This window comes from Apium graveolens, chromosome 5, assembly GCF_009905375.1.
Source record: "Apium graveolens cultivar Ventura chromosome 5, ASM990537v1, whole genome shotgun sequence".
NCBI lineage: Eukaryota > Viridiplantae > Streptophyta > Magnoliopsida > Apiales > Apiaceae > Apium > Apium graveolens.
This window is the reverse complement of record NC_133651.1, coordinates 172,763,599-172,835,687: the sequence shown is the minus strand read 5'-3', so window position 1 is coordinate 172,835,687 and position 72,089 is coordinate 172,763,599. Positions and strand designations below refer to the sequence as shown.

The 72,089-nt window shown below is 34.5% G+C and overlaps 1 protein-coding gene and 1 long non-coding RNA gene across 2 annotated transcripts; both read right to left on the bottom strand.

Annotated features, from left to right (window-relative positions):
* Positions 1-44,304: 44,304 nt before the first annotated feature.
* Positions 44,305-44,737, bottom strand: LOC141659643 (uncharacterized). The gene is made up of 3 exons (XR_012549841.1): positions 44,652-44,737; positions 44,483-44,549; positions 44,305-44,403 (listed from the first exon to the last, which is right to left on the bottom strand). It is a non-coding gene; the product is annotated as an uncharacterized LOC141659643 (long non-coding RNA).
* A 5,728-nt stretch (positions 44,738-50,465) lies between these two features.
* LOC141660473 (uncharacterized) lies at positions 50,466-51,392 on the bottom strand. Its single transcript, XM_074467461.1, has one exon. The coding sequence runs from the start codon at positions 51,390-51,392 to the stop codon at positions 50,466-50,468; it is 927 nt and encodes a 308-aa protein (XP_074323562.1).
* Between the last annotated feature and the right edge of the window lie 20,697 nt (positions 51,393-72,089).

The following is a 72,089-nucleotide window of genomic DNA, read 5'->3' as shown; positions in this document are numbered from 1 at the left end:
TAGATCTCACACCTTTCCCCATAAAGGTAATGTCTCTAGATCTTAAGTGCAAGTACTATAGCTGCTAATTCCAAGTCATGTGTAGGATACTTCAATTCATGTGGTTTTAACTGTCTTGACGCATACGCAATAACCTTGTTGTGTTACATTAGCACGCAACCCAGGCCCTTATGTGAAGCATCACTGAAAATCACAAAGTCTCCTTGATCATCAAGTAATACTAGTACCGGAGCTGTAACCAACCTCTGTTTCAATTCTTGAAAACTATCTTCATATTCTGCATTCCATTCAAATTTCTGATTCTTCCTAGTCAACTTAGTCAATGGCGTGGCGATTTTAAAAAATCTTTAACAAACCTTCTTTAATATCCCGCCAATCCTAGAAAACTTCGCACTTCCTTAGGTGTCTTTGGTCTCTCCGACTCATAATTGCCTCAATCTTTGCCGGATCCACTTTGACTCCTTCACTTCCAATAACATGTCCCAAAAATTGAACTTCCTTTAACCAGAACTCACACTTAGAAAACTTGGCATACAAATTCTCTTGTCGAAGTATCTCCAATGCTAACCATAGATGCTGCATATATTCTTCTTCTGACTTTGAATATATAAGAATATCATCAATGAATACCACTACAAACTTGTCCAAATACTTTTTAAATACCCGGTTCATCAGATCCATAAATGCTGCAAGAGCATTAGTCAACCTAAAAGGCATTAGTAAGAATTCATAATGTCCGTATCTTGTCCTGAATGCTATCTTCAAGATGTCATCTTCTTTGATCTTCAATTGATGGTATCCTGATCTTAAATCAATCTTGGAAAAGCACTTAGCTCCTTTCAGCTGATCAAATAAATTATCTATCCTTGGTAGCGGGTAACGATTCTTAATCGTCATCTTATTCAACTCCCAATAGTCTATACATAACCTCATGCTTCCATCCTTCTTCTTTACGAATAGAACAGGTGCTCCCCATGGTGACGTACTTGGCCGTATCACTCCTTTGTCCAACAATTCCTGTAGCTGGCTCGCCAAAACTTTCATTTCTGCTGGTGCTATTCTATAAGGTTCCTTTGAAACTGGTTTCATGCCTGGAGCAAGGTTGATCTCAAACTCAATCTATCGATTGGGCGGTAAACCTAGTAGTTCATCTGGAAACAAATCTGAAAATTTGTTGGCTACGGGGATATCTTCCATGCGGAGGCTCTCTCTTTCTGAATCCACTACATAGGCTAGGAACGATTCACAACCTCTCCTAAGCAATTTCTTAGCCTGGACGATTGTAAGAAATAACCGCTATTGCCTCTGACCCTTAAATACCACTTTCTCTCCAATCTCTGTCTTTAAATATACTTTCTTAGATTTACAATCTATCTGGGCGTTATTCTTCTCTAACCAATCCATGCCTAAGATTATGTCAAACTCCCCTAACTGGAAAAGTATCAAGTCTGCTGAAAATTTATGCCCCGAAATATCAATCTCACACTTAGGACAGAATTGACTCATAGGAATCTTCTCTTGGTTCGCAATTACCACATCGATTACCTCGTTCAGGGTCATTTTACCATATTTAAGTTTATCAATGAAAGTTTCTTATATAAAAGATCTAGTATCTCCAGAATCAATCAATACCTTAGCTTCAACATTATTCATTAAAAGTTTACCTGCTATCACCTCAGAATTCTGAACAGGGTCCTTCATCTTTAAATCAAATGTCCTTGCTGTCGCTTGCGGAGTTGCGGTAGATGGTGGAGGTAATGCCAATACCTCAGCTGGCATGCTTGCACTAGTACTTGCCACGTTCATCAAAGCCTTGACTAGTCCGGTTGACTTGCATTCTCTAGCTATATGTCCAGTCTTTCCACACTTATAGCATGTAACTCCCGGCTTCGGTATCTTACACTCGTTAGCCAAGTGTCCCTTCTGATTGCATCTATAGCATGTCATGTTCAACTTATTACACACTCCTGGATGTTTTTTCCACAATGCTTGCACTCTGGTCTCTGAAATCTATTTTCTCCAACTTGTCCTTGGCTTGACTGGTTGTCCCCCTTAGAATCTTATCTCTAGTTCAAATTTCCCTTCTTCTGAAAATTTCCGCCTTTGTGGAATCCAATCCTTTTCACATTCCTGTCTTGTGAGCTTCCGGATTCAGACTTCTCTTCATAAAATGGAACCTTTCTCTTCTTGTTATCCTTTTCTTTCCTTGACTGTATCCCATTACTCTCAATCAGAGCAGCCTTCTGTACTACTCCAGCATAAGTATTAAGCTCAAAAATAGCCACTCTATGTCTGATCCAAGGCTCTAATCCTTGTTGGAATCTCTTTGCTTTCTCTTCCTCAGTGTTGTTACACTTCGTCACAAACGTTGAAAGCTCCGTAAACTTCTTCTCGTACTCCAATACAGACATATTTCCTTGTTTTAATTTAAGAAATTTAAGCTCCATCTGATTCTGCATGTACTTAGGATAATACTTTTCCAAAAATAACTTTTAAACCTTTCCCAAGAAACCGACTGATTTATCTTCATAGCTTTCACTGAATCCCACCAATAGATGACTTCCCCTTTCAGAAAATAAGTAGCATATGGCGTCTTCTGATCTTCTCCTAACTGAACTAATTCAAAAGCTCTTTCCATTTCCCTAATCCATGTATTAGCTATTACCGGATCGGTGGTATCATGAAATGCAGGTGGATTCACATTCTGAAAAGCTTTGAAAGTAACAATTTGTCGAGGTGGTACTAGTGGATCAGGTGGTTGGCGTGGTTCATGGTTATCTTGGTTTTCGAATTGTTGTTGAAGAGTTAGTTGTTGTTGAGCTATAGCGTTTGTTTATTGTTGTAAGGTTTCTAGAAGTCTAAGAATATTAGGATCTGTGGTAGAAATTATTGTCGGGTTCTTCTTTTTAGGTGGCATGATCCTGAAATAGGAGTTATATCAAAACATGTATGAACAATACAGAAAATTTCAAGGTTAAGGTGTCACAAGTCATTATATTCATTCAATCGGGTTTAAAATTGAACAATAAGGGTGATGCATATTAAAGCATAAGAACAATTGAAAGCAAATAGAGCGATGGTGCATAATTATCAAAATTAGGGTCAAGGTACGTCAAGATTGGAATAGAGTCTGAATCTAGGGATAACATGCTTAATTAAAGGAAATAACAGGGAATTCTACAATGATATGAAAAGTAGATAATGGAAAGAACTAAGGCTCCGCTCCATCAGATTGGGGTCCGGTAGTCTTCTCTTCACGAAGCGTCTTCACAATGCACTGGAGCTCGTCCGCAATCATCTGGATAGTATACTGGCTGGTACGGTCTCGGTGCGATGGCATCTCATCAAGCTTAGTGTTAACGTACTGAACCAAGGTCTCAAGTCTCGCAGTTATCTGCTCCTTAGGCTTTCCTTCATAGTTTCAGCTATCCGAATACACGTTCTTCAATCGCTCTAACATTCGATCGTACATGCCCTGAAGCCTGTCCAACTCACGCCTCAACTCAACATACATGGAGAAAGCAAATGTGTCAGACAGTTCAGATATGACGAGGAATGTGCCCTTTGCTTCCAAATAATGCATATATATATATAAGAACTAGTAGCGAACGACTCGAATATCGTATACCTACACTCTCATATAATATTCTATAAACCTATATACATATATAACCTATCTGGGCTGTCCAGGGACTCTAAACAATAGCTCTGATACCAAAACCTGTCATGCCCCAAACATTTACAAAAGAAAATATACGAGTAATTATATTAGTTAACAAAAGGAAGTAAATACATCTGAATCCAAGATCTTACAGTTTATGATTTGGAATAGCCCAACACTATTAACTAATATAACCTGATTTTAATATCGAGTCCTCAAACAAAACGATCACTAACTACTTGAGCTCGAACATACGAATTGGTACCACAAGTCTTACGCGCTGTCTGCTTGAATCTAACCATATCTGCTAGCTAAAATATCAGGGTAAGCAAGTAGTGAGCCAAATGCTCAAAAAGCACTATAATATACATATACAAGAATAAAACATTAACAATGGAATTGAAAGATTCAACAATATAGTATCAAGAGATAAACTTTTAGGGTGATGACATCTTTTATTGTAATAAAACCATTCAAAACCATTTCCTTATCAAAAACCATTTTATGACGCTACGGATTACAACCGCTGATCAGCCGCGAAGTAATCTCGAACCTCGCTGGGTTCTAGAACATTAATAGGATCCCTAGGCAACTTTTAAGACTACAAATTAAGAGCGGAAAAGACTTGCTTCTCAGTCCAGATCCACTATCTAAAGAAAATATTATCCCCCTTTGGGACTGGAAATCCAAATTTTAACTTTTTATTTTAAAAACTGATGCCAAGTGACAGTTAATTTCTTAAACAGTGAGGATCTTTATCAGGGGTTCTGGATCAATTTTGAAGCACAGGGAATATGTCCACTAAATTTCAAGGCCATGATCAACTAGACTATACTTTATTAAAGGAATTACAAGGTTTCTATTCACAAGGAATTTAACAATGAGATTTAGCAGGTTATCGGATATATGAAGGAACTAAGTCAAACTAGGTTCAAGGTAATGGTTCCAGATAAGACATAGGTATTGAAATATAAAGTAGGTGAGCATCAGTTCAAAGTATAACAAGGTATCATGTTTTAGGGGTAAGAATAGGGTTATCAAGAAATCATGAATGACTTTTAAGGGATAGCTGACTTTTAGGTATCAAGATAAGGTTACTGAGTATAACTTGCATAAGGTTCCACATCACAATTACTTGGTATATTAGCATGATATGACTTTTAAATTTATTGCATAGAAATCTCCAAGCAAAGTTAAACTACTTGCAATAGATACTTGAGGGTTCATGGCATTTGCATATAATACGAAAGATAGATTTGAAACCACTTGGATCATATATATCAAGGTGGGTTAGAATACTCGCATCGTATATAAAAGCTGGGCTAACACTATCTTGCAGTATAAATAAAAAAGGGAGGTTGAAACACTTGCCTTGAGAAAGGCTTGACTTGACTAGCAGGTGGGAGCAACTGGAGCTTCACTCGACTTTAATGGCAAGTTTACCCTCGTCTCGAGAGCCTACACAAAATAATAATATCCTCATTATAATATATACTCACTAACTCTACTTAATTATAAACCGAAATTACGCACATTGGCACTTAGGCCTATATACACATAAACGCTTCTAATTACCTTATAAGCATAATAGTTCACATAGATACTCATGTTCATATAGCACATTTAAGTACATAATAATATATCCATACACACTATATTGCATCACTAGGCTTGGATGATCTCACTCCACTTACTCAAGTTACTTGGTTATGCTAAACTAGCCAAAACTCTTAATATCGTCCTCATAACTCGAAGTGCCTTTTCTAAACCATCATGTTCTTATGACCCTGACTTAGGCCTTACACTTTACTGATCTCTTACTATCTTACAACTATGGTGGTCAACCTAGACCTCACTCATAAGTGCCCTGAAACTAAAGGTTAAGTGATTTTGCTCATTATAGTGATTTCAGGGTGACACCAATGGGTTTATGAGTATAATTGACACCCTTACACTTCAAGTTTACCTCTCAAACTTCTACACTATAATCTTCTGACCATAAGGCAACTCTAAAACATGGTTTGGCTCAAGGGCCTAGCTTGGGCCTACCTGGGACTAAGCTTAAAGTCCAATGTTCCCTTGTTTTCTGGACAGAAAAGTGTCATGTTTTGTACTAAATTATGACACATGATTCTAACTCAATTCCTATGAACTATGGATGGAAAAACTCCTCTGACACTCCCTCTAACTAGGGATAACCAAGGCCTAGTAAGGGCCTAATCATGACATGGTCAAAACTCCTCATTTTTAAGTTGCAACAAAACTATCCCCTGCTGGACAGATTCTAAATTTTGGTGTGTGCACCTCACTAAATGGTTGGGTTTCTCTAATTTGTGACTTCTAGACTCAATTATACCCCAATTCTTAACTCCCCGTGGCTTGGGCCTAACAATGCCTAAGAAATGCCCATTCAAAATCAACATAAAACTCACATGCAAATCTTGAAAAAATTCCAGGATTCTATCCTAGCCTTTCCACCTTAACTCCCACTTTAAAACCACGAATTAAATCTCAGCCAAGGCAAATTTATTACTATAAGACTCTAAAATAAGGCCTCAACCAATAATGGAGATCATCCATGCCTTATAGTACCAACATGTAAAATAAAACTTAACATGCAACTCAAGATGATCACTAAATCATGTTCGACTAAACAAAAGGGTTATTAGCTCATAAATTTGATTTAAATACTTAACTAATTCAAAATATCATGCACACTACCTTTTAACAACTAAGATCAAGCATAATATCAAGGAAACAATTCATTTTAAGCACATGTAAGGTCGAATTTAACACAAACTAAGCATGCATGTACATTTTTGAAAAGAAGAGCATATATAACATGATTATACTTGAAAATAATGGCCTATCTCTAACAGGAAAAGTAGAATATTACTTTAAAACTAAAGATCAATAGCATGCAAAGGTTTGAAAAGAGTTTTATTCATGGAAACACTTAGTTTATGCACATAAAAAGTATATTACATAGAGAACTCTTTAATCCACATGAATTAAGAGTTTATCTTTGGAGATCACATAAAATCAAGACATGAAAGCATTAAACTTCATCTCCTAAGCATGGAACTTCTTGTAAAGTGTATATTATATGAATGGGTAATGGAATTACACTAGAATGGCAAGGATTTGATGAAGAAAAATTGAAGGGAATGGGGGAAGGGGCTTCGGCCGAATGAAGAAAAAGAGAGGGGGGGAGAGAAAATTTGAGAGTGAAAATGATGAGCTTGAGTGGAGTGTGGTTTTGGTTTAACTCCTCTCTTTGTGATTCATCATGCACTAATTCAATAGTGGAATTTGGAATGTACTAAAGTGCCCTTCTCCAATAACCAAGCAAAAGTGCATGCAAGGGTAGTTTAGTCTCTTGGTGGATAGAAGAAGGTTAGTGGGGTATGAATTGTCTCTTATGCCCTTTTAAATTTAATTGGAGGGTATTTGCATGCATGGGCAACTAAGTAATTTGAAATTTAAAAATCAACTAATTTATATAAAATAATTTTTATAAATATAAATGCACCTCCATAAATCACTAAATAAAAAATCTTAATATAGCTTATGATTTTAGAAATTTAATGATATAAAATTTGAAAGCTTATTGTTAAAAGATTTTTAAAATCGATTTTTTCATATAAAATGAGTACTTTTGATTATGATTTAAAAATACTAAATGATAAGATTTTTTTTCAAAAAAAATTTATATTAACTAATGTATTAAACACTTAGTTTATAGGCACTCAGTCATATAGATCATCCACATTTATAATTCCACACAATTTAAATTTTAATTATAAACACACAATTATATATAGATAGGGTTTAGAAATACCGGTCGTAACTACGACCAATGATAATGTTCTTTTCTACAATACTACAGTGCATATTCTTCTTGATTCCTAAATACGTATAAACTTCTTTCATTAATAAATTTTATGTGTGATAAGAAAAAGAAGAATATTACATTCCTTTCAAATTTATTTTTCTCCTTCAAGTTTTGCTTTCTGATTGGGACAAGCAGTGTTATGGTGAGACGCTTTGTCGGAATGACGAAGAGTCGGGTGGGACTCCACCTGATTATATAATGTACGCTATATGGTATGAAAGACTGGCCATCTTAAGTACCAATGTGGTTGTCCCATTCATATTTAAATTATTACTCCATCTTTCTTTTCAACTATAATTTTATTGAATTACAAATCCTTCTAGTTGTTTTGTTGCACTGTTGTTCTTTACAAAAGTTTTCCAAACAAAAATAAACCTATCATGAATCAAGCGGACAAAGTTCCAGCCATTGAATTTACATGTTTCAAGTGTGGAAAACCATGGCATATGGTAAGGATTTTAAATCATCAGCCCCAGTCAGTGATGCGTTAAAAATTATGGGATCTACTCTACTCCGGTAGTGAATAAGTCTCCAAGAGCATGAATTTATGATGTGTCGGTGAAAGATGCTATTCATAATACATATGTGATGGCAAGAATGATTACTGTGAATTCCTCATGTGCTTATGTATTAGTAGATTTGGGGGCAACTCAATCATTTATTCTCAAGGTTTTGTTGATGGATTGAATTACCCTGTGAAATTTTTGAATAAGATCATGACTATAAATCTAGCAAATCAAGAACGTGACATGTTAACCAAGTGTGTACCAATTGTGTGACTGAGATTTATGGCAATAAGTTTGTGTTGACTTAATACCATTTAAGAGAGGAAAATTTGATGTTATAAAATGAATGGTTTGACAACTTAAGCTTGATTTTCAGATAGACTATCGTAATAAGAAGGTAAGTCTGAAGATGCCGGAAGAGAAGGTGATGATGATTAGAAATCGAAGGCGAGTAAAGAAGTTTTTAAAGATATTCAAGATAAAAGGTAATTGTGGCAAAGATGGGGAATATTATATTGCTTATGTGATAAATAGAAGCCATAATTTACTAAAAATTTGAAGATATTCTAGTAATTAATGAATTTCTAGACGTTTTCCCAGACAAGTTACCAGGACTTCCTCCAGATAGAAAAATTAAGTTCGCGATCGACTTAGCACCTGAAATGGAACCAATGTCCAAGGCCCCGTATAGAATGACGCCAGTTGAAATGAAGGAGTTAGCAAAGCAATTTCAAGAGTTGTTAGAAGAAGGAGCGATTAGACCTAGTGTACCCCATGAGGTGCACCGGTGTTAATTATTAAGAAGAAAGATGGAGGCATGAGATTGTGTATCGACTATCGGAAGCTCAACAAGCTTACTATCAAGAACAAGTATCTATTACCTTGAATTAATGATTTGTTTGATCAGTTGAAAGAAGCAAAATATTTTCTAGGATTGATTTAAGATTTGGGTATCATCAATTAAAGATTGAATCTGAGGACGTACCGAAGACATCTTTCAGAACTAATTACACTCATTATGAAATTCTAGTAATGCCTTTTGGATTGACCAATACACCAGCCACATTTAAACCTGATGGACAGAATCTTTAAGGTGTATCTAGATAAGTTGATTTGTGCTTATAAATGATATTTTGATTTATTCGAAGTCAACGGAGGACCATGTAAAATATTTAAAGATTGTTTTGGGAATTCTGAGAAGGAAGAAGTTGTATGCTAAGTTTTCAAAGTGTGAGTTTTGGTTGCATGAAGTTTAATTCTTACGATAAATAGTTAGTGATGAAGGTATCCAAGTGGATCTAGCAAGGATTAACACTACTATGAATGAGGAAAGACCAAAAGCACCAACAAAAGTGAGAAGTTTATATGGAATTGAGAAGTGTGAAGAAAGTTTTTAGGAATTGAAGAAGAGATTGATCACGGCACCTGTTTTATCACTTCCAGATGATCAAGGAGAGTTTGTAATATATAGTGATACTTCTCATAAGGGATTAGGTTTTGTGTTGATGCAGGATAATAAAGTTATTGCATATGCATCTAAATAACCGATACCTCATGAACATAAGTATCCTACTTATGACTTGGAACTAGCAATAATGGCATTCACGTTGAAGATTTGGAAACCTTATTTGCATGGAGAAAGGTGTGAGATTTATACGAACCATAAGAGTTTGAAGTATGTATCAAAAAGGAGAAAGTGAATGTGTTGATTGCACCAGAAGAGTTATTTATTAAATTTTAGAAGTTAGAATTGGAAGTCAGAATTTATAATCCAAAAGAAGCAAGGATGTATAATGTGACCTTTCAGCCAAATTTTTTAAAAAAAGATAAAGAGATGTCAAGAGGAGATAATGGGTCAGGATTTTAACAATTTAGTAGGAGGAAAGTTATGCACTCAGAAGAATGATCATAGGTATTCTCATATTTTCTTCCAGATTTTGGATGCCACAAGTGGCAGAATTAAAGAATGAGATCATATAGGAAACTCACAATTCTAAGTATTCAATCTATCCAGGAAGTGTCAAAATATAAAGAAATTTAAAGAAGAATATTGGTGGCCAGATATGAAAAGGAAATTTTAGAATGGATTAGTAGGTATTATGAATATCAAAGAATTAAAGCGAGGTATCAGAGACCTAGTGATTATTGTAACCGTTAGAAATGCATAATGAAAATGGGAGCATATTGCTATGGATTTTATAATTTTATTATCAAGAACGAAAGCGAACCACGACGTCATTTGGGTTATAGTGGACAGACTAATTAAGTCAGCTCATTTTCTACCTATGAATGAAAAAATTTCATTGGACAAGTTGGTTCACATGTAATTGAAGGAGATAGTAGTTCGTCATGAAGTTCCCGCGTCTATTGTATTTGACCAAGATTCAAGATTTAATTCAAGGTTTTAGAAAAGTTTTCAAGAACGTTTGAGGAGCTATGTTGAATATGAGTACAACTTATCATCCACAGACTGACAACCAAAGTGAAAGAACGATCCAGGAAATTAAAGATAAGTTATGTGTTTGTGCCATTGGCTTTAGAAGAAATCGAGATGAAGTTGGGAAATGTGAGATACTTGGACTAGAGTTGGTACAAAAGATGAAATAAGTTGTCGAGATTATTTAGAAAAGGTTAAGTGCAGCACAGGATCGTCAAAGGAAATATGCAAATCAAGCTAGAAAGAATATGGAGTTTGGAGAAGGAGATTTAGTATTGTTAAAAGTGTCACCGTGAAAGGGATCATCCGAGATTGAAAAGAAAAGAAAGGTGAGTCCTAGATACGTTGGACCTTTTGAAATTTAAAACATTTCGGTAAGGTAGCATATGAATGACGTTACCCCCGCATATGGAACATATTCATAATGTTTTTCATGTTTAAAAAGAAAGAAAGTATAATCTAGAATTCTAGGCATATGATAGAATATGAGCCGATAGAACTTTAGGCAGAGTTGTTCTATGTTGAGAATCCAACAGAGATCATAGAAAAGAGAGAGAAAATGTTAAGGAATGAAGTTGCAAAGTTAGCAAGAGTATTATGGAGAAACCCAAGGGTTGAAAAGTCAACCTGGGAGTTAGAAAGTGATATGTGTGAAATAGTACCCTTAGTCATTGCTTAAGTGATTCTGGGGACATAATCCTTTTTAGGGGGAAGGATGTAATATCCGAGATATGACGTGTAAATATTTTTTATCAGTAAATAAATATTTTATGATTATTATGTGAATTTTGGTGAATTATATGTTGATTGATATTTGTGTTTGGATGTTTAAATGTGATAAAATTTGAGTATTTTACTTTTTATATGTCCAAAATAAATTATAGATAATTTTGATATTTTTTTATTAATTTTTATGTTGTTATATGATTTTATAAATGATTTATGGATTTAATAAACTATTTTGTATAATCGAGAACCATCTGATTTCAACCGTTTTTGCCTTTTTACAACCCGAAAGTCTCGGGAAAACTCATTTCTAACCTAATTTGAATATTCTGAGTATTTTCCATGTTTTGACTTTTTCGATCCGGAGTACGGTTTTACCCGTACGGGTCCCAGCGCAAATTTTTTGATACAATATTTGTTTCAATAAATAAATAAAACCCATATTTTTGAGAAACAGGGCATTTTGATTAATCTATTATAATATCTTCTCGCAATTCGTGTAACCAAAGCGCTGAGACCTAGTCTGTATTTACAAAAAGCTTGGTTTTAACAATTATCCTAACACCGGTACGAGATTGCATTTGTTTTATTAATACTTAATGATTAAGTATTCTATTTTTATATCCGGTATGATCCAATAGGGTACGAATATTTCGTAAATATAAATAGCCAATATAGTAACTTATTCTGTACAGATTATCATAAACAAACTGTAAAAATTGATAATTATCCAGAGAAAAATACGAATATTCATCGCGTTCATAATCAAACAAGGATTCGAACGCGTTATCGAACTCCGATTTGGGCGTGTAAGTAGTCGAATCGAAGCTCTTGACGAGTACAATCAAGTTTTACAATCCATACCACTGCAGAAACATCAAGAAATTTTATATTTATTTTATTAAATTCGAATTTAATTGATTTAAAATTATGACTTTTTTGATTTTGAAGTTGTTTATATGTTTTGATGATTGCATGTTGTAGATCATGAAATTCTGGTCAATTGGGTATATCATAAGTTGAATTTTGAGTTCAATAGCATAGAGAAATTAAGGTTTAATTTTTGAATTCATAAATTAGGGTTTGAACGTTCTTGAGTGTTCTTGATTGTAAATTAGGTTTTTTTGAATAAGGGGTTATTAGTTTAACTGGTTGATACCATTAAACATATCGTGTAAAAATGGATTGATTGAGGTTGGTCTGAAATATGGAGGGTAGCCGGTTCGAGTTGACCGGAAAATCGAGCTCGTCGGCTTTCTTCGACTTTTGTCCGAAATTATCAAACGATGGTTTATTTAGTATTGTGATTGTATTTCTGGACTACTGAGGTGATTTTGAATGAAGTCATGCTGAAAAACAAAGTGTTTGTATGTGTTATGTGGGGCGTCAGAAGTTCGTCGGAGTTGGGGACGGTAGCCGGAATATGAGGAATTCACAAAAACCGGTGCAACTTCTACCCGACCCGGGTTGGATCTTGACGACCCGTATGGGTTATTTCTGACCCGGTTTGATTTTCAAAACCCTGATTTTTAAATTAGAAATCTGTTATCAGATTTTATTTTTAAAAATAATTCAAAAATCCTTTTTCTAATTTAGAAATTCATTTTTATTATTTATAAATTCCAAAAATAAATCTGAATTAACTAATTAATTACATTTAATTGATAATTAATAATTTTAATTAGTCAATTAATATTAAATATTAATTTATTAATTGATTTAATTATTTATTAATTCATTTTAATTTATTATTTAATTGGATTTAATTATTCCTTTTGATTTAAAAATTCCGGAAAATAGTTTCGAGCTTTAAAATATTTTTCTAATTTATGTTCCAGGCTCGATAATTATTATTAAATAATTTTAAACTCTGATTCGGGTATTTGAACCTTGTTAATTATTTATAAAATAATTCGGTTACTCGTTTTAATTCTGCAAAATGTTCAACAATTCGTATTAAATACCAGAAAAATCATTTTAACCCCGTGCCTTCTTTGAAAAATTATTTTTATCGAATACCTTGTGTGCTATGTGCTATCTGTTTAATGTGATATATGCCTATTTGTTTATTTTTTGACTGTTTTAGTCGTAACTTTCAATCCATAAATCGGATTTGGGCAAAACGAAGGGTAGATAAAAGCTTATGACATCTATGTGACGATTAAAATAATATGAGAGTGAGTATTGATGGATACTTGTGATTCCTGGTAGAGGAAATGAGGCTTAGAAAAAGAAAGAAGGTGATCAATAAATAGAACCGAGGAGTAGAAAAAGAAAGCAAGTGATTAGTGAGTAAAAGCGAGGCATATAATAAGAAGGAAAGTGGTTGATGAGTAGAACTGTTAGACGAGCACAAGTAAAGTTGGAAATCATCTGTGATAAGGCAAGTACTTCTAAACCTTTCTCGAGATATATTTCAAATATTTTCTAAACTTTATCATGACATGTTGCTAGAATTCAAATTAAAGTTATGTTTTATATTGTAAGTGCTTTGAATCATTCAACCTTGAACCCTAATCATATCATTTGATCTCTGAGCTGTAAGCCTTATTCTTTGTAAACCACCGACTGTTGACTTCCCAGATATTAAACCATACAAATACGATACCACCCCAAAAATACATATACACCATATACCAAACACTGAAACAAAATTACTTAAACATACAGAAACTTATATACCCTCTAATACCTTGTGATATCAAAGATCACACCTTTTATAATCATTGAACCAATGTTCATCTGATACCTGATTCTTCAACTGGCTTGAAGCCGTTCTTCATACATATACCTTGATATTCCCTGGTGATACTCATGAATTACTTTATACTATGAGATAAATGTTTTATCAATGTTAATCGTGACTCTATTTTATTGAATTACAATGTTTATCATATTGAATTATTTTAGAATTAGATAGTTTTCTTTATATGGACCAGATTCGTGGTCAGACCAGGTTCGTGGTCGAACTAGGCCAATGTGTGCCTTGGATCCAGTTTATAGAGCAGAGCCATGTGCCTTGCTTGGGGTTAGTGTGTGACTGATCAGCAGCCTAACCTTGGTTTTAAAATTTAAAATGTATATCCAATTCTAATAATTGTTTGATAAGAAGCTTGATTCCTTTGAATCATTTCAATTGATCATTGTTTAACCTCAGTTATTGTTATTATGACTTGCTGAGCTAGTTAGCTCACTCTTGCAAATCTGTTTATGTATTTTACAGTTAAAAAGGAAATGTTTGATAGCGATGTTTCCCAGTCCAGTGTGCGAGCTATGATTCCAGGTTGAATTGGATCGAACTAGCAAGAGCTTTATATTGTAGTTGAGTTATGCAAGATAGTAAGAATAATTTTCATTATCAGTTGTAAGTTAAACTAATTGGGATTTGGTATGATGTAATAAAAGCTAAGGTTGTGGCTTATTTTCATACTTTAAACTGTTGCGATCCATGCTTATGTAAAGAAGGGTCATTGCTTATAATATTTTATATACAAGTTTATATATTGTATGTGTGTGTTATTCCCTAACAATACAACAAGAATTACAGAAGGGGGGTTGAATGTAATTCTGGCTTCTTTTTGAGATTTATGAAAAATGGTTCTAACTCAATTTATATCTAACTATTTGATTTGCAAAGTGCGGAATACAAAGTTAAGTTAATCAAATATAAAGTAATAAAAACTCAAGTCTTTAAAACTTTCTGGTGGATTTGATTGTATCCACCAGATATATATATATATATATATATCAACAGAACCCTGTGAAGCTTGAATAGCTCACAGCTACTTTACAAGTGAACAAGTAAACTTGCGGAGAAATGCTACATGATATAGCTTACAAATGTTTCTCTGAAAAATGTGTTTTGCTTAGTCTACTATTGTTGTTGTTCTACTTGCTACACCTGGTTTATATATCACCAAGTTTACATAGAATAAGACAAGATAATAAAACAAAACCTATCAAGTCTAACTCCATGTTGCTTCACTACTCTATTCCAGCATCTTTGAAAATCTTCATAACTTGCATGGAAATGGTAATGCTTCTTTGTTCTCAAAACCCTGTTAAACAGGCTGCCACATTCCTTTTGCAAACACTCGATGTATGTGACTGTGTTATCACTGTCAACAGATATTTGAATTGATCATCCGTCGGGTACATGCTTGTCATTCGTCGGGTAGCCTTGTTGATCATCTGTCGGGTAGCTTTGTTGACCATCCGTCGGGTAGCCATTTATCACTTGACTCTATTTCATTTGTGCAGAATTATAAGACATCTTATATTTACATTTAATCAACTTATTCTGCACATCTACTAGCAGTCTACAAGATTCATAAGCTACTACAGAATCTATACAAAGTTGTTTGCAGAAATGTGTTACATTACTTATTGTTACATAAGCTACTCACCCGATGGATATCAATTAGTCATCCGTTGGGACTATATTGAATCATCCATCTGGACTATAATTGATCATCCGTCGGGTGCTACAAAATTCACTAAGTTAAATCTACCAAGGTGTATTGTTTAGCTTATCATCAAGTACACAACATATTCCTAACAATCTCCCCCAATTTATGTCTACTGGAATTGTAGCCATAAATTAAGAGAAACTTGATGATAACAAAACATCCTAAAGATATAGTTTTAAAAATAGTAGATAAAACTGATAAGTGCTACAAGTTGTTGAAAGTTGAACAATAAAAAGTATACAAAGAAATTGCTCACAGTTGTTATCAAGATGCTCCTCTAGTCTGAGCAGATAAATCTATTTCCTTGATTGTCTGGATTTCTTTCCAAGCCTTCTGTTGTTTTCTTCAATTTGACTCTGAAGTTGTCTGTGGAATTCATGTTCATCAGCTTCTGAGAGATTTAGCATTTCCTGCATTTCCAAAAGAGTCTCATTGCTAGATATATTCAATTGGTCCTCCAATTTGAAGAATCTTCTAACACCTTTGTCATTCATGAACTCCATCAGCCAATAGGGCCTTAGATGCACTCTTTTTCCTGTAAAGGGAATAGAAAGAGTTTTTGAAAGTACATCTTTGGCTCTAATACTCCTTAGTTCCTCAATCCTCTTTAGAACTATTCTTCTTGTAGTCACATTATATCTAAAGTTCTTTTTGAAGGATGAGTATATTTTGATCAGAACAGATTGGCTTTCTTGGAGAATCCTGTGAAGAGGCCATGTCATCTCTTTCCCTCCCTTGTATATAAATACCAGTCTTTCAGGAAGATGTCTATAAGCATCAATTCCTCTTACTTCTTCCAATTCATCCAAGTAGAGATTCAAGTCTGAAAATTAATTGATATCACAAATGTACATGAGATCTCTCTTGTTGACTATGGGTTGGGATTTGGTTAGAGCTTTGGATTTGAGAGATACAGGCTTCACTTTCTTGCTGGCTCTAGTCTTTGTCTTCTTTGTCTTGAAGATGGGTAAATTTAGCTCAGGAATTGGTAAACTATCTCAGTCTACTGGCTCATCCTTGGGAACAATTGGTTCACCATGAATATTTCTTGTTGGATCAACCACTTTGAATTCTTCAAATACAACTGAGGGTTTTGATGTCTGAGTTGTAGGCTTTTTGGGAAACTGATCTTCCAATTCCTCATCATTAAAGTTCACTTTCCTCTTAGAATGAAGTTTGTATCTAAATCTTCTTTTCTGCTGTTATTCTTCTTGCATTTTTAGATCCTTAGGTTCAGTGATTACAGTTGGTTGTACAGGAAGCTCTGTTGTGGTTTTAACAGCTTGAAACTTGGCCAAGATAGCAACTTGTTCTTTCTTTTGCTTTTGCTTCTTAGCATCCAAAGCAACTTGCTTCTTTTCTAGCCTAATTCTTTCTTTCTCTTCCTTCTTAGCTTCCACAAACAGTGGGTGTCCAACCACCACACAAATCTCCTTACCATTTATGTAAATTTTGGCAATTCTTCTGTTCAATGCTGAATCAGATGGATCCTTGTAGAATGCAACAGATCATAACAATAGTTTCTTTTCATCTGGATTTGGTGTCTCAAACACTGTATCCATAGAATTTTTGTCTGAAAACTTAGGATAGTTCCATTTGGCCTTCATGATGAGATCTTTCTTTAGAGATTTGATACAGGAAGTTTGACCCCTTTCCAGATAGTTCATACTTATATCATTCACATAGATTTTCATGACTTTAGAGTGATGATTGAAAACTTTATCTGGCTTCTGTGTAGGGCCAAATATCTTCTGGATGTTCTCATCAATTTTCTCCCAATTGATTGGACTCAATTGCTTCTTATCAGCTGCTCTCAAATTGGCTACTGCTTCTTTGATTAGATCTATGATATCTTTGGCAGGTGGCTTTGTGAAAACAATTGTTCGCACAATTGCTTTACTTACTTGAATATTGAGCACTTTTTGCTCCCCCTTACTTCTTGATTCCCCTTGACTGAATAAGACAATTGAGCTTTCTTTCTCCCCCTTAGAAGATGTTTCTTTCTCCCCCTTTTTGTTATTAGCAAGTTGAGTAGAAGAGGAGGTTTGTGTTGCCACTAGCCTTTGAAGCAAGTTTGTTTGTTGTGCTTGGTGTAGGTGAATTGCTGTTAGAGAGGCTTCCATTGCTGTCATTCTGGTATCCAAGGAATTTATCTTTGTGGCAAGATCAAAATCCTTCCTTAGTTGTCTCTTAATGTCAAGCATTGTAGCTTCTAGAAGTTTGGAATCCAATCTATCAGCTATATCCTTCTTCACTTGAGTGATCTCTATTTTGATAGAAGTGATATCCTGATTGTGTTGGAAACCTTAGATTTGTTGTAGTTGGAGAGAAGCAAGATGTGCTTGCAGAAGCTTCTTGGTACTGACATTTGTTGTTGATTGAAGAACATAGTGTGTTTGACTGATAAGTTGGATGAGTGTGGTCTTGAAATGGTGTTCATCACATTTCTTGGAGAAGGCCCATGATGGCATGCCTGATCTGGAACTAGGGCCTACTTATCCCCCTATATCCAATGGTTATTCTTCACTTTCTGCATCCTCACCACCAAAGAAATATTCTGAACCACCAGTCTCATAGTCAATATCACCAGCTGTAGAGGGCAGAGCTGTAATTGCATCATTTGCTCTTTGCATAGACTGTGTGCTGTGCACCAAATTGAGCATCCTTTCTGTATTGTCATTGCCCTGTCTAGCTAGAAGCTGATATGTTGGAATAGGGTGGTAAATGCCTCAGCATCCAAGGAGGTAGAATCTATAACAGCTTGACTTTGCTGAAATAGACCCTCCATGTTTGCATCCTAGAAATTCATTAACTCACTTGCAATGACATTCACCCTTATATCTCCTGTACCTGCATTTCTCTCATTATCTCTCTTTTCTTGCATCAAGGTCTCACCTTGGCTCCCCACCCTCACACCCTCACCTTCACCATCTAAGGTGGGATTCCTCTCACTCACTTTTACCAGTCCTGAAGAAATGGACTGCATTAGATAACTCTTTTCCTCTCCTTTTCCCTGGGAGCAACCCAGACTCTCACTCAAATCACTCCCTTCCCTCAGTCCTAGGAGTGATTGCACTACTACTAAGTCTTCTGCACTTGTAAGAATAGATAAAATTTGAAGCTATTGAGAGACACCCGACAGATGAGGAATATCCATCGGGTTAGCAGTTTGACTATCCGAAGGATGACTGCTGTTAAGCTTATCCGTCAAGATACAATCATTACTCGACGGATGATAGATATCCATCAGGATAGAAGAAATAATTGAGTTTAGAGTGGAGACTATTGTAGACTCTGTGCAGATTGATGAAATTTTTTGCACAGATGTCTCAACAGTCTCAGAAAGAAATGGCAAGTGAGCCAACAAATCATCTAGAAGATGATGCTCCCCTGCATGGATTTTTGGCTTCTCCAAGAAAGTTAAAGATGGAGAATTTGGAAGTGATGTGTTTATCATGTCAACATCCAATGAGTGTGTGGGTGAATTTGGTGTTTCAGGTGCTTCAATTATAAGAGATTTTGGCTGTGACTCCACATTTATTGGAGCCACATCAACCTGACTTTGAGAAGGTGCAGTGACTGGGTCTTTTACACCAGTTTGCACAATATGTGAACCCTGTGCATCCCCCAGAGTTTTTGGTTTCTTCTTTCTAGTGTAAGTTTGGGGTGAGCTTGTGACCCTTACCCTTTTGGCCCGTGCTCTTGGCTGAGAGCTTGTTTCAATGGTAACATCCTTTTGGGATGATGAAACCAGTAATGAGCTAATATCCTTATTAAGCAATGCAGTTTCTTGAGAAACTGTAGTGTGGCTAGGCTGACTCTCACCTATCCATCCTTATTCTTAGGGCTTCTTTGATTTACACCCTGTCCCTCACCTTTCTTACCCACCTTCACACTCCCCTCTTTAGGTTTGGTGGATTTTACAACTGATTTCTTTTGAAAGAAATCAGAGGGGGCTTTCTTAGCTTTGGATTTAGAAACTTTTGTTGGTTTGGTAGCTTGGGTAGGCAACTGTTGGGTCATTGACACAGTTGCCATAGCTACACTAGAAAGCTAAGAAATTTGTGAGGTTGTAAGAGTGGAGACAGAAGAAATTACCTCACTTACCTGAGGTCCCTCCATTACTGAAAAGTAGTACAAGAGAACCTCCTTGTGATAGTTTGCTCTGTTTAAATCTGCAATTATCCTTCTTTCTTGAACCCAACAATTTAACTTGTTGGTTGGGTTCTTAATCACAATATCTTCAATAAGATGGTTAACAAGCATCATAAAGAATCTAGCATAATAGACGTTTTTACCTCTCTTATTGACCTCTCATAACTTAAAGCCTAACTCAAAAAGAACCAAATCACTGAAATTAAAGTACTTATCAGTAACTAGCATGTAAAGCATGTTAAGCATAGAGATGTTTATAGAGTCAAAGTTACTAATTTTACCAGAAAACACCTTAGTTACTACATCACACATGTAACTCCATTCTTTCCTAAGACCCAACCTCCTAATTTCACTTAATTTAGAAGTAGTGAGTGCATAGCCCATGGAATTAAACATATTAACAATGTTAGTGTCTGTGTGTGGAGCAGTTACAGTATTATCAGGAATCTTGAAGCAAGCTTCAATAATATCACTATTTATGCAAAACTGCTTACCTTTCAGAGTGAATGTGATGGTCTTGTCTGTCGAGTTATACACTGCAGTTGTCCATATCTCTTCAACAACCTCACAGTAAATGGTGGGTGATTCCAGCATGGCATAGTTGAGTTTGTAGTTCTTCACAAAATCCATCATTTTGTGATAGTCACCAAACTGTTGAATCTCCTTGTTCACCAAAGCTGAGAAATAGTTTTTCTCATATATATAACCGGTTTGAGACATGATTTTCACTACAGGTGCCATTGTTGAAGATTTGGAATTTGCAGAGAGAGAGAGAGTTTGCTTTTGAGAAGAAAGAAATTAGAGCAATTGAATCTTGAGAATGATAAAAGAAATGAATAAAAGTGAAATTGCTTTTATACTATCTCAGAAAATAACTGTAAAAAATAATAAAGTAAAATAAAGTAACCAAAAAAATTGCCCAAAATAGCCGTTTAAAAATAAATAAACTGTAAAAATTCCGTCACTTATCCATCATGTCATTCTTACAAATTGTAAGTATACTCGATGGATAATGTTCAGAGATTAACGACTTGGATTGAGACAATTCAACGGATGAGGATAAATCAGTTATCCGTCGAGTTATAAAATATTCCAGAAAAATAATTGATTTTATTGACAAATAGTATTCCGACGGATTATTAAACTCGATGGATAATGATCATCCGTCGGGATGTAAATTTTGACTTAGCCAAAATTTCATCCAAAACAGAAAATCAATCAAATTTCAGGCAGCATAGAAACTATAAAAATATCTGAAATGATTTAAGAGTAATTAAGCATACCTAACTCACTTACCAACCTTGAGAAGGTGGATTCATCCAGTGGCTTGGTAAATATATCTGCAAGCTGCTTTTCACTGGGAACAAAATATAGTTCCACAATACCATGCATCACATGTTCTCTTATAAAGTGGTACTTGATGTCTATGTTCTTTGTTCTTGAATACTGTACTGGATTTTCAGTGATGGAAATTGCACTGGTGTTATTACAGAAAATAGGAATCCTATCCACTTGTAGATCATAGTCCAACAATTGGTTTTTCATCCATAAAATCTATGCACAACAACTACCAGCAGCAATATATTCAGCTTCAGCTGTAGAAGTGGAAACTGAATTTTTCTTTTTACTGAACCAGGACACAAGCTTGTTTCCTAGAAATTGACAGGTTCCTATTGTACTTTTTCTATCTATTTTACACCCTGCATAATCTGCATCTGAATAACCAGTTAGATCAAAACCAGAATCTCTAGGGTACCAAATGCCAAGTTTTGGTGTTCCCTTGAGATATCTGAAAATTCTCTTAATAGCTACCAAGTGAGATTCTCTAGGATCAGCTAGAAATCTAGCACAAAGACATGTAGCAAACATTATATCTGGCCTACTAGCTGTTAAGTACAGAAGTGAACCAACCATGCCTCTATAACTTGAAATATCCACAGACTTTTCAGTAGTGTTTAATTCAAGCTTAGTTTCAGTGGCCATGGGAGTTTTGCAGATGTGCAATCCATTAGATCAAACTTCTTTAAAAGATCATGAATGTATTTAGTTTGACTAATAAAAATTCCATCACTAACCTTCTTAACTTGTAGACCAAGAAAGTAAGTTAGTTCTCCCATCATGCTCATTTTATACTTACTTTGCATCAATTTGGCAAACTTTTTGCAAAGTTTTTCATCTGTAGAGCCAAATATAATATCATCTACATAAATTTGAACAAGTATACTAGAGCCATTAACATTTCTAAAGAATAAAGTTTTATCCACAGTACCTCTTGTGAAGTGATTTTCCAAAAAGAACTTTGATAAAGTGTCATACCAGGCTCTAGGTGCTTGCTTCAGTCCATAGAGTGCTTTCAAAAGATAGTAGACATGATTTGGGAGATTTGGATCTTCAAAACCAGGAGGCTGACTGATATAGACTTCCTCCTCCAAATCTCCATTTAGAAAAGCACTCTTGACATCCATTTGATAGACCTTAAAATTGGCATGGGCTGTATAGGCTAAGAAAATTTTGATGGCTTCAAGTCTTGCAACAGGAGCAAAAGTTTCATCAAAATATATTCCTTCTTGTTGACAATAGCCCTTAGCAACCAATCTAGCTTTGTTCCTGAATACTATGCGATTTTCATCCATCTTGTTTCTGAATACCCATTTGGTGTCAATTGGATTCTTTCCTTTAGGCTTGGGTACCAGCTTCCATACTTTATTCCTTTCAAATTGGTTTAGCTCCTCCTGCATAGCTAAAATCCAATCAGGATCCAACAAAGCTTCTTCTACCTTCTTTGGTTCTTCCTTAGATAGGAAGCTTCTATATAGAAATTCTTCTTGAGTTGCTCTCCTTGTTTGAACTCTAGAAGATATATCACCAATGATGAGCTCAAAGGGGTGATCTTTTGTCCAATTTCTTTGTTGAGGTAGATTAGCTCTAGATGAAGAGGCCTCATTGTTGTCATGATGTGTAACTGAGTTTTAATTATTAGAGACTCCCCCTGTGTTTATGGATCTTTGATTTGAGAAAGGGGAACTTTCTGTAAGTGATCTATTCTGACTTTCAGCTTCTTTTGATGACCCGACGGATGGTGTATTTTGAGTTCCGACAGATGAAGCTGATTGTCTCCCGACGAATAAAGCAGATTGTCTTCTAACGGATGAAGCATTTTGCAACTCGACAGATGTTGAATTTTGTGCTTCATTAGTAGTAGATTTTTCTGTAATATCCTTTGTCATTGTTTCTAGATCACTTTCATCATCACTATCATCACTAACAATCTCTAGATTATCAAATTTGAGGCTCTCATGGTAATCTACATCTTGCAATTTTCCAATCTTCTTATCATCAAACACAACATGTATTGATTCCATAATAATGTTGGTTCTAAAATTGTAGACTCTATATGCTTTTCCCACAGCACATCCAACAAAAATTCCTTCATCTGCTTTAGCATCAAACTTCCCATTTTGATCAGTTTGATTTCTCAAGATATAGCATTTGCAGCCAAAGAGATGAAGAAAATTTAGAGTTGGTTTCTTATTCTTGAATAATTGATAGGGTGTCATACACTTTGCTTGATTAACCAAAGAAATATTCTGAGTGTAGCATGCAGTATTTACAGCTTCGGCCCAGAAGTATGTTGGTAACTTTGATTCTTCAAGCATTATCCTTGCAGCTTCAATAAGTGATCTGTCCTTTCTTTCTACTACTCCATTTTGTTGTGGAGTTCTTGCTGCTGAAAACTCATGCATAATCCCATTCTCTTCACAAAATTCTCTCATAACAGAATTCTTGAACTCAGTTTCGTTGTCACTGCTGATTCTTCTAACTTTGAAATCTGGATGATTGTTGACTTGCCTTATGTGATTGATGATGATTTCACTAGCCTCATCTTTAGATTTCAGGAAATATGTCCAAGAGAACTTTGAGAAATCATCTACAATTACTAGGAAAAATATTTTCCTTGAGATGGACAACAAATTGACTGGTCCAAACAAATCCATGTGTAGCAATTGCAAAGGTTCTTCAATTGTTGAATCAAGCTTCTTTCTGAATGATGCTTTAATCTGCTTTCCTTTCTGACAGGCATCACACAGTCCATTCTTAGTAAACTCCACTTGAGGAATACCTCTAACTAGTTGTTTCTTGACAAGCTCATTCATGGTCTTGAAGTTTAGATGGGACAGCTTCTTGCGTCACAACCAACTTTCATCTTGGCTTGCTTTACTGAGAAGACAGCATTTGATGAATTGAAGTTAGCTAGGTACATATTTCCTTTTCTCACTCCAATGAGAACCACTCCGTTGCTCCTTTTGTTTGTTACAACACAGGCTTCTGAATTGAAAGTTATTGAATTTCCTTTATCACAAAGCTGTATGATACTCAACAAATTGTGCTTGAGACCATCCACTAAGGCAACCTCCTCAATGATGAAATTGTCTTATGAAATCATGCCATATCCCACAGTATAACCCTTGCTGTCATCTCCAAAAGTAATACTTGGGCCAACTCTCTCCTTGAACTCTGTGAGCAGGGTGGAATCTCCAGTCATGTGTCTTGAACAACGAATATCCAAGTACCACATATTCTTTCTGTTTCCCTGATTACTTGAAGAACTTGTTTCTATTTCATCAGACTTGGCCATCAGGGCTAGATTGACATAACTGACATCTTCATCTAGACCATCTGATGCCCAGTCATTTTCTTGTGTAATAAAAGCCCTTTACTTTTATTTGAGCAACTCAAAATACTTCTGTTTATAATCCACAGGCTCAAACTTCTTCTTTCTAGAATCTGACTTTCTACACTCACTGGCAAAATGCCCTGCCAAGCCACATTTGAAACATTTGAATTTTGATTTATCCACCATGTTTCTATTTGGCTTAGCTGCTCCAAAGTTCTTCTTGAACTTGAGCTTGAAAAATCTTCTGGAAAAGAATGCAAGATGTTCATCAATATCTTCCATGTCATCTTGGCTCAATGAATCTTCATTTTTAGCTACCAACCCCTTGCCCTTGTTTTCACAGACCTTTATAGTAAACTCAACAGCTTCTACCTTCACCTCTTTCTCTTTCTCTAACTCAGCAACCAGTGCTATGGACCCTCCTTTCTTCCTTCCTTTCTCCATCCTCTCATCTTGCTCTATTTCAAGCTCATAAGTTTTTAGGATGCCATATAGTCTCTCCAGAGTAAACTCCTTGTAATCTTGAGAGTTTCTCAATGAGACTGTCATTGATTTCCACTCCTTTGGAAGAATTCTAAGGAACTTGAGATTGAAGTCTTTTGTCTGATAGACTCTTCCATGCAACTTCAGAGCATTTAGCAATTTTTGAAATCTACTAAAAATGTCAGTGAGAGACTCACTATCTTCACAATAAAAGTGCTCATATTGATGAATTAGCAGCTGCATCTTATTCTCCCTTACATGCTCAGTACTATCACAGATAATCTAAATTGTGTCCCAAACCTCCTTGGCTATTTTGCAGTTAATGATGTTATCAAATATATCACCATCAACTTCATTATACAATATATTCATGGCCTTCTTGTCTTTCCTGACTTGCTCAATATCAGGATCTGACCATTCATGCCTAGGCTTGGGAAAGATGGTTCATTGCCTGTTGCAGCTCTCATTGGCACATGAGGACCTCTCACTATGCAATCCACATAGGCCTCATCTTGAGAAAGAAGATACAGGTGCATCTTCACCTTCCAGTGGTGATAATTGTCTTTGTCCAAAAATGGAATCTTGACTCCAACATCCTTCTTGTTCATCTTGCTGTTTTGTTGTGATATTTAAACTCTTTGTACTTCAAGAGCTTGCTCTAATACCAATTGTTATTCCCAAACAATACAACAAGAATTACAGAAGGGGGTGGAATGTAATTCTGGCTTCTTTTTGAGATTTATGAAAAATGGTTCTAACTCAATTTATATTTAACTGTTTGATTTGTAAAGTGCGGAATACAGAGTTAAGTTAATCAAACATAAAGTAATAAAAACTCAAGTCTTTAAAACTTTCTGGTGGATTTGAATGTATCCACCGAGATATATATATATATATATATATATATATATATCAAGAGAACCCTGTGAAGCTTGAATAGCTCACAACTTCTTTACAAGTGAACAACTAAACTTGCAGAGAAATGCTACATATTACAGCTTACAAATGTTTCTCTGAAAAATTTGTTTTGCTTAGTCTATTGTTGTTGTTGTTCTACTTGCTAGACCTGGTTTATATATCACCAAGTTTACATAGAATAAGACAAGATAATAAAACAAAACCTATCAAGTCTAACTCCATGCTACTTCACTACTCTATTCCAGCATCTTTGAAAATCTTCATAACTTGCATGGAAATGGTAATGCTTCTTTATTCTCAAAACCCTGCTAAACAGGCTACCACATTCCTTTTGTAAACACTCAACGCATGTGACTGTGTTGTCACTATCAACAAATATTTGAATTGATCATCCGTCGGGTAGCCTTGTTGATCATCCGTCGGGTAGCTTTGTTGATCATCCGTTGGGTAGCCATTTATCACTTGACTCTATTTCATTTATGCAGAATTATAAAACATCTTATATTTACATTTAATCAACCTATTCTACACATCTACTAGCAGTCTACAAGATTCATAAGCTACTACAGAATCTATATAAAGTTGTTTCCAGAAATGTGCTACATTACTTATTGTTACATAAGCTACTCACCCGATGGATATCAATTATTCATATGTCGGGACTATATTGAATCATCCGTTGGGACTATAATTGATCATCCATCGGGTGATACAAAATTCACTAAGTTAAATCTACTAAGGTGTTTTGTTTAGCTTATCATCAAGTACACAACATATTCCTAACAGTGTATTGTGAACCCCAAACTTCTGACCCGGGTTTGAAGGCTGTCACATGGAGTGTCTTGATGAAAATGAAGCTGATGCCGTTAAGTTTTAAAATCTCAATATTGATAGTGATTCTGAAGATGAGGCTGAGATCAACACAAACAACAAAAGGAATGAAGAGTCAACTGAGCAAGTGAATCATGAGAATGATAGCTCATCTCAAATACCTGAATCTGATAGCAAAAACTCGGGGGGAGAAAGAGAAGAAAATTCTGCAAGTCATGCCAACGGTGAAGAAAATGCAAAAAAATTCAAGTTAACAAAATCAAGAAAACTGAGGAAGCTCTACTTGATACTGACTAGATATATTCTATGCAAGAAGATCTAAATCAGTTTCAAAGAAATAAAGTTTGGAAGTTAGTTCCTGCACCAAAGAACATACGTATAACTGGAACAAAGTGGGTATACATGAACAAATTGGATGAAATGGAATTGTAACAAGAAACAAAGCAAGGTTGGTTGCAAAAGGCTACTCACAGGAAGACGAAATTGATTATGATGAAACTTTTGCTCCAGTTGCAAGACTTGAAGTAATAAGGATCTTTCTTGTATTTATTGCACACTCAAACTTTAAAGTGTATTAAATGGATGTAAAGACTGCATTCCTTAATGGTGAGTTGGAAGAAGAAGTTTATCTGCTCCATCCACCTGGCTTTGAAGATCCTTAATTTCCAGGTTTTGTTTACCAACTTCTAAAGGCTCTTTATGGACTAAAACAAGCACTTAGAGCATGGTATGACACATTGTCAATTTTTTTACTTATACATGGATTCACAAGAGGAACAATTGACAAGACTCTATTCTACAAGCAACATGGTGGTGATATGATCCTAGTTCAACTCTATGTGGATGATATAATTTTTGGTTCTACTAATGAAAAATTATTTCAAAGATTCTCAAGACTCATGCAGAAGGAATATGAAATGAGCATGATGGGAGAATTAAGTTACTTTCTTGGACTTCAAGTCAGTCAAATAAGTAATGGAATCTTCATCAGCCAAACCAAGTATGTTAAAGATTTATTGAATAGATTTGGTATGGTTGATTATTCACCTACATCAACACTTATGTCTACAGCTACAAAGTTGGATGTAGATAAGAAATGAAAAAGTGTAGAAATTTTAGGTTATAGAAGAATTATTGGATATTTGTTGTACTTGACTGCTAGTATACCAGACATTATGTTTGCAACATGTCTATGTGCAAGATTTCAAGCCAATCAAAAGGAATCACATTTGATGGATGTGAAGAGAATTTTCAGATACTTGAAGGGAACACCAAACTTGGGATTATGGTATCCTAAGGGAACTGGATTTTAAGCTATTGGATACACAGATGCAGATTTTGTTGGATGCAAGGTTGACATAAAGAGTAGTAGTAGAAGCTGTCAATTTCTTGGACAAAGACTTGTATCCTGGTATAGTAAGAAATAACAATTTGTGTCAACTTTCACAACTAAGGCTGAATACATAGCTGCTAGAAGTTGTCGTGCTCAAGTGCTTTGGATTAGAAATCAACTAATGGACTATGGCCTAGTGTTACGCAAAATTCCAATTATGTATGACAATACTAGTACTATTTCTATTGTTGTTAATCCAGTTAATTATTCTAGAACAAAACACATTGATGTTAGGTACCATTTTATTAGAGAACATGTTGCAAATGATATTATTGAACTTATTTTTGTTCCAACAGAAAAATAATTAGCTGACATTTTTACTAAACCTTTGGATGAAACAACTTTCATTAGACTTGTTGGTGAAATTAGAATGTTAAATTCTTCATCTTAAAGGCAAGAACTCAGCTAATATGTTGTAGCAGATTAATTTCTAGTAAATCAAAATTAATTTGATTTAATTGGAAATTAACTGGAATATGAGTTATAAATATTTTCAGAATTCTCTATATATTTATTTTTCAAAATTCAGAATTTAGCTTGGAATTTTTCAAACTATAAGAAAACTGTCTAAATGTTAATTTACATTTTTAATATGTGAACTTAACATAAGATATAACCAAAAAGAACAAAAGTATATAGAGAACTGAGTTCTTGATAAGTCTAACTGACTTCTCCACAAGTTATTTTGAGACTTCTCGATAGAGTTCTCGATAAGACTTTTTCTAGACTTCTCAAAGGACTTCTCGACAAGCCACATTATGACTTCTCGATAAGTCTTATAGAGATCTCGACATATGTTAATTCATAGAGTTCTCTATAAGTATACATTTTAGACTTCTCATAACTTAAATAATTTAATTTCATAAATTATTTTAGTAAAATACTTTTGATATAAATTCATTCAATTTTATTTTGATTTATTCAAATAAAAATTGGAAAAATTTAGTCCATTCATGACAAACTGGGTATTTATTTGACATCTCGATAAGTCACTATCTAGTTCTCGATAAGAGTCAGGAAAGTGACATGCCAATATGTATCTATTCTCACACGTGACTTCTCGATATACAAATGCCAAACATTTATTTCTATTTCCCGACAAGTCATTTACCTTTTTTTTATAAATATCCAAACATCTCGACATAACCCCTCTTTACACTTTCGAGATCTCAAGTAATCTAGCTTTTGCAACTCTTAACCGTTCTCTCTCATTTAAAAATCTTTCTCTTTCAAATATCTTACCACTCAAATTCAAACACTTCAAATGGCATCAAACATTGTTAGAGATATTATCCCTAAGGATGGAACCCACTGCCTAGCTTTCACGGATGATAACCAAGCTCCGGACAATTTCAAGAGCTTTGTTAAGTTATACTGTACAAGTTCTCTAACTGCAAATCTTATTCTATACATGGATGTTCTCAATGATTTCTGGAACTCATCTATGGTTAGGACAGTGGTGCATGAGATTTAAGCTGTATCCATGGTGGTTAAATGCGCAATCCTAGGCCAAGAGGGGGAATTTGCTGAGAATGATGTTAACCACGCTCTGGGAATTTCTACTGATAAGATGGTGGAGGTATAACGACTCGTATATTTGTAATTATTAAAGTGTAATTATTAAATAAATAAAATACAATATGGTCCTATCAGCTAGATGTTATATTTGATATTGGTTGTATGTGCTCCGTGGTATTCGAAATATTGTTTGTGTGATTAATTGTTGAGTCATATTGGTTATTTTTACTTTTAAAAGTGATTTTATTGAGAATTTATTTTATAACATTCCCAAATCCGATGTCAGGATTGGGTGTCACAAATAACTTTAGATAATATAAACTTGTATATTAAAACAAATATACAGATAACCCCTCAATTCCGGATCGTTTACAGTTTATGGTATGAAACAAGAATCTAACTTTCTAAAATCTACAATAACTAATGACAATTTTATTACCTCCTTACTAACTTCCTTATTTTATTTATTTTGACATCTCCAACTCGTAGCTGGGATTTCTCCAATTTTGCTTTCTACTAAGAGCTATTCACTTTAATCCTCATTTGAAACTGAAAGAAATAAGAATTCACAAACAAGAGTGAGCCAAAAATGCCCAGCAAGTAACATAACTGATTTCCAGGTATCAATATCAAAAGAAATTTCCGGACAGAATCTTTAAATAATTTATAAACATTTTTATTTATTGAAATAATTGAGTGAATAAAATATTGGCCTTTATTAGCCCCCAATCACAAATCAAAAGCGATAAGTAATCTACTAATTCATTTCTTGAATCAGGTCTTTTTCCGGTTTTGTAATCATAGAACTTTTGAAGAAGGAATGCCGTTAATGGCGATCAATAATAAATTAGACTGGATACTAGAATCAACATTCGTACTCATACCCTGTTGATTAGTCAGGATATAGTACAGATCTATACTCATCTGTATAGATCCATCGAGGTACCCACACACTATGGCCTCCGTAATTAAAGGTCCGGTCTATCCCCGGCCTATAGGGTCCAGTTCATTTCTGGCCCTCTTCATAACCATCCAGTCCGTAGAGTATTCTGATATCAAATCATTTTGATTTCTCAACATCCTGATTCAAGGTTTGCAAATGACCCGGAATAATAGGTATTTACGGAAGAGATCAATCGATAATAAAGAAAAAATAATGAAAGGTACGTACATAATTAAGAGTAATTGCAGTGAAATATAAAATAGGTACATATTATGAACTTAAAATAGGAAATAAATACTTGCAATATATAACAAAAAAGTTCAGGAATACTTGCCTTAATTGATTCGCTTTCTAGCCTTCAATCATCATTTTATGCTCACTTCCACTTTGTATCTACTCGTTCCCTTATCATACACAATTAGACTTTACTTTCACTATCATTTTTAGGCTTTGAATGCCTTGAACTAGGTGTATCTATCATAAAAGATACTATTTCAATTGATAAGACCAAATTCAATCGACGTAACTATACGTCTCCACGTCTACCCGATCATTTATAATTAACCATGATATTAGGAACTGTAAACAGATAGCATATGGGTCACATAGCACGTAATCATATTATTTATATGACACGTGAACATAAAATTCATGTAACACATAAGTCTAATCTTTAAAGGTAGGACTCAGAACTTCTAGAACTGAAACCGGGTAAAAAATAATATTTATCGATCAATAACCGACTTAGGATGACTAATAAAACAAATGACCTTTTGATATAAAAGAATTTAGTCCTCAAAAGTATTTTAAATAGAAGCAGAATATTTTTCTGAGTGTAGAGGTGTTCATTTCGTATTAAACCGACGAACGGTCTATTTATTACGAAATTTTGAACAATTTTCAGAATTAAAATGGGTCAACAAGTCATTTTATAAATAAATAACATGATTTGAATACCCGAATCTGACTTTAAAATCATTTATTAATAATTATCGAACCTTGAAAATAATTTACAATCATATTTTAAAACTCGAAACTATTTTTCGGAATTTTGAAATCAAAAGAAATAATTAAATCTAATTAAATAATTAATTAAAATTAATTAGTTATTAATTAAATCAATTAATCAATTAATCAGTTAATATTTAAATTAATTGACTAATTAAAAAAATAATTATCAACTAAAATTAATTAATTAAATAATTTGGATTTATTTTTGAATTAAAAATAATTTTCAGAATTTAAATTAATGAATTTTGGAATTTTAAATAATTACAACCCATTTTTAAAAATAAAAGTAAAAAAAAAATACAATTTTTGAAAATAATTAAAATAGAAATCAGTTTTTTGTTAATTTTTAAAACTAAAATATGAAATTTATAATTTTTGCAAACCAGAGGCAGTTAAACTGAAATTTTCCCCTGACACATTCTCCGACCACTGTCCGCCGGTTGGTCGCCATTAACGGCGACCACCGAGCTTTCCGGCCACCTGAAAATCGACCCAGAAACGGCCCAACTTACCAGGAAATGTTCCCTAGCTTCCCAGAAACACAATCAAAGAAACAATTCGTACAGATTATCTCTGAATAAGCCGAAAATCCGGCTAAAACTTTTCCGATGACACCTCTGCCGTTTTCCGGCGAGGTCGATCCCGGAATCGTTTGTTAACCTCCTATACACCAATTAAATCGTCTTTGGACTATCTATTCATTGGTATAATCAACTTCAATCAATAACACCTAACAAAGAAATGCCTAAATTCGATTGAAAATATTCAAACATATATGAACCCTAATTTCAGTATTTCGAAAATTAAACCCACTTCTCTACATGTTATTAAACCCCAAATTCAACATATAATATACCAAAATGACCATGCCAAAATTATCTACAAGATTCAGCCATCAAATCACTCAAAAAACATCAAAATCAAAAATTCCTATTTTAATCATAAATTAATTCGAAATAAAGTAATTTAATAGCAAAATAACCTTGATTTCTACACTTAAAGTGACGATTGGTTCTGGAAGAGCTTTTCGAGAGCTTCAATTTGGTATATGGCACGGTTGATTCCGAGTTCGGTAACGCTTTCATTTTTGGGTTTGATTCTCAAGAACGCAACGGGTTTTTGGGTTTTTCTCTTTAAATTCACGGTTTTTACTGTTTGATTATGATTATACGAATAAAATGAAATAAGAAAAGAGCTATTTATGTTTATGGAATATTAATACCCGTTGGATTGTATTGGATCGAAAAATAGGTTACTTAACCGCTAAGTAACTGCAAAAATGATCTAATTTGATACCTGTTTTGGATAATTATCAAAACCACGCTTCTTATAAAACACTTTATACGAAAATAATGTAATAATATCCCATCTTTCGAGAATACGGGTTTTATTGATTTATAAAATTGAATATCGTATCGAAAATATTGCGCCGGGACACGTACGGGTCAAACCGTACTCCGGATCGAAAAAGTCAAAACACGGAAAATGTTCGGAATAATCATATTAGGTTAGGAAGGAGTTCTCCAAAGAGTTTCGGGCTGTAAAAACGCAAAAACGGTTGTTGGACGATTCTCGGTTTTATAAAGTAGTTTTATAATTATCAGAAAATAATTATTTACTCTATAAATCCTTATAAAATCATATAAGAATCCAAAAATTATCAGAAAATACCATAATTATCTATACTTTATTCTGGACTTATTAAAAATCAAAATACTTACATTTTATCACATATAAACACCCAAATATCAATAGCGATCATCTGATATTTCACCAAAATTCACATAATAATGAAATAATAATAATTTATTGATAAAATAATTGCACGATATTTCCCGGATAACACATCTTCCCCCCTTAAAAGGATTCTGTCCTCAGAATCACACTAAGGAACAGATAATGATGCCTTTCAAGTATTTCACTTATAAGTTCTCAGGTTAATCTCTTACGCATACAACTTTTTCATAAACTTTAGCTCACAACATCAATCATTACTCAACATCCTTTTGCCAATATCATATTCTACCGGTTACTCATACAATCCAACTTTAGTCTCCATTTTGGAGCTAACTTAGTTTTCCTGGGTATATATACAAACATCCTATGAACTTGCTACACGTGTGGCAGTAAGGCCAACTCACTCATAATCTTCCTGCCTATCTTACTGTCTCAAATGGACCAACTTAATTTATACTAACCTTCTTATTTTTTTCTAATTTTAATAATTCGTGCTCATAAACGCTTCCAACTTTCACTGGTTGTTCTACATCATTTTCCACGTATTCCTTTGTTCAATTAGTCTGACTTGTAATCGATTCCAATCGTATTGGAGACTCTTTAATCGTTCTCCTATACTTTTCATTCATATGTGAATGATATCCTACGATCATGGCGCCTTCAGTTTCTAAATGTCTTAAATCAATTCCAGGATTTAAAATAAAAGAGAAAATCTTAATAGATGCATTTGACTCACAACTTATTATTATACCTTGATTTGTTTGAATCACAATCGAATATATTCATCGAGCGAATTTTTTTTACTATTTAGAAGAAATAGACTAATCTGGAGATATTACCCGCATATTCTAAACCTATATTGTCATTTATTTCAATTCCAGGAAGTCCCGATATGTTCATTACAAGGCTCTTCTCTGACGTTCCGCCACTTATAAAGTTTATTCTCATCTTCACGTCATATTATCAGAAAGTCTCCTTTCACATCTATGTTTTGTATCGTATTCTTGGAATAATCTGAATCTCTTAAGTAGCGAGGTTTAGCCAACTCTTATATCTTAATCCTGCCTTACCTAGTCTTCGTTTATTTATTAATAGTATACTTTATTCCGGTTCATCATGGTCCACCGTGTTTCCCTTACTTCTGCTAAAATATTAAATTAAATAATAATATCGATCAATTCCAATCTATACTCAAATTAATAGCGCACCATAATTTCCTTGTAGCAATATTAACTTATTCCTCGGGTGAAGTATTTATTAATAAAAGAATGATTAGGTTCAGTTAACCTATCCTTAATAATTCAAAAAATGCTTGCTTCATCTCTGTTTTTTAAGTGATTTTACTATATCGCTCCTTAGCGAGCTATACTCATTTTTGAGACAGTTACAATAGTATGTTTATGCATTGATGCTGGCTTTGATTCTTCGGTAGATATGACGTTTACTTACATGTCCTTCCATTACCATTCTTATGCCATTCCAATCAATACCTTTGTTTAACCCTCCATCTTTAATCGTATTCTCAGAATGAATTTTCTATCTCAAGTTATCGGCGTTCCGCTTTGTCCTTACTTCAGTTCTGGCACACCTGACGTATATAACTTACTTATTGCCTAGACCATCTTATAAAATTTCTTTATCATCCTTATGATTCCACTTCTCTTCCTAGTTAAGTTTTCCATTCTCATGACTCATTGTCTTCTCTTAACATAAGTTATTTCTTTTCTTAATAGTACTGATTTGTTCATCATTAGATAAGCCATTTATGTGGCTAACAAGGGAATGAAAGTTTTTAATTCATAAATATTTGAATTCTTGCTAACAGAATTATCAAAATCCATTGACAGCTACGTCTTTAGCCTTACTCAAATAATCACTAATTGTACAACTTTTATTTCTAATCAACTCCAACTATTCTTTGTCTTATATTTAACTTCCTCGAATTAAAGATACGCTTCATATTATTGGGGTTGTGCAATTTAATTTCCTTATTTCCTGCATAGACATTACCTCATCATCTCTAGTTCACATGTTAGCACTACCAACTTTTACCATACATCAGATACTTGTGTTCGCTAGTTTTCTGGTATTTTGGAATGATTCTCATTACCTTGTAGTTCTATATTGGTATACCTTCAAGTCCTTTAGTAAAACCGTATTGCAGATGATAAAATTTCTTTAATTATCTAACAACATCCATATTGCGTAGTTACTAATCTCCTCTTTATTCAACTTCCCTTCTTCATCCTCTTCCTTCCTTTCCTTTACTCTTTTCTTGAACCTTTAGTTCCTGAAAAAATTCTTCACATTTGCACGTACAAATAACTTGGTATTTCTCTTATCTATTACAAGGAACATATTCATCTAGATAAAGCCTCACACCAACTTGCAGTAACATTGCACTATCCACTAAACTTCTGAATTCCACTGGTGTCCTTATTTCCTCCAAATTCCCAACTACTTTGATTTCAGATCTGAAAGTCACATTAGAATCTAACTTAATGCAATTGGAATCGATTTCCATCTAACTAACCATCATTTGATAGAATTAATAAATTATCTCTTTTAATTGATCAATTGAACCAAGCGATGACTAGCTAAATGAAATCAAAGACCAATTATATAAAGTCAGTTTGGCTCTAATAGCCTCTTTCAAGAACTGAGATCGCAACCGTTTGGAGCATCAACATGAACATCAATAACTCACGGAAGTATACTTTCTATTTTTAAAAGTAGGGTATTTTTCAAAAATTTGGGCAGCATTTCCTGTTAGATATATTTGAGATGTCATGTCTAATATGTTTCATGTTAAGTTTTCAGATCTTAACAAACAGGAAATATCAGGACTTACTAGAATCAGTACTTACTGGAAGTCGGAACATAATATCAGGACTTATGGTCATGTCGGGACTTAAGTACGTGAGGACTTACAGTTAAGGAAGGAAGTTGATTTAATGTAGAAGATTGAGACTAAAATAAAAGAAGATATGCATGGAAATAATTAGAAGACTGGAAGACTTGTATAACATATCTGATTGATATATTTTAGGAGACATAATTATATTCCATATCAATTAGAAGTTATCTTGTAATTGTGTAGTATATAAACACAGACATAGGTTTACACTATATGTGTTATCATTATCGAGATACATTATTCATTGTAACCTAGCAGCTCTTAGTGATATTTGTTCATCACTGAGAGAGAATAGTTCCATTATAACAGAGTTTATTATATTGAATATATCTGTTTACTGTTACTTGTGTTCAAGATCGATTTGATTGTAATAACACTGTATTCAACCCCCTTCTACAGTGTTGTGTGACCTAATAATTGGCATCAGAGCTTATCTGTTAATATATATACAGTAAAGATCCAAACAATCATGTCTGAAGAAGCACAAACTCCAACCAAGCCCACCAAAACTGAAGAAACTAAAAACACTAAAATCCATAGTCGATATGAGACTATTAGGGTTCCCATACTGAGACCTTCTGAGTATGCCACATGGAAAGTGAAGATGGCTATGTTTCTGGAAGCTACCGATCCAGAATACCTTGATAGGATTAATGAAGGACCATATAAGCCTACCAAGCTCTCTGTTGCAGTTGCAGATCAACCAGCAAAGTCCATACCAAAGGAGAAAGGTGATTACACAGCTGAAGTCATCTCATCTATTGCCAAGGATGCAAGGGTAAGGCATTTGCTGCATAGTGCCATTGATAATGTCATGTCAAACAGGGTAATTAATTGCAAGACTGCAACGGAGATATGGGATGCTTTGGAGACAAGATTCTAGGTAATTGATGCAATCAAAAAGAACAGGAGGACTATACTCACTCAAGAGTATGAGCACTTTGACTCAAAAGCTGGTGAGTCATTAACTGAATTATATGGCAGGTTTGTCAAACTCTTGAATGACCTGTCACTGGTGGACAAGGAATATGACCTTGAAGATTCAAATCTGAAATTCCTTTTAGCTCTTCCTGAAAATTGGGATTTGAAGTCTACTACCATAAGAGACAACTATGCTCTTGATGAAAATACTCTTGATGAAATTTATGGTATGCTCAAGACTTATGAACTTGAGATGGATCAAAGGAGCAAGAGATATGGGAGAAAGTCAAGGATAGTTGCTCTTAAGGCTGAGGAGGAATCTCCTAAAGTTGACGTCTCAAAGAAGGGCAAAGAAAAGGCTCTCATCATAAAGTCTGATTCAGAGTCATCATATTCTGATGATGATGATTCAGAAACCGAAAGCTTACCTGAAATGGATGATGATGCAGAGATGATGAAATTGTGTTCTCTTATGGTGAAGGGTATCACAAAGATAGCCTACAGGAAATTCAGAAAGGGGAAGAAGTTTTCCAGGAAAGGTGTAAGTGCTGATAAGAAAAGGTTCAGAAAGTCTGAAGGCAAACATGCAAAGTCTGACAAAGGAGACAACTCAAATGTCAAATGCTATAATTGTGGTGAAAGAGGCCACATATCTCCTTACTGCAAGAAAGGAAAGAGTGACAAAGGTAAGGCACTTGTCACAAAGAAGAAAAGCTGTACAGACTCTTCAGATTCTGAAGTTGAGGTGAATTATGCCTTGATGGAAAATGCTGATGGCAGCCCTGAAACTGTTGAATTGAAGGTACCTCAAACAACTTATGCTTTTCATACTGATGATATTACTTAGTTAAGATCATATCTTAAAACCTTGTTTATTAGTTACAGAGATCAAACTTTAACATGTGAAAGATTAACTTCTGAAAATCTTGCTTATAAGAAAAGGAATGACTATTTAGAAAAAAGAGTTAGTTATGTTCCATCAAACTCAGAAAGAAAGAGATGATGCTTTTTATGTTAGAGACGAAGTGCTAAAATTGAATGAATCTCTAAAAACTGAGTTAGAAAAAGAAAGAAAGATTATCAGGACTTGGACTAACTCTAGCAGAGCAACTCAGAATTTATTAAGTAGTGGAAACTGGAAAGAGGGCTTAGGTTATGGAGATAATAAAAGTGAAAAAGGAACTGAACAAATTAAGCCAATTGTTGTTAAACAGTCTGCTAAGCCAAAGGTGAATCCTGTTAAGTTTGTAACTAAAACTGTAAAGTCTGATTCTGAAAAGATGAAAGAGTCTATAACAGAAGTTAAGGGAAAGTCAACTTCTGACAAATTAGAACAGGATAAATCAGCTGAAGTCAACATAGGCTCAATGACAAAGAAGCAGCTTAAGCACAAGCTGAAAGAGATTAGGAATGTCAACAAGATAAAGGAAGCTAGGAAAAATAGGAATGGAAAGGAAGGTGTGAACAAAAGCAATAATCATATGCCTGTTCCTAATGCTCCTAGAAAGAAATGTTATAACTGTGGAAACTCTAACCATCTTGCTTCTTTTTACAGGAAAAATAAAAGTACAAACTCTTTACCTCCTAAATCAGGAGTTAAGAGTCAGTCTGTTATGTTTAAGCCACAAAATCCTTGTTTTCATTGTGGTAGTTTATGGCATTCCATTTATACTTGTAAGGAATATCATAGTTTGTACTATGATTATTATCAAATAAAACCTTCTTTGAAGAAAGTTACTTTAATTCCTTCTAGTGTAAAGTCTGATGAAAAGTCTAATGAAAAGTCTGATATAAGTTCTGATAAAAAGCATGTTAGCTTAAACTCTGATATTAAATCCGCTGCAAATGCTAACAAACTTAAAAAGGCCAAAGGATCCAAGCAAGTTTGGGTCCTTAAAACTAACCATTAGTGGTCTTTATGATTGCAGGGCAACATGAAAGATATCTTAGTGCTGGACAGTGGATGTTCAGGACATATGACTGGAAATAAAGCCCCGGTATCAGACTTTGTGGAGAAAGCTGGCCCAGGAGTTTCTTATGGAGATGGCAACATGGGAAAAACTCTGGGATATGGAAATATCAATCTTGGGAATGTCATCATTGAAACAATAGCTCTTGTCTCAGGAATTAAACACAATCTGCTAAGTGTGAGTCAAATCTGTGACAGAGGTTATCATGTGGATTTCTTTGAAGAACACTGTAAAGTTGTAAGCAATTCTATAGGCAAAGTGGTTCTGAAAGGTTACAGGCATGGTAACATTTATGAAGCCAGACTTTCAACAAGTTCTGATGGTTCTGCAATCTGTCTGTTGAGTAGAGCATCAATTGAAGAAAGCTTGAATTGGAATAAAAGATTCTCCCATTTAAATTTCAACAACATAAATGAGCTTGTAAAGAAAGATCTTGTGAGAGGATTGCCAAAATCAGTATTTGCTCCTGATGGCCTTTGTGATTCATGTCAAAAGGCAAAACAAAGAAAATCTTCTTTCAAGAGCAAAACTGAATCCTCAATTCTTGAGCCTTATAACCTATTGCATGTTGATCTATTTGGTCCAGTCAATGTCATGTCTATTGCAAAGAAGAAATATGCTATGGTTATAGTGGATGAGTTCACAAGATACACTTGGGGTGTATTTCTTGCACAAGAAGAATGAAACTGCATCTACTCTAACTAATCATTTCAGACAGCTGGATTAGTTGGTCAAAGATTCTGTTAAAATTATAAGAAGTGATAATGGCACTGAGTTCAAGAATTCAACCATGGAAGAGTTCTGCAAAGAGCAAGGAATCAAACAGGAATTTTCTGCACCTGGAACTCCACAGCAAAATGGAGTTGTAGAAAGAAAGAACAGGACTCTCATTGAAGCTGCACGAACTATGCTTGATGAAGCAAAGCTACCTACCTACTTTTGGGTTGAAGCTGTGTAGACTGCTTGTTTTACACAGAATGCTACACTCATAAACAAGCATGGAAAAATACCATATGAGATGGTGAAGAAAAAGGAGCCAAATCTGAAATACTTTCATGTATTTGGATGTAAGTGTTTTGTTCTTAAGACTCATCCTGAACAGCTGTCAAAATTTGATCTAAAAGCTGATGAAGGAATTTTTATCGGATATCCACTTTCCACAAAAGCCTTCAGAGTCTACAATTTAAGAACATGGGTTGTCCTGAAATCTATCAATGTATCTTTTGATGATAAAAAGATTACTGGACTTGAGGATTTCAATGATCACGATTAGTTGAGATTTGAAAATGAAGACTTAAATTCTGATTCTGTAAATTCTGATGACTTAAACTCTGATCCTGTAAGTTCTGACAGGTTAAGTTCTGATGTCATTGAAACTGTGGTAACAACACCAAAGGAAAATGCACCTGTCCAGGGGGAGCAAGCTGAAGATCCTACCACAACTCAAGACTCTCAAGAAGCATCAGAATCTGTCTCTGGCTCTTCCAGTTCTGATTCATCAAGTCCTGAACGATCCAACTTAAATTTTGAATTCTCAGAGAGCATAACTACAGGGGGAGCATCAGAAAATGCTGATGGAGATAGCATGGATCATGGGGAGGATCCAGTTCTAGAAATCAACTTCCATCTGCAAGGAAATGGACCAAATCACATACACCTGACTTAATTATTGGAGATCCTGAAGCAGGTGTCAGAACTAGAACTACAACATCAAATGAATGTCTCTATCATTCATTTCTATCTCAGACTGAACCAAAGAAAATGGAAGAAGCTCTTCAAGATTCGAGTTAAATGAATTCGAAAGAAACAAAGTCTGGACCTTAGTGCCAAGACCAAAGAACACATTAGTTGTTGGTAAAAAATGGGTGTTCAGAAACAAAACAGACAGTGATGGCATAATTACAAGGAACAAAGCTATGATGGTTGCTAAAGGTTACTCTCAACATGAGGGTATTGATTATGATGAAACATTTACACCAGTTGCTAGATTGGAAGCCATAAGAATCTTTTTGGCTTATGCTGCTCACAAAAAGTTTAAAGTCTTTCAAATGGATGTAAAAAGTGCTTTTCTCAATGGAGAATTGGAAGAAGAGGTGTATGTTGAACAACCTCCAGGCTTTGTAGATTCAAAATTTCCAAATCATGTCTACAGGCTTGACAAAACACTTTATGGCCTTAAGCAAGCTCCAAGAGCATGGTATGCGACTTTAGCTCAATTCCTTTTGGAAAGTGGATTTCACAGAGGTACAATTGATAAAATATTGTTCTACCTCAACCATGGAAAGGACTTACTTTTGGTACAGATATATGTTGATGATATCATATTTAGTTCTACAAATGCCAAACTCTGTGAAAGGTTTACAAAGCTAATGTAGTCAAAATATCAAATAAGTATGATGGAAGAACTTAGCTATTTTCTGGGACTTCAAGTCAATCAAAATGAAGAAGGTACTTTTATCTGTCAATCCAAGTACACCATAAATTTACTCAAGAAATTTGGAATGTAAGACAGTTCAACTGCATCCACTCCCATGGCCACTGCAACCAAGTTAGATATGAAAGAGATATGTCCTAAGTCCAATCATGTATGATCGTTTACGAATAACTTTTATGTAATCTGTTTTGATTTCATTGATATTAATAAAAGACTTGTTTTGTTTTTATTGCGGGCTCTATCTATTTAAATGTTTAAATAAGATATACCACAGTTTAGAGTAAAGCTTTTTATGGATTATGATGAGATCATAATAATGAGACCTAAAAGATGATAACTCTAAACTTAAATAGTTCCTGGTCATAGGATTACTAACTGATAATTAATAATCCGCAAAGATCGGTATATACTATGCTTGCTTCATTATAAAGGATGTCTGTTCTCATAGACATTTGTGTGGTGACACTATAGCTAGTATGTAGGTGCTTATTATAGAATAAGTTCACTTAACATGACCCACACAGCTGAACAACTGATGGAGTTCACTCACGTGTCAGCAGTTGTTTACATAATGATAGTTGTACAAGTATCCTTAGACTTTAGGTCATCATAGTCATCTTGTGTACACTGAACTATGCTTTGGTTTAGTTCTTAGTCTCAAGGGACAATTATAAGGGCTCTACTGGGTATAGGAATTTCTATACGAAGATAGTGTATGATAAATAAAGGATCTACCCCTTCCAGTATAGGAAGAGAATGTTCAATGCTGATCCACTTATGTTAGTTCAGGAATCTCTGGCCAGAGTGAATGAAATTAGAAAGGAGTTTCTAATTTACATTAAATAGAACTAAGCATAGTGAAAGTGATTAAATAAGATAGGCTTGACATAAGTTCCATGCCTTGTATTTAATCGTGACATTGCAGGGTAGATGGAATTAATTGTATGGTAACTACTCACTGAATAGGTTCTTGGTATTCTAAGCAGTGAATTCGTATTATCCAGATAGTCGCGATATGCTGAGAAGTATCCCTCGCGATGTAGAATAAATATGATTAATTAATTAATCAAATTTAATGAATTAGAGAATTTATATAAATAATGATAAAATAGTTTTATTATTATTTATTTCTACTACCGGCTTAGTATTGAACCTACAGGGTCACACCATAAAAGAGAATGATTTAACACTACTAAAAATATGGGATCAGACATCGGTTCCGAACCGATGTTAAAAAAAAACTGAACCGATGTCTTCGCGTGTGATGTTAAATGTCATCAGGCTTTGACATCGATTCACGGCCGATGTCTATTACAGTGCTATACATCGGTTTTAAGAATAATTCTGATGTCTTTGCAACAAATTTTAGCTTATATTACAGTATTTCTAGGTGAATATGAGTATATTATGGGGTAATTATCCATTAAAACATGAAACCTACAAGCTCTAAAAGATATTTTTTTAAAAATCTTTCAAACAAACCGATGTGAAAATCTAGATCAGACATCGGTTATGTTGTCTGACCGATGTGAAATGGTCCATCAGACATCGGGTACTTTTATCAACCGATGTAAAATAATGGGTTAGACATCGGTTTCGTTCATTTGGTGATGTTAAATCCTTTTGTTTAACATCAGTGTTTTTTTCTAACCGGTGTTTAATCTTTAATATTGTAAAATTTAAGACATCAGCTATTGAAAATTCGATGTTATTTGGCTTAAAATACATTGATTTTTTTACAGAACCGATGTCAAATGACTATTTGACATTGGTTTTTGTAGTTCTTTTTCTTTTAATATTGTTTCACCTGATGTCTTTTGTTCATTTTTACATCGGTTTTAAATTACCATTCTGATGTTAATATATGTACTGTAAATTGCATATGCCATCCTGGTACTATTAATAGCCCAGGGAACCAATTGCATTTTCAACCAGAAAAATACCAACAATATGCAATACATCCAACCAAATTTGTAAAAATATAGAGGTATACATTGATACCAAATTTACTAACATTCAATCCAACAAGAGCTCAATTCGGACATTACATTCCAAGTCTAAAATAAACATCCCAACTAAAAACAATAAAACCCAAATTCTCTAGTTATTACATCCAACATTCTAAACATGTTTGACTAGCTAATATGTACCACTTGTCAAATTTTGACAATTCCAAACATAAATCAGAATGATGGATGTAATTGTCACCAAACATCCCTTAATTAACCACCAACCACCAGCAAACACAATATCAATTCACATAGTTCAGAGGAAAGCTATATATATAGATACTTATCATTTTTACATCTTGTCTTGGATAAATTCAAGCACCTCCATCCGCACCTCATCCAGCTCCTGCCTTGTGTAGGACTTTCGAGTTTTGGCTTCCCACTATAAAACACACGTAAAAATTAGCAACCAGAATATTATTAACCAGAATTGCCATATGTATAATTAAAAATAAACAGAACCAACTATTTATAATTTAACCAGAAGAGGACCTTTTCTATATTTAACCGTAATTTTCTTCGTTAATCCAAAACTATATACCAGATAGTTCCTTATCACTAATAAAAACAAGATCCATCTGGAAATCACTAATAATAAAAACTGATAATAAAAATGGCACTCATATTTATCTGTCCTGAAAAACTACACAAAAAAATTCTACATGCCATCTATCGGAAATGATTTGCATATATACCTTGGTAGTAAAAGATAGCTCCTTATCAGCAATGATATCTTTCATGTATCGCATTATAACATAGCCACATTCAACCCCTCCTGGTTGTTTGGGAGATCCCTGTTACAATATAAAATCTGAATTAGCACCAGAAATTAAATTAAAATTACAAAGTGATAAAAAAATACAAAAAACTTACAAGAAGATTCTTTATCTGAGGAGCTTTATTTCCCCTTCCAGTTTGAGCATTGTAGGATTTCATCGCTCTACATTGCAGAACAACAATAATATACATGATTATTTTTCAAAAGGGAGAATATTTACTATATATATATATTTATATATAGTAATTAACAGAAATATATTACTCTGTTAATGATTTTTCCAACTCATCAAAATGTGTTGGATGTGGCAGAGGGTTCAGAATATAAATGTCGCCATCCCAAATTACAACCAAAATCTAGTGGCAACTATGTTTATAAAAAAGAAAAAAGAAAAACACAAGTCAGAAATTTTAAAAAAACTACCTAAATATATTAATTTGTAAAAGCATGTCTAAATTAAAAATACTTACTTATGATTATGTGGCATGAAGTACATGCGATATGGACTACTCTCTTTCAACCGATTAACAAAATAAGAATGAAAAGATTTGTTCAACGTAAATGTAGCTCCTGGATCGAAAAATCCATATAAGACCACATCATCATTCTTCCTCTCAATCTTAATCAGTCTTTGCAAGAGCCTACCAGGGAGTGAATTACATTACTTATAATATCCGTATAAAACATGAATATTGAATATGTAACGATAAAAAATTAACTTACGCCATATAAGCAGATATTGCAGCTTGGCCAATCATATCGAACTCCAACAATGCTTTCACATTTTCATGCAATATATAAATTATTTTCTCAGTCCCAAACACGTCCGAATCACACAGAATTGGTATTGACTCCTCAGTGGCTTTCATGAAGACTGCAGCATGTTTGTATAACACCTTGTACTGCTTTGGCACATTCTTGTTTAGCTTCATTTTTCTATAATCATCTTGAAGTTTCTGCAACTCATCTTTCCGCTTAGACTGCCCCTGCAACACTTTCTTTTTCTTTTTCTACACAGAATTAAATAAAACAAGAATAATCGGTTATTATTGACATAACTACTATAGAATGCAACAATCAATTCAGAGTATATTGACATAATTTTTATATAACATACCTCCACAGTTGGGTAGATGATCAATTTACGAGGCCATGCTATGTGAGAGCCAACTGCTTGGCGTACAACCTCAATTTCACCAGGTATGGGCACTGGAACCGACGCCTCTGGCTGGATATGTCCGTCAACCGACACACGAACATGTCCGGGCTTTAGAGGCACTCCATGTACTGAAACATTCATCTTTTCGTGATCATCAAAAACTGTTCCAAAAGCAACCTTGTTCTCTATGCAATCCAGTGCAAGCTCACATGACCGTGGACCCTACATTATAGTGAGGGATCAATTTAATTTTATTGCATAAATCCCAAGTCTGTAGGCATATATCTAGTAGATCTTAATAATATTTTACCTTCTTTCCGCTCGGAGGAGAGGGGTCAAAACCAACAAAGTCTTCATCATTTACCAACAACTGTTTGGCACTCAGCGGTTTAACAGCAACTCCAACATTCCGCTTATCAGCAGCTCCCTCTTTATTAACAGGTACTTGATAACTTGATTTATCAGAGAACATAGGAGAGTGACCATTCGAAGCATTAACCAAGGCCTTAAGTTCAGCCATCTCCCGCTGATTTCTTTCCAACTGATCCAACAACTCTGCCTTGGTAATTTTAGTCTTTTTCGCTTTCGGCAAATTGAAGAATGCTGTTGGAGTGACAAAGCCGCCAACCCCTCGAACCCTTCCTGCGTGCTCAGGAGTCTGAAGTGCCGTAGTTAACACATCTTCTGTTCCATGTGGAACAAATTCACCCTTCTCCTTCATTTCAAGTAACTCAGCCTGTAAAATAAATGCAAACAATTAGTGCATTATTTATGACGCAATTATCTTTGAAGGGAATGCAGTATTAAAAATATCACTTACAATTCTCGCATTTATTTCCGCTTGCTCTTCAGTAAGCTCATCAGGATTCTTTGGCATCCTAGCCTTCCACCAAAAAATTGCACGATCATGTTTCTCTTTCGGCTTTAAGTTCCCTTTCTTTATCTGTTAAAAAAGAGAAAATGTTTAAACTCCCTTAAAACTTAGAATTGCAAAGCCAAATAGATATGGTTCTTACTTCTTCTTCTCGCAAACCAATATACCCCTTCCTTGACAAGCGGTGATGATATTTCCGTTTACCCACTCTATTGCTCTGTAACTTATGTTGTTCCTGCACCAAAATAAATTAGTAAAAATTAATAAATATTATTTAACCAAAATCTATTTAATCATTTAGCAAGTAAAATGGCAATCATGTATATTTTATTAGTAGAATATATTCATACCAGCCATTTGGGGCTCGTCCTCTCTGCAACAAATTTCTTCCAAGGTTCTTTACCAACAAACGCATACTTCTTCGGAGGCTTCATCAATTTCTTCTTTTTTCCAATAAATGGCATCACATATTTTGCAGTTAAATCAGCTTTAAACTGCCTCCATTTTTCACCTGCCGATTGTAGCACAAGCTTCTCACTTTCTGGGGCAATTTTGAATGTGTCCTAAAGAGCCACATAATATAAATTAGCCACATAATTTACAGTCACAATTTAAATAAAATGAAGAAGTCAACAAGGGATATAATTTACCTAGACATCATCCCATAATTTTGCTTTTAGATCACAATCCACTTTTGGCCAGTTTTCAGTGTCGATTGGAATCATTGTCCTTGCGAGCATTCCTATGCAAGACTGTAAAGTAGGCCTGGTATTTCCGATGGGAACTCCAAAATCATTGTATCTAACTTTAAATTTCTTTCCCCGAGCTTTCTTCACCACTACTTTGTGAAGAGCTGAAACACCACGCGCACCTCCTAGCCTTTTTTTTGCAGATTCAGAAGTGGTCATCGTTTCTTCACCACTACTTTGAGTTTGATATTGTGGAGGGACTTGAACCAACTTTTCATTACAAGTCTCTGAAGTTTTGACATCAGGAACAATCTCATCATCAACCTTTTCAGAGTTATTCTTCCTGTCATTTTCTTCGAAAATTACTTTCTTGGCTTTTTGCTTCTTTGCCATTTTGCTCCCTTAGTCTGCATTAAATTGAATAATAAAGCCATCAGTTGAACAATATATTTTCAGTCCGTCATTAATTACAGTCAAGCATAAATAATAAATTGTAAAATCAGCAAGTACGAATACAACTATACAAGAACAATAATTTACCTAAACTGCAATCAGTAATTAATCACATCCGAAATAACTCTAAAGTATTTTATAGAAGTACAATTAAATAATGCAAAATAATTAAAGAAAAAACAATGCCATCAATCAGTAATTATGGATGAACTACTTATATGATTATAACAATGCAAAACAAAAGAAAAAAAATTAACAATATATTTTACACATTATAACACAATTAAAGGCAAATATATATGGTTCATTCAGTCATTCAAATTCCCATTTAGATATATATTTTACATAAAGCTACATCATCAGTCAGTAACGACATTAGGTGCAGGAGTTTTAGTAGCAGTATTTTTAATCCAAATTCCCTCAACATTAGGTCTAGCAGTATGAGCGACATCATCAGTAGTGACATCAGTTGCGAGGATTTTAGTGTAGAATGGGGGATGTTCCATGATCGTGTCTCCTAAGTCATCTTCATTATACAATTCTTGGTAGTCTCGAGTTGTGGAGGACAGAACAATAGACCAGGTAGCATCAACGGGATCTTCAAGGTAAAACACTTGCTTGACTTGGTCAATAGAAACATATTTATCTTTTTTTTGTCGACTAAAATCCACAAGTGTGAACCCAAGATCATCAACCCTTATTCCTTTATCATTACTTGCCCATTTACACAGGAACAAGGGAGCTTTGAATGCATGGTAGTCTAATTCCCATATCTCTTGTATGATACCGTAAAATGTCAAATCACTTTCTACGGGGTTCAAGTCCTTGGCACTAGAAACCTGGACCGCTTTAGCAATGACAGACACCCCGCTGTTTTGAACAACGCGTATGTCATCTCGTTCCTTTGTAAAATATCGCACTCCATTCACTAGATAACCTTGATAAGTTAGTACTGAAAATGATGGCTTGGCAGCGAGCCATCTTATCGTATCTGAAACACCTTTGTTGTTCTCCCTTAGTTCATCATTCACCTACATATATGATAAGAAATTTTAAATCCTAAATAGCTAATAGTCGTCATTACACTATAGATCAAAGAACCTAATACAACACTGACTTTGTTTTGAAACCAATCAGCAAAGAGCCGATTGTGCTCTCTCATGAGCCAATGTAAGCTTTTCCTTTTCCCTCGGTGAATTTCTTCAAGATATTCCTTATGCATTCTGAAAAATGCATATGGAATGATATATTAAAGACACATTACAAGACTAATTACTGGATAATGAGGAATTGAAAACAACAAACTGCATAAACTCACAGAATATATGGAAACACTTCAGCGTTGTTTAGAAGGACATGTAGATGTGCTTCATCTCGCTCCTTCTCTTCCACTGATTTTATTATCACAGCGGATAATGGACCTGATATCTTATTATCTTGGTCCTTTGGAAGACCGGCAGTGGAGTAATTCTGACTAAGAAACTCGGTGCAGAATTCTACGGACTCTTCTCCAAGGTAACTCTCTGCCATACAACCTTCGGGATAATAACGGTTTCGAACATAACTCTTTAGTACTTTATTAAACCGTTCAAACGCATACATCCACCTATAAAATACTGGTCCACATAAGCGTAGTTCCTGGACCAAGTGGACTACTATATGTACCATTACATCAAAAAATGACGCATGGAAAACCTTTTCTAGATCGCACAAGGTTAGTATAACATCTGACTGCAGCTTATCCAGTTTTGACACGTCTACTACTTTGTTGCACAAAGCATTAAAAAAGAAACACAATCTAATAATTATGACCCTAACATGCTTCGGAAGAACGGAGCGTATTGTAACCGAGAGTAATTGTTGGAGAAGAATGTGGCAATCATGTGATTTCAGCCCGTAAATATTCAAATCAGGCATGGAAACACAATTTTTTATGTTCGATGCATGTCCGTATGGAAGTTTCATCGACATTAATGATGACAAGAAAGTCCTTTTTTCTGTCTTTGACAAAGTAAAGGGAGAAGGAGGCAAATAGGTTTTCTTTACTCCTACTTGGGGAGCCAAATCAGATCTAACGCCCATTTCCATCATATCACGACGGGCTACCGCACTATCCTTTGTCTTATGGCGCATATTTAGTAATGTGCCAATCAGACTATCACATACATTCTTCTCGACATGCATGACATCAATACAGTGCCTAACATGGTGAAATTTCCAGTATTCTAACTCGAAAAATACTGACTTTTACTTCCATGGACTTTCAACCTTCTTTGCCTTCTTCATTTTCTTCCCAAATTCAAATTTAATTTGTTCTTGCTCTGCTAACACTTCTTCTCCGGATAGGGTTCGACGCGGCTGCCCAAACTCTTGTTGTCCATTAAAAGCAGCCTTCTACCTTCTATAAGGATGATGTAGAGGCAAATATCAACGATGCCCTTGGTAGCACATTTTCCTACTATGAGTCAAAAATTTAGCTATGGTGTCATCTCCACAAACTGGACAACACTTATAACCCTTATTAACGCAGCCAGATAAATTTCCGTAAGCAGGGAAGTCATTTATCGTCCACATTAAAACTGCTTTTAAAGTGAAAAATGATTTGTTATACGCGTAATACATATTTGGTTCCCCTTCCTTCCAAAGATTTTTTAAATCATCAATCATCGGTTGTAAGTAGATGTCGATGTTATTACCAGGCTCATGCGGGCCAGGGACCAATATCGACAACATCATAAATTTTCTTTTCATACATAACCAGGGAGGAAGATTGTAAGTCACCAATATGACTGGCCAGCAACTATATCTATTAGATAGGCCATTATTGTGCGGGTTTACACCATCCGCCGATAAAGCCAAGCGAAGGTTTCTCAGTTCACTACCAAAGGATGGCCACCTATAATCTATATTTTTCCAAGATGGAGAGTCGGCTGGATGTCGCATTTTACCATCTTGTGTCCGCTGTTGCGCATGCCACACATTAGTTTAGCGGTGGAAGGAGATTTAAACATACGTTTAAATCTAGGAATTATTGGAAAATACCACATGACTTTGGCTGGAAGATTAATCCTCTCTTCACCTTTCTTTGTCAACTTCCACCGAGAAAGTCGACACTTAGGACACTTGGTTGCATCAGCATGTACACCCCTGTACAGTACACAGTCATTCGGACATGAATGGAACTTTATATACTCTAGACCTAAATTGGAGAGGGTTTTTTTTGCTTCATATGCATTACTAGGTAACACATTATCTTTGGGAAGTAGAGACCCAACAGAAGAAAGGAGGTCAGTGAAGGCACTATCGGTAATACCAAACCTAGATTTCCAGTTATGCAACTTCAACATCGACTCTAACTTAGTACAGTCACTACCCTCATATAGAGGTTGCTCAGCATCGGCTACGAACCTCCTAAACGGATATGAATCATTATCATATTGACTCGAGTTATATGCCGCTTCACAAACATCAACAGTTTCTGAAGCAGCGACATGCTCCTGATCTTGCTCTGACGCTTCATCAGAGGCTTGCTCAGGAGGTGGGTCTGGAGCTTGCTCTTCAGGTGGACAACTAGCACTTGAAGATTTAGGACCCGTAGAAGCAGTCTCCCCGTGCCAAACCCAATGAACATAACCTAGATAAAAGCCATTGTCATAGATATGGCCCCTGATTGTTTTTATAGAGAATTTTTTAAAATTGGCGCATCGTCCACAAGGGCAAGGAATTTTGTTACGATCTTCAGAATTTTCTTCAGCATATATCAAGAAGTTTTCCACCCCCATTTCAAATGCTAAAGAATCCCTATCTTGCAAAATCCATGTCTTATCCATCAAATTTCCCTACCTGATAGCCACTATAAATATTAAAAATCCAACACATACCTATTTATAATTATTTAATAAAAGGCATATCAAATTTGTGTTGGTTACTGTAGGGATTAATTATATAAACTTAGAAAGGAGTAAATACCTTGATATCCTAATAATTTATAGTACTAATTCATTACTCTAAGATCCTATACATATACCCAATTAATTACAAAACTAGACTAAATTTATAAACTAGACTAAATTAAACAAAGATAATTAAAACAAATTAAACCAAGATATTTGAAAATATCACATAATTAAAAACCAATAATTCCAACATTCACAGCCCAGACAATTGTTAAATTTCCTTCACATAAATAAAACTCAGTGAGAACTTGAGTATTGAAACAAATTCAGCCCATAAATAAATAAATTAAAATTATCTGTTACTTGTATCTGTGAGAAGGATAATTATACAAAACAATTACTATAATACAACACAAGTAACAGATAGTTCATATCAGGAATGCAGAGACTTGTTCATATCAGAGAAATGACTATCATACAAAACAAGAAATGCAGAGACTTGTTCATATCTGAGACCTGTTCAAATGCAGCCCCAAAAACCCCCCCAAAACACACTAATATGTATAAACAACCCCTAGAAAACACATAATTAAAAACAGAACAGAAACATTTACATTTACATCAATGTACCTAAAACATTGATTTACATCAGTGTACCTAAAATATTTAACATGACATAAAATTCCCAAAAACAGGACATAAAACCCCCAAAAAGAAACAAACATAAAACCCCCAAAAACATAAAACATTTACATGCACAAAGAAGAAAAACAGTAAAGAAGAAAAGAAGATAAACATAAAAAATTTACATGCACAAAGAAGATATTAAACATAAAAATGAGGGAGATAAACAGTAAAGAAGTAAAGAAGAATATACCTCCGGATGCTTTCAATGTTCCGAAACCCCAATGTTCTAAACCCTCAGTGCTCCAACCTCCAAATGCTGTCTACCTCCAGATACTAGCTCCAACCTCCAGATACTTGCTCAATTTCAAGTTTAATTTGCTCTAATTTGAAGCTCCAAATCTTGAATTAGAATTGGGGCTAAAATTAGGGTTTCAGAGAAGAGAGAGAAGAGACGGTTAACAGAGACTAAGGTAAGAAGAGAGAAGAAAGGTAAGAAGACTAAGAGAGAAGGAGGGGAGAGATGAGAGAGATGAGAGAGGCGAGGGTCGGGGAGAGATGAGAGGCTCGCGGGAGGTTTTTTGGAAAGGGGGGAAAATATGTTAAAGTGAATTTTTTGTTAAAATTAAAGGGGGGAAAGTGTACTGAAAAGCGGGGGGGGGGAGTTAAGTAATTTTTATTTTTTTTAAAAGGCCATAGACAACGGTTAACAAAATGAACTGATGTCAAAGTTAAAAACAAATTTGTGGCCTTTTTAATTTCTGAAGATAGACAACGGCTACTAAGTGAAACCGATGTCAATATGCGTATTCAACATCGCTTTTTACAAAACTGATGTTAAACTGCATTTTAACATCGGGTGCATTACATGCCGATGTCTAAGGACCGATGTCGTATCTACTATTTCTAGTAGTGTAATGGTGATTAATAATGGCTGATAATTATTTATTTATGAAATAAATAATTAATTGGAAAATTTAATAATTGATTAAATGAGATTTAATTGATTATAAATTAATTAAGAAAAGGTTCTTAATATTATTAATTAAGAATTTAATTTTCGGAAATTAAATCAAGAGAGAGAATTATTTCTAAAGTGTTTAGAAAAAGGATTAATAATTAAAAGGTGTTTTAATTATTAATGAGAATAATAAAGGGTTAATAATAATAATATTTTATGGGAAAATTTTCAGCTGAAAATTTTACCTATAAATATACTATTATAGACCCTATTTTTGCCTCAACCAAAAAGATTTACAAAACCCTAATTCTCTCCATCTCCTCCTCATTCATTACATCGTTTTCTTGGTGGATACCGGTGGAGTGCTTCACACTTGAGGAGCAGCTGCTAAGGATCTCCGTTCATCATTTTTGGATCGCCATTAAAGACGTCCATCTTTCCATTAACGTAAAGCTTCTTAAGGTAAACATACTGAACTACGAATTAAATATTATTTTTTGCATGGATCCTGCGGAGGGTTTCAGTTTTTTTTAAGATTTAAATTTACATTTTCACTGCGTTTATGTGCTAAAAACCCTTCAATGGCATTAGAGCTACTTGCGAAAAGTTTTTAATTCGTTTATGTGTTTAACTGTTTTCGATATATGAGCATGTACGTGATTCACCATGATTTGATGTTGATATAATATGCTTATATATGTATGGTTTTGAATATATGATATTCATGTGAGTTGTATAATCATAAGATGATTATGTAATCTGTATATATACTGATATATACATGATTTATGTTTGTTGTAATACGGATTCTGAATTGGCTGCTGCAGATTTGCTGAAATCTGGGTCTGGTATCCGATTTACGCAAACGAATACCCTATTCCACAGGTAAACGAGCGTCTCAACAAAACTGATAGATAAAGCTATCAACGACTTGTCTGTAAGGCGTTTGACGTCGTTTACTGCCCGTAAACAGTGATTCTTGTTTTTATGATTTGATTCTGATTTTTCTGATTTTTGTCATATTTTCTTTTTATGATTAGATTATGGATAATATGATATGTTAAGATCAGATTATGTGTTTTAACATGCTTTTATGTGTTGTATGAGCATGGTGGATGGTTATAGCCTTTCGACCTTAGTGTAATGGTTTTGGTTTTGATTTTAAATACGACTTGCATGTCGTCAATCTTTGTAATCATAAATCTCGAATGTAACTCGAGTTATTCTTGTAAATTCATTAGATTAGTTTTACTTTCAATCATGTAATGTAATTGAAGACTCAAGAAGGCTATCCAATGGAGGTGATACAGGGAAGAAGACGAGGCATACAAGAAGTCTAAACAAAGAAGAAGACTTATGTAATAAGTAGTTGTATTTATTTCCATCACCATATTAGATTGATCTGGATCTTTATCATGAGTTTGATAAAGATCACATAGGATGGGGCCATAACCAAACACATTTACTTTATTGCACTTTACATTTACTTGTTTATTTAATTTAATATATGAGATATATGCCTATGTTTACCATGTGATGATAGATTTAGGTGAACTTAAATCAATATAAGGAGTGCTCTAGAAAATCTAGAATAGGAATCGTTTCTTGCCTTAACAATAAATATTATGAATACGATCATGAGATTCTTGTGTTTATGAAACACGTAATTGAATATGAATTTTCAAAATTGAGAGAAAGGATGATTCTGTCAACAACAGATTTCTATCTGTAAGAAAGGGTTATTAAGTGATGCCTCTTGACAATGCTCCACTCGATCTGTGAATCATCTGATTATCGATTATTGATTTGAAATATTTAATTTAAAAGGAAGAATCTCTTTATAATATGATTATGATTGTAACATAATATAATCCCTCTAAAATTAAATAATATCAAGTAGTAATTGGCCAATGACACAACGGGCTTGTGTCGGTCATAGCCTTCCAATATGGTAGAAAGTGGTTCTTATTTTTAAATTATTGTCGTTTCGTGCTACAGCCGAGGGCTTTGATTTCGAAATAAGAAATACTTGTCTATTACATAGAGATGTGTACATTGAATTAGAATCTAAAGGTCGGTACATGCTACAGCCGTGAGCCGTTGGAGACTGATTCAATTGTACGAAATGTTGGGTTAGACTTGACTTAGAATATTGAGTTTGTCGTGCTACAGCCGTGACTCAATTATTCAAGAGGCTAAAGTTTTATTAGGGAATAACATAAGATGTAATTGACAAGAGTTGTCTGCCTATTGAACATCACATGACGTTTCGTGCTACAGCCGAGGTTGTGTGATGGAATGTAGGATCCCTATTCCCACTAGCATTATGAATGCTTAATTTTCACTTAGGGGTTGTATAAATTAGATAAACTAGTGGGAGCCACTTATGAATAAAGACCCGATTCATATAGTGTCTTGAAATGAAATTGAATATTTGCTAAGTTTTGTTATGTGTTCATCATTTACAGATTTACTATATTCGTTATGTCTTCTGCACTATCACTCCGGAGTATACTAGATGCTCACAAGTTGACTGGTCCTAATTTTGCTGACTGGCTTCGAAACTTGAGAATTGTTCTCAGGGTTGAGAAGCTGGAATATGTGCTTGACTCAGCTAAGCCTACTGAACCTGCTAGCGATGCACATAATGATGAACATGTTGTGTATCATAAGTGGATAGATGATGCAAATATTGCTCAATGCATCATGCTAGCTTCCATGAACATTGAGCTACAGAAGCAACATGAGCATATGGATGCTCACACTATCCTTATGCTTCTATAAGAGTTGTATGATGTGGCAGGGAGGACAGCTCAATATGAGATATCGAAGGAGCTGTTCGGTTGTAGGATGTCTGAGGGATCATCTGTGGATGACCATGTACTTAAGATGATCTATTTGATTGAACGTCTTGGACAACTTGGTTTTTCCATGGATGGGATCTGAGCCAAGACTTGGTCTTGCAATCACTTCCGAGTTCGTTCTCGCAGTTTGTTGTGAACTTTCACATGAATAAGCTGGATGTCAGCCTGCCTGAACTCCACAACATGTTGAAGACTGTGGAATCGAATTTTCCCCCTAAGAAGAGTTCTGTTCTTCTAATTGGTGAAGGTTCCAATCCTAAGAAAAGGAAGAAGAACCCTTCCAAGAAGAAGAAAGTAGGTGAGAAAAAGCCGGTTCCACCAAAAGCTGAAGACCCCAAGAGTAAAGCTGTTTGCTTTCACTGTAACAAGGTGGGGCACTGGAAGAGGAACTGCAAGGTTTACCTTGCAGAATTGAAGAAGAAGAAGGGTAGTGAGACTACCGCTTCTGATTCAGGTATGTTCATGATCGAAGTTAATATGTCACTAAGTCAAATTTCTACTTGGGTATTAGATACCGCCTGTGGTTCTCATATTTGCAATTCGTTGCAGGGACTAAGGAGAAGTAGGACTCTTGAAGAAGAAGAGGTGATTCTACGGATGGGAAATGGAGCAAGAGTTGCTGCTGAAGCTGTAGGATCATTTCATTTACATATGCCTACGGGCAAGACTATTGTTCTAAATAATTGTTATTTTGTTCCCTCGATTGTGAGGAATGTTATTTCTATTCCATGTTAGACTTGGCTGGATTTTTGTTTGTTATTCAGAATAATAAATGTTCAATTCTTAGAGATAACGTTCTTATGGGAGTGGTATTTTAAGCAATGGTCTGTATGTATGTGACGTAGAGCATAATTTACTACAAATTGAACATACTAATAAAAGAAAAAGGGATGATAAAAATCTCACTTTCTTGTGGCACTGCGGACTTGGTCATATTAGTGAAAATAGACTGCGGACATTACATAAGGAAGGATTACTTGACCCCTTTGATTTTGAATCATATCCTACATGCGAGTCTTGTCTATTGGGTAAAATGACCAAATCTCCATTTAGTGGACATGGAGAGAGGGCTGCAGTTTTGCTAGGATTGGTACACACAGATGTATGTGGACCAATGTCTACGCAAGCCATGGGTGGATTTTCATACTTCATTGCTTTCATAGATGATCGATCTAGATTCAGATATGTATATTTGATGAAACACAAGCCTGAAGCCTTTGAAAAGTTCAAAGAATATAAGTATGAAGTGGAGAAATAAACCAAACATAGTATTATAACTCTTCGATCAGATCGAGATGGTGAATACTTGAATGGAGAGTTTCTAGCTTATCTCAAAGAAAATGGTATAGTCTCCCAGTGGACTCCTACATATACTCCACAGTTGAATGGGGTATCTGAAAGGAGAAATCGAACTTTGTTAGACATGGTTCGGTCCATGATGAGCTATGCGAATCATCCAGTATTCCTGTGGGGTTATGCATTGGAAATCTCAGCATATTTACTGAATAAGGTGCCTTCTAAATCTGTTCCTCAAGCTCCATATGAGATATGGAAAGAAAGGAAACCGAGTCTTAAACACGTTAAGATTGGGGATGTCCAGCTTATGTCAAGAAAGTTTACCCAGATAAGCTGGAATCTCGATCCGTAAAATGTAATTTTGTGGGATATCCTAAAGAGACTTTAGGGTATTACTTTTACACCGATCATCGGGTGTTTGTCTCCAGACATCCTACCTTCTTGGAAAAGCAGTTTATCCTTGAAGGAAACAGTGGGAGCAAAATTGAACTTGATGAAGTTCAAGAAGTACAAACTACTAAGGATCAAGTGGAAACACCTGTTTAGACTGGACAACCTTCTGTGGAACAGCCCATTTGTAGGTCAGAGAGAGTGTCTCGCCAACCTGAGAGGTATTATGGCCTTGTCATTGAGAATGACAATGAGTTGTCAATCATTGATGATGACGACCCTGTGACCTATAATGAGGCTATGAGTAGTGTTGACTCAGAGAAATGGCATAGTGCCATGAAATCCGAAATGGAATCTATGTATACCAACCAAGTATGGACTATGGTTGAGGCGCCTGAAGGTGTTAAGCCTATTGGGTACAAGTGGGTATACAAAAGAAAGATTGGAGCAGATGGACAGGTGGAGACCTATAAGGCCAGGCTCGTGGCAAAAGGATTCAGACAAAGGCAAGGGATTGGCTTTGATGAAACTTTTTTGCATGTAGCCCTGTTAAAATCAATTCGGATTTTTCTTGCGATTGCTGCTTACTACGACTATGAGATCTGGCAAATGGATGTGAAAACGGCCTTCCTCAATGGGTAACTTGAAGAGGAAGTGTATATGACACATCCAGAGGGTTTTCTTTCCAAGGGAAATGAACACCTAGTGTGTAAGTTGCTGTGAACCATATATAGCTTAAAGCAAGCTTCTCGTAGATGGAACATCCATTTTGATGAGACAATCAAAGAGTTTGGTTTTATCAAAAACATAGATGAACCATGTGTCTATAAAAAGGTTAGTGGGAGCGCGGTAACATTTCTTGTATTATATTAAAAGAGGAGACGTCAAGAGAGTTGACACACATAACAACGTAGCAAACCCACCCACAAAGCCACTTTCTCAAATTCACTTTGATCGTCATAAAGACAAGATGAGTATTAGATACCAGAGTGATTGGCTTTAGTACAAGTGGGAGATTGAAAGAGATATGTCCTAAGTCCAATCATGTATGATGATTTAGGAATAACGTTTATGTAATCTGTTTTGATTTTATTGATATTAATAGAAGACTTATTTTGTTTTTATTGCGGGCTCTATCTATTTAAATGTTTAAATAAGATATACCACGGTTTAGAGTAAAGCTTTTTATGGATTATGATGAGATCATAATAATGAGACCTAAAAGATGATAACTCTAAACTTAAATAGTTCCTGGTCGTAGGATTACTAACTGGTAATTAATAATCCGCAAAGATCGGTACATACTATGCTTGCTTCATTATGAAGGATGTCTGTTCTCATAGACATTTATGTGGTGACACTATAGCTAGTATGTAGGTGCTTATTATAGAATAAGTTCACTGAACATGACTCACACAGCTGAACAACTGATGGAGTTCACTCACGTGTCAGCAGTTGTTTACATAGTGATAGTTGTACAACTATCCTTAGACTTGAGGTCATCATAGTCATCTTGTGTACACTGAACTATGCTTTGGTTTAGTTCTTAGTCTCAAGGGACAATTATAAGGGCTCTACTGGGTATAAGAATTTGTACACGAAGATAGTGTATGATCAATAAAGGATCTACCCCTTCCAGTGTAGGAAGAGAATATTCAATGCTGATCCACTTATGTTAGTTCAGGAATCTCTGGCCAGAGTGAATGAAATTAGAAAGGAGTTTCTAATTTACATTAAATAGAACTAAGCATAGTGAATGGGAAAGCAAGTGATTAAATAAGATAGGCTTGACACAAGTTCCATGCCTTGTATTTAATCATGACATTGCAGGGTAGAAGGAATTAATTGTACGATAACTACTCACTGAATAGGTTTTTGGTATTCTAAGCAGTGAATTCGTATTATCCGGATAGTCGCGATATGCTGAGAAATATCCCTCACGATGTAGAATAAATATGTTTAATTAAGTAATCATATTTAATGAATTAGAGAATTTATATAAATAATGATAAAATAGTTTTATTATTATTTATTTCTACTACCAGCTTAATATTGAACATACAGGGTCACACCATAAAAGAGAATGATTTAATGGTGGAGGAATTAATTAATAATGGCTGATAATTATTTATTTATGAAATAAATAATTAATTTGCAAATTTAATAATTGATTAAATGATATTTAATTGATTATAAATTAATTAAGAATAGGTTCTTAATATTATTAATTAAGAATTTAATTTTTGGAAAATAAATCAAGAGAGAGAATTATTTCTAAAGTGTTTTGAAAAAGGATTAATAATTAAAAGGTGTTTTAATTATTAATGAGAATAATAAAGGGTTAATAATAATAATATTTTATGGGAAAATTTTCAGCAGAAAATTTTGCCTATAAATATACTATTATAGACCCTATTTTTGCCTCAACCAAAAAGATTTAAAAAACCATAATTCTCTCCATCTCCTCCTCCTTCATTACATCGTTTTCTTGGTGGATACCGGTGGAGTGCTTCACACTTGAGGAATAGCTGCTAAGGATCTCCGTTCATCATTTTTGGATCGCCATTAAAGACCTCCATCTTTCCATTAACGTAAAGCTTCTTAAGGTAAACATACTAAACTACGAATTAAATATTATTTTTCGCATGTATCCTACGGAGGGTTTCGGTTTTTTTTAAGATTTAAATTTACGTTTTTGCTGCGTTTATGTACTAAAAACCCTTCAAGATAAAGATGCCGGTTCATCAGTAGATATTACTAACTACAGAGGTATAATTGGCTCTTTACTCTATTTAAATGCAACTAAACCTGATATCATGTATGCTACCTATCTTTGTGCAAGGTTTCAGGCTGATCCAAGAGAACTTCATCTAATAGCTGTGAAAAGAATTTTTAAGTACCTCAAGGGTACAGCTGATCTAGGATTATGGTATCCTAGAGAATCAGATTTTAAGCTAATAGGTTACTCAGATGCAGATTTTGCAAAATGCAAAATAGACAGGAAAAGCACAAATGGAAGCTGCCAATTTCTTGGAGGCAGATTAGTTTCTTGGTTTAGCAAGAAACAGAAATCAATTTCCACATCAACTACAGAAGCAGAATATATTACCGCAGGAAGCTGTTGTGCACAGATTCTTTGGATGAAAAATCAGTTACTGGATTATGGGTTAGAATTTTCTAAAATACCTATTTACTGTGATAATCAAAGTGCTATTGCTATGACAGGTAATCCAGTTCAACACTCAATGACAAAGCACATCAGCATAAGGTATCATTTTATCAGGGAACATGTGATGGAATGTACAGTGGAATTGCATTTTGTTCTAACTGATCAACAACTAGCAGATATCTTCACAAAACCACTATGTGAAGCTACTTTTACAAGACTGGTAAATGAACTTAGAATGGTTTCAGGTTCTTTCTCTAAATCTACTTAGTTTTTGTTCTCATGCATTAGACTTTATGATCAGTGTTTACAGATTGTCTTATCTTCATGTAATCTGTGCTTAAATTGAAATACATTAAATGCTGATTATTATCTGATGTGGATCTTTATACTCTGATAGTGATTTGAATATTCTGTGACTATTCAATCCGATGAGGATTACTGTGCTAGATGCTGACCTAGTAGTCTTTAACATATTAGAAATCTCATGTCTGAATTAGTTGTTTATGTGGAAACTCATTAACACAAGCAAACTCTGATTTTGAGCTTAGTAAAATTTACTTTGTGTATCTTATTACTAAGTCACAAACTAGAATCTTGATTCTTATCTGTCAAATTCTGATGTCAGTAAACCTTAAGGATGAACCACATGCTTGATAAGCCTCACTTATCAAAAGAAAAGCAAAGAAATGAAAAATTAAAGTCTGGTACTCCTTTGAGATCTAGAGAAAATAATGTGGAAGGGAAGACCCAAGTGCATTGCTGGTATTAAGTAATATGCATTAGAAAAGCAAATAAATTTTTCATGGTGACTTTTCCCATTCTCTGATTACTGGAGAAATACTCTGATAATAGCATAAATTCTGGTAAGCAGTTGTGACTCACTTACACTGAGAAGCCACTGTAAAAAGAAATTTCAAAAGATGCATAAAATGAGCACAAACAGTTGAGGTGAACTCTTGCATAAATTTGTTCTATAGTAGACTTCATGATTGATGACAGATTTTAAGCACTTTTCTCAGTTATGCCTTATTTCTAAGATGTACTGAAGTTTATCAGACTTTAATCTTTATCTGATATTGTGCTAAATGCACACACTCTCACTCCATATGAATGATAAAAATTACTGTGGTGATTAAGTTGTTTTTGACAACCAGTTAAGTGTCATTTGCATAAATTCTGAGGACAAGTTATGATGGAAGTTCAGACGTTTAAACTCTGATGAATCGTGTCAGTATTTGTATGAAGAATCACAGTAACAAACATTCACTTTTTGAGTTCAGAAGCCATATTCTGATGACTGTTAAAATATGATAAAAGTTAAGTTCTAATATTAAATCCTGATAAACTCTGATGCTTACGTGGCATTATTCTTTACTTGACTTATTTATGGTAAATACTTAAATGGTCATATTTAATTAGAATATATTTAGGTGAGATAAAAACAATCATAATCATTTGGGTTAGTAATAAACGTGTTTGTCCTAAAAAACTGCATGTGCACAGTAATTATTGCTTATTTCCCGTGCCCATTAACTCTTGCTTTAAGTTTTTACTAACTGTTCACACGTTGCCAGGTGTAAATTGTCTGCCATGCTTCATAAATATAACTGTTGAGTGGAGAGAGTATATATATGGGAGTTAAAAGGTTTTCTAATCTTTTACCTACTTTTCTATTCTTAATCTCTCTTATTCTCTCTCTCTCTCTAATACACTCTGAAGCTTTTTCTTACAGGACTATTATCAAACACCTTGCAAACACTCTCTTTCTCACTTAATCTCTTAAAGAGATGGCACCAAAAGACATTATTTTCAATGGAGTGAAGTTTGTCTCTAACAATTACTTGGCCATTCTTAGCAAGGATGAAGCTTCATCGGAACTTCACTTTATTCAGGACTTCCTTGCTCACTCCGATATTGGGTATGCTCTGACCCAACCCGAAATAATCATTGGAACTCAATTGCTGGAGTTTTGGAGAAGTAGCGTATATGATGATGGTGGTGCTCATGGGTCTTCAAGTATCATCTTTTCAACAGGGGAGGATGAGCATGTAGTGACAGTGGCTACAATACGCCAAGCAATGCAGTTGCCTGAGAACTGCACTTATACAACTGTTGAGGAGCCAGTTCTTCAACAACTAATGGTCTGTCTGGGGTATGAAAAGATATTGGAAAAGCTGGGTCAATTGAAGAGATCCAACATAAGGAGGGAATGGAGTTTCTTCTTTGACTGCATCAAAAAGGCTTTGGCAAACAAATGTTCTAATTTTGATGCAATCCCAATTCCCAGTCAACAAATCGGGTATGCTCTCATTAATCAAATTGATTTTGATTATGCAAGTGCTATTTTAGGCTTTATTGGGGATAGGATGACAGGAGATAGCAATACAGTTTACTTTGCTAGATTCTGTCAGCTTATTTATAGTTTTTGTTATTCTAATAAGCCCCAATTAGCTAGTGAGTCCATTTCACCATTTAGACTAGCTAAAAGAGCTTTTAATGACTTATTATCTACTGATAATAAGAAGGCTATGTTGAGATCCCTCCAAATTCCCATCTTTGTCAAACAAGCCTTAATAAACTATGATCCAGTTAAATATACTGCACTATATCCTGATGTCCAACCATCTGAACCTCACCCATCAGAACCTCCAACCACTACACAACCAACCACTTCTCAACCATAACCAAAATCTACCATCAGGACATCTTTCAAACCATCAACTCAATCATCTCAACCTGAATCATCAGCACATACTATTAGACCTTCACCTCATAGGCCAAAAAGGACAAAGTCTGTTCCTCAGTCTCAACAAAAGAGAAAAAAATGATTCTCAGGGATGAATCTGATAGTGAAGTGGAGGAAGCACATGTTCATGCTTCAGAACCTGTGACATCTGAAGCTGAGAATGTTACTTCTTAGAAAGAAACTGTAGCTCAAAGTTCTGATACTTTGAAGAGGAAATTTGTAAGTTCTGATGCTGCAACAACAACTCCTTCATTGGCAAGGAGATTGAAGAAAATGAGGGCAAAGAGGTATAATGCTAAATCTCCATCTGAAGATACTGCAGAAGCTGAGGAAGGGGATCAGGGTTCACTGATCTCAAAAGAGCCAATTATAATTGAATCTCTGCCACCTTCAGCTAAAGACCAAGACAATATTCCTAATACAGTAGTTACACCTCCAGTCTCTCCTCATGATGAAGATATTACAGTTGAAGATTCAGGCTTTAGTCCTAAAATTGACATTCATAGGTTGCACATTCCTTCTATTCTGTATTTGGAAGCTCCAACAGAAGCTCAACAATCTCCAGTTCAATCTCCAATCTTAAATGCTGAGATACCAACTCTACCTGTTTCTCCAAAGCATGATGAAATTCCTATAGTAGATGAGGTTATTCTTGAATCTCCAGTTGCATCACACACTGTTGTTCTGTCAGGACAAAATGAATCTTCTTCAAGTTCTGAAGACAGTGTTTCTGTTGAGACTCCTGCTCCCATTCTGGGAAAGGAAGCACTGGTAAAGAAGTTTATTGAGCAGGATGCCCCTATACCTTGGGAAGATACTCGTAGGGGAGTTGAGTGGACCAAGAAGTGGAATGATTCTGATTTCATTCCAAGCTCTAACATTCTGACAGAGCATGTGTCAAAAGCTGATGAGTTATTGTCAAATTCTGATTTCAAGACACATCACAAGATCATTGCTCTCTCTACCAAGCATCTTCAAGGTCTATACTGTGCTACTCAAGAAAAGGTTGACAAACTTCTGGAAAAGGCTGAAAAGCTAGATATGGAAGCCAAGCTTGATAAAAAGAGGTTTATCAAACCTATTTCTGAGAAAGTAGAAGCAATTGAGAAAACCCAAGAGAAGCAACAGGGCCAAATTACTGAGGTTCTGGAAAATCAAGCTTTTCAACAGGCTCAATTTAATGAAATTCAAACTTCAGTAGAACTTCTTCTCTCACTCCTACTATATGATGATGCCAAAAAGGGGGAGAAGATAGTTAAGTCCAAATTCTCAGATTATCAAATACTAAAGAAGACAGATGATGAAACTAATGACTAGGGAAACCCTAGTCAGGGTAGAGATCAAGCTTAGAGTAAACAAAGCAGCAAAGTGAAACTAAACTCTGAAGCATGCAAATCTTCTACTCATAAGAAGACAAGTTCTGAAGCTGCCCAAACTGAAAATCTGATTGCAAGTACTGAAATTCAAAATCTGAGATCAAGTTCTGATGAGCAAAGTCTGACAAAGCTTGATGTTCTGATACAAGGTGGAAGTCAAGATTCTCAAAAGTTCATGCAAACTCTGAAGCTCATGGGAAAGCAGACTACTATCTACTACAAGGATCCCAAGATTCAGGCAATTGATGAAGAAATTGCTAGAAGATTGTTTCTGAAACATAATCCAGGAATGGATTTAGATAATCTCAAGGAGGAATAAGCTAGATTTGAAGCTGAAAAGACAAATCTAAAGCCAAAAGCTTCTGGTGCAAAGAAACCTCCAAGGCCTAAGGAGAAAGGCATTGTGATCAAAGAGAAGACAATTTCTGAGGCATCAAAGTCCAAAACAAGATCACAATCTGAGATTGATCTTAAATGGAAAGGAAAGGAAAAGGTTGATGAACCTACAAAGTTTCAAAAGAGGAAAATACCTTTAGTAGTGATAGATTCTATCTATCAAACTACAATTCATGATGATGATACTCTGACTGAAGAAAATGTTCAAACTCTGAAAAGAAAGAAGATTTCTGAAAAATCAAAGACAACCTCTGACAAAGCTCAAGTTGTTCAGAGTGAAGAACAACAAGCAAAAGCAAAAGCAGCGAGTTCTGATAAAGTCAAGAAGTTAACCTCTGACAGTGCTCAAGTTGATTTAGACAAGATGGAAGTAGCTGACAAAAAGAAACTTCTGTGGAAAAATGTCAAACCATCAGATCGAAAGAAAAGCCAATTGCTGTCTGATTTCATGTCTATTGGGTTAAATGCTAGAGAACCAAGAGACAGGGCTAGACTAGGTTCTGATGATGCTAAAATCAAAACAGGACTTGAAGTTGCTACAAGAGATTTATTTTTACTAACTGACAAACCTCTTGAAGATGTTACTAAGAAATACCTTAACAAGGTTATCTTCGTTCAAGTGGTACTGGATGCTCATGATAAGCACAACATCAAAGAAAATCTGATTCTATTTCTTGAAGATGGAAGGACATATCAGATGTCAGAATCAGATGTACTGAACAAAACTCTGAAAGAACTTCAATTCTTTCATTACCTTTTAGAGGTAAAGTCTAATATTACCAGGAGATAATCAAACTTCATATTGAAGACCATTAGAGATAAAGCAAGAATTTATGGTTCAAGATTTACATAATTCAATCCATGTATTGTTGCATATGATGGAAGTGAAATTCCTATGAAGAAGGATTCTGCTAAGCTTGAGGTAATACTGAAAGAGAAATGTCTATGCTACAATGAAGACTCTTCTCATCGTAGGGTAATAAGACTGGACAATGATTCAAAAAGAAACCATATCTCTGCCATAAGGACTGAATCTATCAGATTGGGAATCAGAATAAAGAGATGAAGCAATTCACGTATACACTCTCTCAGGTTCTGAGGATTAAAGAAGAAAAGCTGATATCACACTTTTTTAAAAATAATTATGGATTCAGATTGACTCGGTGAAATTGGTAAAAGCTACAAGGACTATAAGTTGTAGTTAGTTACTCAGTTAAATTCTCTATGCATTTGAACTTAAATGTTTTTGACATCATCAAATCTATTAACTTGTATATTTTGCATAATTTACAACTTGGGGGATATTGTTAGATATATTTGAGATGTCATGTCTAATATGTTTCATGTTTAGTTTACAGATCTTAACAAACAGGAAATATCAGGACTTACTGGAATCAGTACTTACTGGAAGTCATAACATAATATCAGGACTTAAGGTCATGTCAGAACTTAAGTACGGGAGGACTTACAGTTAAGGAAGGAAGCTGATTTAATGTAGAAGATTGAGACTAAAACAAAAGAAGATATGCATGGAAATAATTACAATATTGGAAGACTTGTATAAGATATCCGATTGATATATTTTAGGAGACAGAATTATATTCCATATAAATTAGAAGTTATCTTGTAACTGTGTAGAATATAAACACAGACATAGGTTTATACTATATGTGTTATCATTATCAAGATACATTATTCATTATAACCTAGCAGCTCTTAGTGATATTTGTTCATCACTGAGAGAGAACAGTTCGATTGTAACAGAGTTTATCATATTGAATATATCTATTTACTGTTACTTGTGTTCAAGATCGATTTGATTGTAATAACACTGTATTCAACCCCCTTCTACAATGTTGTGTGACCTAACATTTCCCCTATATTATTGACTACATGTCGGACTCAAGCCGACACCATCAATCAACCAAAACACCATCAATCATCCAAACCATCCACAGTCATATCCATTAACTCCCATCAACCAAACTTATATTTCCACCATATTTCAGAATAAATCATGCTGATAACCACATATACTACTAACTGACATAGCATACATTTTTTAGTTGAACTATGGTCATAAACAATAATTATTAATATGACCATACTTTTCCTCAATCCTTTCAGAGTATCACAGAGTATTACTAATGAACTTATGATTATCTTGTTATTTCTCAAAAACTTTATTCCACGATTCTTCTAACTTATCTTTAAATCCACGCTTTATAATTAACGATTCATATCACCTAAGCCTGTTCATAAATCCATATTAAGGATATCTTTTAATCTTATTTCTTACCATTAATACTTATATATAGCTACCTATTATAAATGATGCCGCATCTTTTAACTAATTACACAAATCCTCTATCCTTGACGATATCCACTCATTTTCATTAGTTAGCTTGTTTTAGCTTCTGATAACCAATACTATCATAATCTGGTGAAAATTCAATTGGTATTATAACATTACTTCTTAAAAGATTTTGCAGCTATATTATCATTCCTTCATTTCCACTTATGTTCTCGTACCGAACCTTCATTGATGGCTCATCTATGGGTGTCAAGTTCACCATAACTCATTTACTTAAGTTAGAGAACCTAACAATTCCATGAAGAACACACTCGAAATTCATTCGTAATTTAAAATTTCTTCGTGACAAGCATTTCCCACATGATTAAAGTATTCTTCATTTTTTCACATATTGATCGCTGGTCCGAGTTATTACTAAGATTTCCTTAGTCTTGGTTTCCGTCCCGACATTCGTTTGCTTTGTCTGATGTACACAGCTTTACTTTATTATTTTATAATTAATTTACTTAACAAGGTTCGCTAACCGTTCATTTCACGTCAAAATTATCTAACTTGAAGTGTATCGCATTAATACACTCTAACGTACTAATGAAATCCCTGTATCAAGAACAACCATCTCTAGCAGATACCCATTTCTGATTTAATGTTTTTGTAATAACCATGTTATTTGTGTATCGATTCTTCCTTGCACGTAAATGTCCACCATTTATGGGCTTACAATTATATCTATACTCGATATACAATTCTATCTGCCACACGGGACTACTCGACTCCTTTAAAAATCCTCAAATAATAGATCTTACACAAGAAGATAATTTGGATATAAGATTTTAATTGAAAAGTTTTGTAAAGAACAATAGTGAAAAAAACAATTGAAAGAATCCTTAAATCAATAGATCATAACTGAAGAAAGAAAAATGAGTGATGATTTTGATATGAATGAGACAACCAAATTTGTACTCAAGATGGCCAGTCTTTCTTACTATATGGCGTACAACACATGATTAGGTAGCGTCCCATCAGACTCTTCATCATTTCGACAAAGCCTCATACCATAACACTGCTCGTCTCAATTAGGATGCAATATTATAAGAAGATAAATGATTTGAAAGGGATACAATAAATTTTCTTTCCTTCTTGCGTCACAAAAATTATTATTAAGAAAAGCTCATGCGTATTCATGAATCAAGAAGAGTATACGCTGTCATTTATATAAAAGAATGATATCGGTGCTCACCATCTACATTCATCACTTTAGTAGTTACCACAATCGCGTTCTTATAAAATTTACAGCCATATCTTCTAATTTCGTCTATTCCGCATAGAATAGCCAGCGATCATGCAACATCTCAATTCCGTCGATAGGAAATATTATTTTTCTTCAATAGCCTAGAAGATTCCTTCATTTCCTTCAATCATCCTCGGCTTCTTCTAGGTCTACGAACCATTTTAAACTTTAATAATTTTATAAATTGGATAAATAATGTTTCCGCATGTTGATTCAATTATTGATATTATTAAACAAGGTTTGCACTCTTTTTCCAAGAAAATTTCAAACTTATCCGTATAAGTGGGTCTACTTAGCCCTTTGAACTAACAATACTGAGTCCAGATCAACCATTCTTCTTGGTAATCTACTGCTTATATTAACAAAAACTCAAGTAGTAATTTGACACCAAAATTTTGAAAACTTATTTTGGGTTAAAATCTTTTGAATGTTTATTAAGAAAATCTTTTTCGAAAACTTGTTTTAAAATTTTAAAAATCGTACAAATGGTCGTCATTACTGTATGAGTTGTTTGTTATTCTAATAATTTACTAATAGGGTATTTAATTAATAAAATGACCACATAAGGGTCCATTCACCTTTATATGTCTTTTACTCCTCCTCAAGTTCATTTCACATTCACTAGTCGATGAAAATTTCATTTACTGTTGCATATAATTTTATTCATAACTCTAACTCCAATGCTGGAGTCTGGTACTATCTTTGATATTCTCAACATCACCCTTGATGCCATAGTTACAGCCAATTGATGTTATACGACGGTATGTCTTTAGGTAAGGTCATATCGTCTTGCTAGTCTTAGTTATACCTAATATGGTAGATGTCATTCCTTGCGCGACACACGATAAGTGATAAGAAACTTCTCGCAATGGTGGTGCCTTTGAAACTCACAACTTTGGCTCTTCGTCAGTTTCAATCAACTGGTTATCTCCAGCCTGGAGCTTGTACTACTACATAATTCTAAGTTGGGTCATACTAAAACTCATCTATCTTTCCTTATACGAAGTTCTTACAAGAATAAATCTCCTTTTCCTTTAAAATCGCATGAAAAGCAGAGTAATTTACCTAGTCTCCATCGAGCTGTCGACTCTTCACAACTATAGGATCTAGGAACCCAATATATCTATAGCGTCCATATAATTTCCTTACACTTCTCTTAAAAATATCCTATCTTACTAATCCATATCGGACCCGCTAATCCTAATTCACACTCAAAATGAGTATAATTAGGGTCTTTCCTATCTTATATGGCCTATTACTCCTATCTTACTTCCACCTATTCTTCTTCAGGACCAATAACATGTTGCTCTGATTGCAACTTGTAACATTCCCAAATCCGAGACCAGGATTGGGTATCACCAAATAACTTTAAACAATATAAACCTGTATTTTCAAACAAATATACAGATAACCCCTCAATTCCAGATCGTTTTCAGGTTATGGTATAAAATGATAATCTTACTTCCTAAAATCTACAATCACTAATTACAGTTTTATTACCTCCTTACTAACTTCCTTGTTTTATTCATTCTGACATCTCCAATTTCTCGCAGCTGGGATTTCTCCAATTTTTCTGTCTACTAAGAGCTATACACTTTAATCCTCATTTGAAACTGAAAGAAATAAGAATTCACAAGCAAGAGAGAGCTAAAAATGTCCAGCAAGTAACATAACTGATTTCAGGGTATCAATATTAAAAGAAATTTTCGGACATAATCTTTAAATAATTTATAAACATTTTTATTTATTGAAATAATTGAGCGAATAAAACATTGGTCCTTGTTAGCCCTCAATCAAAAATCAAAAGCGACAAGTAATCTACTGATTCATTTTTTTAATCAGGTCTTTTCTGATTTTGTAATCATAGAACTTTTCAAGAAGGAATGTCGTTAATGGCGATCAATAATAAATTAGACTGGACACTAGAATCAAAATTCGTACTCATACCCTGCTGATTAGTCTGGATATAGTATATATCTATACTCATACGTATAGATGCATCGAGGTACCCACACACTATGGCCTCCGTAATTAAGGGTCCGGTCTATCCCCGACCCATAGGGTCCAGTTCATTTTTGGCCCTCTTCATAACCATCCAGTCCGTAGAGTATTCTGATATCAAATCATTTTGATTTCTCAACATCCCGATTCAGGGTTTGCAAATGACCCGGAATAATAGGTATTTGCTCAAGAGATCAATCGATAATAAAGAAATAATAATGAAAGGTACGTGCATAATTAAGAGTAATTGTAGTGAAATATAAAAAAGTTACCTATTCTGAACTTAAAATAGGAAATATATACTTGCAGTATATAACAAGAAAGTTCAGGAATACTTGCCTCAATTGATTCGCTTTCTCGCCTTCAATCATCATTTTATGCTCACTGCTACTTTGTTTCTACTCGTTCCCTTACCATACACAATCAGACTTTACTTTAACTATCATTGTTTGGATTTGCATGCCTTGAACTAGGTGTATCTATCATAAAAGATACTATTTCAATTGATAAGACCAAATTCAATCGACGTAACTATACGTCTCGATGTCTACCCAATCATTTATACTTAAGCATGATATTAGGAATTGTAAACAGATAGCATATGGGTCACATAGCACATAATCATATTATTTATATGACACGTGAACATATAATTCATGTAATACATAAGTCTAATCGCTAAAGGTAGGACTCAGAACTTCTAGAACTAAAACCGGGTCAAAAATAGTATTTATCGATCAATAACCGATTTAGAATGACTCATAAAAAATGACCTTTTGATACAAAAGAATTTAGGCCTCGAAAGTATTTTTAATAGAAGCAGAATATTTTTCTAAGTGTAGAGGCGTTCGTTTCGTATTAAACCGACGAACTGTCTATTTATTAAGAATTTTTGAACAATTTTCGGAATTAAAACGGGTCAACAAATCATTTTATAAATAAATAACATGGTTTGAATACCCGAATATGACTTTAAAATCATTTAATAATTATTATCGAGCCTTGATAATTTACAATAATATTTTAAAGCTCGAAACTATTTATCAGAATTTTGAAATCAAAAGAAATAATTAAATCTAATTAAATAATCAATTAAATTTAATTAGTTCTTAATTAAATCAATTAATAAATTAATATTTAAATTAATTGACTAATTAAATAAATAATTATCAATTAAAAATTAATTAATTAAATAATTTGGATTTA

Coding starts and splice junctions, on each gene's coding strand:
- LOC141660473 (XM_074467461.1), bottom strand. CDS start 51,392: ATGGATAAGACATGGATTTTGCAAGATAGGGATTCTTTAGCATTTGAA.